The sequence below is a fragment of the Desmodus rotundus genome, chromosome 1 (genome assembly GCF_022682495.2).
Source record: "Desmodus rotundus isolate HL8 chromosome 1, HLdesRot8A.1, whole genome shotgun sequence".
Taxonomy (NCBI): Eukaryota; Metazoa; Chordata; class Mammalia; order Chiroptera; family Phyllostomidae; genus Desmodus; species Desmodus rotundus.
The window spans coordinates 147,809,911-147,870,858 of record NC_071387.1 but is presented as its reverse complement, the minus strand read 5'-3'; the positions used below and the strand labels follow the sequence as shown (position 1 = coordinate 147,870,858).

At 40.4% G+C, this 60,948-nt stretch overlaps 1 protein-coding gene across 6 annotated transcripts; it reads left to right on the top strand.

The window, feature by feature from the left end:
* Positions 1-4,069: 4,069 nt before the first annotated feature.
* On the top strand, positions 4,070-45,967 carry TRIM36 (tripartite motif containing 36). 6 transcript variants are annotated; one of them, XM_045197668.3, is made up of 11 exons: positions 4,084-4,400; positions 15,815-16,049; positions 24,267-24,287; positions 25,267-25,592; positions 27,621-27,767; positions 32,949-33,044; positions 35,740-35,993; positions 36,224-36,348; positions 41,385-41,675; positions 43,987-44,284; positions 45,075-45,967. In XM_045197668.3, the coding sequence occupies exons 1-11, from the start codon at positions 4,338-4,340 to the stop codon at positions 45,427-45,429; spliced, it is 2,211 nt and encodes a 736-aa protein (XP_045053603.1). In that variant the 5' UTR covers positions 4,084-4,337; the 3' UTR covers positions 45,430-45,967. The 6 variants fall into 6 exon arrangements, with proteins under 6 accessions (XP_024419099.1, XP_045053603.1, XP_045053602.1 ...); XM_045197667.3 differs by having other exon boundaries at positions 25,249-25,592; XM_053911563.1 differs by lacking the exon at positions 4,084-4,400 and adding an exon at positions 13,535-13,844 and having other exon boundaries at positions 25,249-25,592.
* The last annotated feature ends 14,981 nt before the right edge of the window (positions 45,968-60,948 follow it).

The following is a 60,948-nucleotide window of genomic DNA, read 5'->3' as shown; positions in this document are numbered from 1 at the left end:
CACATGCTTGTATATAATTTGGATTCTATATGGAGTCCAAAATATGGATATAGCATAAATTATTCAAGCATTTCTTTATTAGTGAAGATTAAACTACTTCCAGTTTTTTACCACTATAAACAATGTTGCAATTAACATATGTATATGTGTCTCTTTGAAGGATGCTTCTCTAAACAGATATGGAAAAGTGAAATTGCTGAGTCATTTAACATTTTAGTCACTGTTGCCAAATTGCCCTCCAAAATAGCTATATCGACAGTCAAAACCAAAAGTTCTTAAAGGTACACATTTCCTTACACTTTTAAAAAATTTGTACCATAAGATCTCGCTTATATGTAGACTCTAATGAACAAAATAAACTAACGAACAAAATAGAAACACAGGCATACGTACTCAGAACAGACTGACAGCTGTTGAAGAGGAGGGTGGGGACTGGACAAGGGAAGGTGGAGGGAGTAGTCAAAGGACACACATGCCTGACCCAAGGGCATGGAAACAGCGAGGGGGCTGCCTGGGTGGGGGGTGCTGGGCAGAGGTGGGCAGAGGGGGAAAACATGGGGACAACTGTAATAGCATAAACAATAAAATACAATTTAAAAATTTGTATTATAAATTTCTTTTTGTTGCTGATAATCTGATGAATGAATGATGGGGTCTCATTGTTTTCATTTCTGTTTCCCTTGTTACTCTTGTGGTTGTGCACCTTTTCGTGTTTATTGGTCATTTGTTTTCCCTCATTTACAAACATTTTGTTTATATACCTCACCCATTTTTCTGTTGGGTTTTTGTTTCTTTCTTATTGATTTACAGGAAGTTCTTTATGTATTCTTAAATGTACCCTAATCTGTTGTGTATGTTGCAAATGTTGTCTCCCCAATCTCATTTATTTTAACTTTGGTATCTTTCGATGTCAGAGGTTTTCTCATCAACATTTGATTGATCTGTGCTTTCACCCAGACTTGAAATGTCCTCTTTATTATTTAGTAAATCAGTATAAATCATATAGAATCTTATTACAAGTTTTTATCTAGATTTTCTACTGTTTTATTGGTCTATTTGTCTATTCTTATACTGATTTTTCTAATTATTTTGGCTTCATTTTTCTATTTGCTAGAACATTGTTCTTTTATAAATGGTCTTGGGCTTTCATGTGCATTTCTCTTTTGAATTAATTTTAGAATTAACTTGACAAGATCCCGTTAAATCCTGGAGAGTTTTATTGTGATTGTTTTGGATTTACAGATTAATTAAAAGATTAAAGAAAGTCATTGCTAACAGATTGTCTGACAAGATATACTAGAGGAAATCGTCAGCAGGAAAGGAAATAGCTATAGATAATAAAAGATGATGAGCACCATAAATGATAAGCTTGTGAGTAAATAAACAATGTATATATTCATCTCTTAATTTCTTTAAAAACATGCAATCTTTCGTTAGGTTCTGTAAAGCAATAATTATAACACTGTATCTTTCAGTTTATAACATACGTAGATGTAACATGCATGACAGTGGAGGGAGGAGAATTGGAACCACATTGCAAGGTGGTTATATTTTACCAGAATTGAGTCAGTATTAGTCTAAAGTAGTTTGTGAACAGTTAAGATTTATATTTTAGTACCTAGAGTAACTATTAAAAAAATATCAGTTTTGTCAGAAGTCAACAGTGAAGGAGGAACAGAAGAACAAAGACACAAGACACGGGAAAGCAGCTTTCCCTAACCGATTCATAGAACACACCACCCGACAGCAGAAGACATACTCCTTTTAAGCGCACAGGGAATGTTACTCCCAAATAGATGATGTTCTAAGCCAGGATCAGTAAATTACAGCCGAAGGGCCTGCCACCTAATTTTTTAAAAACACTTTTAACTATTTTTAAGTGTGCAATTCAGTGGCATTAATTACATAATGTTGTGCAAGCATTTTGTATGCCTAAACTTCATCCCCCCGGCATAAGGGCTGTACCCCCTAAACACTAATTCCCCATCCTCCATTCCCTCTAGCCCTTGAAATGTACTTTCTGTCCTTATGAGTTTACCTAGTCTAGATATTTCATATAAGTAAAGTCATACCATATTTGTGCTTTTGTATCTGGCTTATTTCACTTCACATAATGTTTTTAAGTTCCATCTTTACTGTAGCATGTATCAGGCATTCATTCCATTTTATAGCCTAAAATAGATACGTTTATAGATACCATTACGTTAAAAACCAGTCATTTTACAGAAGATAAAAATGAAACCTCGGAAATTGACTGGACCTTCACCAGGGGTAGCAAAAACTATCAATTTCCCACCCAGTATTTCTCTCCCTTTCCTTATTTCAAATCTTTGATTTTGTTTAGAATAGCAATCAATGTTTCCAGAGTAATCACTTCCTAGCCTTCCTAGCAGCTAGAGGTGGACATGTGACCCATTTCTCACAAGGGATCAAGGGGAGGTCATTGGATGGGGCTTGGGGAAAGTTTTGAGGGGAAACATTTGGCTGGTATGCCCCTTTTGCTCTACTTTCCACCTTCCTGCTTGTAAAGCAGACATAAGATTCCCTGTTCAGCTCTAACTCTGTGATTCTTATCATGTGCCAGAAGCCATTCTGGGCATGAAAAACTTTCACTTTTAGAGCAATCTCTCAAGTATTGCTAATCCATTCATGGCTATTGACCTTACCTGAATTCTACTATTTTTCCTTATGAAAGCAAAGACCATGCACAAGGTTCTACAGAACTTGGGAAGGACAAGCAGCTTCAATGCAAAACGCATTATGATTGTGTCTCTTCCTACTTATCCTCCACAGATGAACACCCAGCACATTAATTTTTGCTGCTTGCTCTAATAGACTGTAAGGACTGAGGTGGGAGGAAAGCAACGCATTAAGAGGAAGAGCAAAGTTCTGGTAGAAGAACAGTCAAGGTGAGATCATTGGACATTTAAGAAGAGATGTGCAGGAAATAAAATGATATGCTTTCAGACTTCTGGGCCAGACCAGAGAGGAGAAATTTTAAAATGACTAAAAGAAGAGGCCAACAAGAAAAACCAGTCTCATCAAGCCAGCAAACTCCTATGCTTCTGCGAATTAGGTCATTTCCACACTGCACCCTGCCACTGATGCTGAGCCCAGGACAATGCTGCCAACCTGCTGAAGGAAAGTGGTTCACTCTTCTAGTAAATCTTATATTTGTGTCTCATCTAATCATTGATGGCAGGGTTTTTTTTTTAGTAGAAAACCTCAAGTCCTTTTCTCTTTCCACCTTTTCAAGAAAGGTAAGACTGCCTAGAGCGGAGTAGTAGATTAGAACTGACTTTGTTCAGCCAAATTTTCTTTTCAGGAGAAGCAAAGATTGTCAGGTATGAATGAAGCAGGAAGACTGAGAGGCCATTTCAGCTGCAGCCTCCTAGGGGAGCTGCTATTTTAAAAAGAAGTGTAAAATGTGAGAAGCATGCATTGAATGTTTAACTCAATCCATGAAACGAGTGACTGGAAAGTGAGTTAGTCTTGAGGGTGAGGGAGAGTGTCCGGGAGACTTGCTGGCAGGAATGCTTTTTCATTTTTTTTAATTAGGGGCAGGTTGAGTATCAAGAGGATGGAGATACCATCGACCTTACACACTTAGAGTGTTTAAAATACAATCCTTGTGTTTGTTCTCATCTCAGAAGCGCTGGGCTAGGTCTTTGTTACCTATTGGATTTCAGGAAGGCTGACTTGAGATGCGGCGTTGCCATTTCCTGGGCCCTCACTTATTTTTTTTCTCTTTTTTCCGGCGCTGGCAGCCAGATCCTTTGTTGTGCCTCCTCTGCATTCATCCTCTCTGCCCTCGCACCTCCAGACAGTGTGATGGGGGCGTTTTCCTGGGCCTCCCACTGGGAGCTCCGGACGTCCACCTGCCCGGGCATCGGATAAAGCACCGCTTTAACCATCCAGTGGGTGCAGGGGCTGGGTCCGCTTTTGTGTTGATGTTTGTCTCGGCGGCGGTCGGACCGGGCGGGAGGCGCCGGCCGCGACCCCCGAGGAGGCGGGGCCTCGGCGCGGGCTCCGCCTGGTGAGGATTTCACGGCCGCCGCCGCCCTCGTTTGTTCCGTTACATCGCCCGCCCCGGACCGCTTCACCCAGACCCGAGCACGCTAGCAGGGGCTGCCCAGGAGCCCTCGATGGCCTTCCTCCCCACCAACCCCGCTTTTTACTTGTTTCCCTGCTTTCTCATTTTCCCTCGTTAACAGCATACTGGCGGGGCGCTTGGCAAAAGTCGGACTAAAAAGCAGAGAAAAAGAAAAAAAAAAAAACACCCAACCAAATTGGACGCACCTGCCTCGGTCCTCCAGAGTTTGTGAAGGGCCGTAACCATGTCTGAGTCGGGGGAGATAAGTGAATTTGGATACATCATGGAATTGCTAGCCCGAGGAAAGGTAAGTGCTGCGGCGCGCAGTGCGGCGGCCTGGGCCCCCACTTCGGGCACTACCTGGCCGGTAGCTGTGGGTGCCCCGCTCCATTTCATGGCAGGGGCTGGGATCCCGGGTCCGCGCTCTCAGCCCGGGCGTCCCAGCAGCTGCAGAATGCAAAGTAGCCGCCTTTTCTTTATTACGCGGCATCTCTGAAATGAGCCAACTGGAGCTTTCCGGCGCGTTTGGGGCCAGCTGGGCGACAGGAGAGGCTCGCGGGACCGCGAGGGGCGAGCGCTCAGCGTGCGCCCGCGGGGAGGAGGGCCGGGCCAGGGGACGCTCCTGGGAGCACCTAGGGCTGCCCGGGCGTGGTGACTTCGAGTGGTCACCTCGCCTGTCCAGACACCAAGCGCGGGGGGTGGGTCCCAGTAGCCGGTGACCAGGCAGGGAGGGCGGGATCTGCTTGAGTGTGAAGTCCTCTGGTGTGACTGGTAAACAGGGTAGAACCTTCGATCGCCCCGCCTAGGTGTATTCAGCCTTCCTTCTAAAGTCCTTAGCCTCTGCCTCAGGCAGCGAACCTTTCGAGCTGATTTCTTTTGGTGGGGAGGGGGGAAATGATAAAGAGCCGGATTTCAGCCCAGCACCTGTCCTGGAGCCCTTTCCAAATCCAGGCTGGCGCGGTTGGTGGCACCTCACGACCACGCCCTCGGCCCGGCCGGTTGGCGCCGCGCCTGGGCAGAAAGCCTTGCGGGAAGATTTGCCCCTGCTCAGCTTTCGAGAAACTGCAAAGAGAGGCGCCTAAATGATTTGCAGAAGGGAGGTGTCGGGAAAAGCAAAGGCCACCCGGTGCGCGGTCTGCCGGGATTCGCAAGCGTGGAGAAAGCGCGAAGTGGGGTCTGCCTTTGCCCTCTGCACCTGGAGTTTTGAGAAGAGGTGATGGCACAAGGAAAAAGGACTCCCTGCGCACGACCATCAGAATAGAGAAGGATGATTCTGCAGCCCTTGGGTGAGGACCTGAAACTTGAGTCTCATACCTCACTCACCCCAACTCCGTGGATACAAAGTCTGGAGTGGGCCAGACAGTCTTGCGGCAGGGGAGCCAGTTTAATGAACTTACAGGCTAAAGCGTCCTGGGCGAACCGTGCACCTCCCTGAACTCTCTCTCCTGTTCTGCAAACACGAAATCTATTCATCCGAAATAGAATACTTATTAACATTTTGAATGTGGGCCGTCCCTAGCAATGACAGCCCTGGACCTGAAGTACAAATGGAAGACCCTTGTTCCTTGTTCCACTTTTCTTCCTACCATGGGCTCCACCCTGCACCTCTAGGGGCCTCCCACTCATACTTGGAGACACCCTGGCCAGCACATCCAGGCCTTATCGCTACCAATTATCTCCCGTTGGCCGCCCCCAGGCCTAGGGTGCGTACCACAGCCTGCTCCACCCTCTGCAGGACCTACCCTGGCGAGAGAAGTCCAGAAGGAAGTGCAGGTTCTGAGTGAAGAAGCCCGCAGCCAGATGGCCAGGACCCGACCCTCAAACGCGCACAGCAGGACCCCGGTGCACAGGAGCTCTACAGGATGGGGGCTGGGAGAGGGGGGGCGGCGGGGGGAGGGGGGCAGAAGAAGAGGCCATTTGTTGATTATAAAGTAAATGGACCAGTCTCAATTGAGAGGTGAATTTAGTTAGGCCTGTGGTTCTCACACATTCTTCAAAGCAAGCCAGAATTGTATCAGTTGACTAATACTTTCCTTCAGTAGGCAAAGCTTTAAATTTTGAGAGAATAGTTCAGGGGTGGGATCCAGGGATCTACATGGTGACACCTCATGATTATAAATCACACAGGTAAATTTCACCTAATGGGGAAGGAAGTAGGTCAGAACCATTAGTGAACCCTTAACATTTCTTATGATAAAGTCAGGTAAACAAAAATAAGCCTCTCAGAATTAGGAATGTGTTTACCACAATATGCTCTATGGTCACTGTAATGAAAAAGCAAAAGCAAAATAACTTCTGGTTTCATCTACTGAATTCTCTGCCTCCTTCTCTATTTAGGCTTCAGCAAGGGGCCTGCAGCAAACACAGCATGCTCAGCTGACTTCCAAAGTTAGAGGGGCTGGGTGTCCCTGTGAAATCTCTGAGTTTGGGAAGCAGGCTGCTCTCATAATAAACTTGGGACAGTTCCTCCCTCTGACTTTTTTTCCCCCTTGGTGGTGGTGGTGGTGGTGGTGGTGGTGGTGGTGGTGGTGGTGGTGGTGGTGGTGGTGGTGGTGGTGGTGGTGGTGGTGGTGGTGGGTGTTTGTAACAGCCTTCTATTTTGACTCAAGCTTATTCCCTGCCCACTCTCCTCGCCGCCCCCAACCCCCAACTGCATTTAAAACCCTCAATTTGTGTGTGATTACACAGTGAACACCGAATCCTACCTCTTTGAGTATTAGCCATGGAATAGCAGAACTTTGAGATTTACTTGCTTTCTTTTCCTTTGAGGAGTTAGGTTCCACTTTGTAGTTCAGGTTTACAGTGCAACGAATAAGGTGAAACTGGTCTAATTACACCAAGTTGACTGAGTTAATGGAGAGCAGAGGCCAGCCGTCCTCCTGCCCCCTTTCCCTCCCCCCTTGTCTTCCAAGTTGAGACCAGTGGGTTGACCATCATGATAATTTTTTTCACTTTTTTCTGGTGGCTTTAAAATATTACAAAATTAATATGGGCTTGTTCAAAATATGCAGCCTTTCCAGAAAGTCTGACAGAGGACAAGGTCGAACTTCTCTCCCACCTCCAGTTCATTGCCTCCGCCCATGGCAGCAGTTTGCTGCGGTGTCTATTTTAAATTACATTAGCTTATTGTTTGGTCTTTGAATGTGGGAGGTGAGCCTTTCATCTTAGGGTAACCTAAAACCCACAGGAGAAACTGGATGGGCTTATTTTACTCTATTGTGATGATTACTTTAATATTTAAAGTACACAGTGATCTGTACCAGCGTGGTCTTTCTGCTCAGCAAACAACACACTCTAAGTACAGTTAAAACTTGCGATAGTTCTCAAGAGGTTTAAAAATCAATGTAAATGGAATTCCTTATATTTCACTATCAGAGAAATTTGTATTTCCGGAAGCTGTTTTTATGTTTCTGTTTTAACTTGACTCTTTGGCCTAAAAGAGCTTTCCAAATCTGTGGTTAACATCTATTGGTCTCTAGAATTGTTTGCTTTGCTAATTTTTTTTTTATCATGTTCATACACCTTTTTCCTTCACATCATTATACACTCTTCTGGAATCATATAATGAAGATTCAATGACAAAGAACATTGAAGAATTTAAATTTAGTGCAATTCTTTATAGAGTATTTAACATATTTATATTTATGTATAAATAGCCAGAAAGTACTTCTTATTTCTCATAGTTCGATAATTACCATTCAGATACTTTCAAAGAGTACAATAGTTTCAGCAAAATAAAACAGACTTAGGAATGTTACATTTAATTTTGATAGAGAAACAGGCAATGATTCCATTACTTGGTGAATTATTACATTTAACTTTAAACACCTTTTAGGCACAAAAAATTCAAGAACTTTTATAAATTCAAAATTTACTTTAAAAGAAGATACTTACACCCTGAAAGAATTAGGTTTGTAAGATCCTCAAATCTAGACTACTATAAATTCTTAAACATCTCCTGGGATCAAAAACAAAATACCACGAAATTATTTGTTTCAGAAAGTTCAATAGGTGGTTGCTCACACAACTGAAATCTAAACTGGGTGATAATACTAAGGTTGTGTTCATTGCAAAGTGTTCTCTAAAAAAAATATTTTATTTTTTTTTAAATAAAAAACAATTTTTATTCTTGAGATTGGGTAAGATGTGTGTGTTATGGGGGTATGGAACGTAAACAGAAGATTTTGACTGAAGCAATATCATTCAAAAATAGCTAGTTTCATAAAACATCGCTATAATATTCCTCTAATGTTTTTACTACATTGTTTAAAAGATAACTTGAAAATGAATCTCTTAAACTACTTTGTAAAAGAATGTTTAAATGAGCTTTTTCAATGAAATTATAGACTTCATGTTTTAGACTTCCCTGTGGGCAGGGCAGTGGGGGTGCCGCTGAGATCCACATTTGTGTCTGGCTCTTTGGGGTCTTATCTAATCGCGGACTGCTTCATCTGTGGGTGGAGGCGGGCAGGAGCTCTGGTTGTTACAAGTTCCCTCTGAAGGGAATTACACCTATTTCACAGGGTTATTGCAAGACTTAAGTGAATGTTTTATTCACTTAAGTTCCTGATACAGTTATTGACACATAGTAGGCCCTCAATAAGTAAAAGCTATTGCACATAGCTACCATGACAACAGGGTTGGGTCTTGAGACACCTTATTTCCAAACTGTGATCATTAGCAACTGGACGTAGAGCTGCCAGATAAAATACAGGGATTAGAGTTAAATTTGAATTTCAGATAAATAAAAAATAATTTCTTTAGTATAAGTTTGTCCCTTCAACATCTGGGACATACTTATATGACAAAAAATTTCATTGTGTATCTGAAAATGAAATTTAGCAGGATGTCTATCCTGTTTTTATTTGCTAACCCTAGCTACCCTAAGTGTAGGACTAGTAAGATAGGGTCAAAAGAGACTTGCTAACTACCTCCACTATTACCAGTGTTGTTTACCTCACGGTGGCCAGGAGACTCCTTTGCCCACCAGGCGATCGGTCGGTACACTCCACCACTAATGGGAAAATGTCGGCCAGAGCAGCAATGAGTGCCTCGTATCCAGTTTCAAATTACTGGTCTGGCGCTACCATTTAGCAGATAAATACCTACTAGATTTTCTCTTAAAACAAACCAGAGTTTCAATGGATGGGAAGATAAGGCTTACCAAATGTTAGACATTAGTGTACGAAATGAGAGTACGGAGTCGTGTTAAACTGAGTCGTAACACTCTTAAGTGCTAAAGGAGTTCAGAGTATGGAAAGCTAATCAATGAAAACTACACTAATGAGGAAGGAGGCTTTCTATCTGCAGCTTGAAAGATGAGTAGGATTTGGCTAGGCAATGGAAATCTGAACTTTCTGGCTCACCGGACTCCCTCCCCTGCGGTTGTTCCCATAGGAACACTTTATGATAGGTGAGCTTGGCCTGTCCGAGGCTTGGGTCAATAATTAATAAATGACATTTTTTGTCCCTTCACCTCTAATTCCTGATACCCAGCAAAGTAGCCAATGTCTGTGCCAATCACTGTGAAACCCAGTGATTTAATTCATTGCCATCTTCCTTATTTCCCCTAAGTCCAGAACTCTCTTAATTTTGTACCCAGGTGGTTCAATGACGATGGGTTCCCAACAGGGGGCAAAGTTTAGGTATATGTGGCCATATCACCTTGTTACTTCTTGTTCAGGACAGACTAACAGTATGTTAACAAACTCTGGCTGTTTGATTTCAGACAAAACCAATTAAGAGCCAGCGGTGCCTCACAGCACTTACTGAAATGTGCGCCATGGTCATTAGGACTTGACTCTGCCAGTAATTTAGTATCTTGCTCATATTAGGAGTCAGTATGGAAAGAGACCTGGTCAGCTGACTGCATAGGGTATAGCTTCAAGGGTAGCAGGTTTATATTTTAATGCCAGGTCAGGCACATTTATTGAGCTTCTGTTTTACCAAACTTGAATGGTGTGTGTGTGTGTGTGTGTGTGTGTGTGTGTGTGTGTGTGTGTGTGTGTTTGGGGAGTGGCAGTTCTTGGCAGGTGAAGTAGGAGAAAATTGGTGACATCCTTCCTTGACCTTTTGGACTTCATGAAGTACACAGATGGAAGACAGCTCAAGCCTCTGTGGCAGAAGAGCAATTAAGCTATGTCAGCAAGTGCCAGATATCACAATGTAGGCAAGGGTGCTAGAGGTTTGTAGACTTGGCAGGGGGTGTTAGGTGTGGAATAATAGGCTTCCTTGTGTTGAATTTTGACCCATATTTTAAAAGAAACTATTAGAAAAGGAGGTGCTAGTATACTCCAAACTAAAGAGGGGTAGGCACCAAGAGAGAGCATATGCAATGCAAATTAGAAGAAGGATAATTTTAAAAAATACAGATCTTTCACATTAGTCCCACTTAAAAGCCTTCAAAAGATTCTCAACATCTACGGAGAAGAAGCATGGTATTCCGGGCCCTCCATACTATAGTAGACCCATTTTGTGTTATTACAAGTCTACCTCTCTGTCCCCCACCCCTGCTAAACATTTAAATATGGTCACACACACATACAACCTCTCCCTATTATATTCCTGTACAAAGTTTCTTGTGGTCCAGGACCATAGATTTTCTGCCCCTGTGAACATATGGAAAGTCATCTGTACATACCTAATCGATAGGCTGTTATTGTAACCTCTAGACATGGGGAGAGGAGGCTCAAAGTAGGCAGGGGAATTAGCTGTGAGTTTGAGAAAGGACAGGATCCGAGGAGAAAGAGTATTTGAAGGCTAACCAGAGGTACAGGGGGAAGGAGAGAAAAGGATTTTTTAAAAAACCCCACATGATTTTAACTTGAGGAACTGGGAAGGATGTTGTATGGCAACTTGGCAACTTGAAGACTGGAATGTATGGATACTGGGAGAAATGGATGAGATGCCCCAAAGCATGGCAGCCAAGGGGGTTAGAAATGACTAGGGAAGTGGGAGAATGATGGTTTAGAATGGCGATTTTCATATTTGCTGCCTTGTTAACAATATCCCTCCTCACCCTTTTGCTTGTAAAAGTGTATGGATTAAATTACGCTAGAAAGTTTCTGGAAGTAAAGCATATTATACAGTGCAAACAATTCAATGCAGTGTGAGTGAAAAGTGTCTTCCACACTGGACTCCTTCCCCTCACTACTGAGCAATAACATTATTGTGTGTGTATGTGTGTGGGGGGGGTCTATTTCAGAATCTTATTTTTAGTCACTTATTTGCCTACATAAGCATATGCCTGTCTTATCATTTTGCAGTGGCAATATACAGCATTCATCTGGTTTTGTACTTTTTTAAATCACTGTAATTTTAGAAATCTTTTCTCATCACTACATTTTAACTGCTGCATAATATTCCATGGTATAGTGTACATTATGGGTGATAGAAATATATTTAGTGTTCATAAATAAGGTTCCAGTTAAGATCCTCGGACACATGTTTTTGTGCATCCATGCAAGTCTCTCAGTGGGGAAATTCTCAGTGGAATTGCTTAGGCAAGGTATAAGCATTTACAATTTTTGATAGGACTTGCAAACTTTCCCTTCAAATAAACCATACCAATCTACGTCGTCGCAAAAAAAGTTTGAAAGTACCTAGTTCCCCACATTCTTGCCAAGTGTATTAACATAACTTTTGAACTTTAAGGAGAATCAGGTGGAAAATGGTATCTCACTGAAGTTTGATGTGCATATGGAAGGGCTTTCAAATTTAGTTTCAGCCAAATATTGTACATACAGGTTTTATCTTTAGCTTGTGTTAATGAAGCCTTCTAATCTCCTTTACTCTGTTAGCTGCTAGTTCTGGACCACAGACAGCACTATTTAAGTGTGCTGATGTGAGATTACAGCTAGAGGGGAATTATTTGACCCAAAGACCAGTATGAAAAACAGAAACTGAGTAACTGAGTTATAGTGCTTTTTAATGTTTGAAGTTTTAAAAATCTGTGCAAGAACATGGCATAGTGCTTGTTACATGTAACTAAATTTTGCAGGCATGCATTGTTTTCCCCCTTTCCCTCCTGGTTAGGATGCTTCAGAACCTGTGGGAAGGAAGGAGCCTCAACTCCAGCATGTGGGGGCCACGCAACAAGTCTTAATGCAGATCAGAAAAGTCCAGTTATTGCTCGGCAGGGCGTTCAATCTCTCTGCACCTCATCTGCAAATTGAGGGTTTCCGTTAAAAATTCTATACTGCTACACCGTTATTTAATTGCCGGGCTGGAGAAGAGGCTACCATTGCTGACAGTGCTGTGGAAAGAAAACACTTTGCACAGCCAGAGACTTCTCCCAAATACGAAATAAAGTGGGAAGCATTCCAAAACCTAAAGGGGATGCGGCCGCGCTGCAGTTCTGCGGTCCCTTCACCTAGCTGTTTAGAGCACTTGTTTTCTCGGTCGTAAGCGTGCTCTAATAATACGGCTTCCAACAATCCCAGGGTAATTTTTTCCCCATCTGCCTTGCAAACAAGATAGAAGAAACGCGCTTGAGCTGTGGCAGGTGAATGTTACAATCCTACTCCCCGGGTCTGTCGAAGACGCGCCTCAACCCTCGGCCGGCGCGCACCACGTGGGTACAGGGGTGCCGGAGCCGCTCGGCACCCGCTGTCCCGATTTCCCCGCGCCCGCGGTCCGGGGTGCGGGAAACTGCAGAGCAGCTGCGGGGGCGGAGGCGGGGCACGGAACCGAGGCGGGGCGGGCGCTCCCTTGCTGCCATCTCTTGAATTCAATTGCTGTCCAGCGCCAGGGAAAGGGACCCCTGCTATGCGGTCTGCCCTGGTGCCACTTGGCAAGAACGTGCTGTGCGTGTGGAAAAGCAGAAGCAAAAAAGCAGCCTATGCGTGGTTGTTGACCAGTAAGGGAATGTTAAGTTCACCCTGTGAATCGGGCGGAAGGGGAGGAGGAGGAGAAGGGGGCGGGGAAAAGGACCCATTAGGGGAACCCCCGGCCCCAGCGGGGGGTGGGGTGGGTGAGGTCCAGTCCCGGTTGCCTCCCCCGCGCGGGGTTCTGCAGTGTTTGTGGGACAGCAAGGGTCTGCCCGCACCTCGCCGACCCGTCTAGAGTCGGGATATGTGACTTGTCTGTGATGCTTGGTACTGCGCTTTACCAAAGGCCAGGGAAAGCAAAATGAAGCAACGGGAGCTGCCGGGGCCAGAGGCCAGGGTTGCGCACCGCCTCCTGCCGCCCCTACGCTGCCCTCACTTTCGCCCCTCAGGGGCTTCCTCCCCGCACAGGGCGTGTCGGGCACAGGCCGCGGTTGGAGTGAGGGGCGGAGAGGGCCGGGCCCCACTACGCGCCACACCCCGGCCCAGCTGCTGGGTCGCTCAGGACCCCCCACCGCCTGGCGCCCCTCCTTTGTGCGGAGGGCGCGGTTGCCCGGGTGACGGCCCCGCCCCGCCGCCGCCCCGCCCCTCCGCGCCGCCCAAGCCCTGGTTGCCACTCCGCCGCCCGCCCAGCCGCAGTCCGCAGGAGCTGCCGCCGCAGCCGGCCGCTGGCTGAGTTTCCGGGGCCGTCGCAGGGGGCGAAGCTCCTCTCTGCGCTTGTGCTTTCATTCGCCCTGGCCTCTGGCCGCGTAGGTCCGCTGGCCTGTCCGGCTGATCAGCTCACCCTCCGGTTTCCGGCAGAGGCTCCACGGCTGCTGCAGGGACGCGCCCACCAGACCCTGCCCGGCTCTCGTCTGCAGTTTGGACCCTGCCGTTGATGACACCTGCAAGGAGGCTACATGGAGGGGGATGGTTCAGACTCGCTGGTGAGCGGGACAGAGAAGCGCCGCTCCACGCCTCGATGGCGGCGCGCCGGGGCGCCTAGGTCTCTCTTCCCTTAGCGCTCAGCTGGGAGGGAGCCACTCCTGCTGAGGAGCGGAGGCTGCCCTGTGGTGGCCTCGCTTCCTCTTCGCCCTTTCCTGTCCCGGGCGGGTTCTGCAACCTGGTGGCCCCCTTTTTACCCCTCGGAGGTTGGATTCCGTGTCAGCTGGGTCCGGAAGAGAGCACAGCTCGGGTGCGGTTGTCGCCCATCTGAGCACCTGGGGGAGTCCGGGCGGGGCTCTTTAATGGGGTTCAGGTTGTAGAATATTTCGCTTTAGTGAGCCTGATGCCCTTCCCGCGCGGGGCGCGTGTCTCGCCGCCCTTTGTCTGGGAGCCCGGTGGGGTCGCGCTCGAGTTCCGTTCAGAGCCCTGCAGGCTCGCTCTGGCGGCTGCTAGGGTGCGAGTGATTCTGCTTGAAGAGGGATAGTCAGTTCTTAAGAACTTGTTGGTTTTCTGTCGAACCTTACTATTTTGAAACAGCCTAATAGTGGACCACCACATCACATTTCTCTTAATCAGATTGTTTTCTCTCAATGAATGTAAAATGAACACCTAATTTATCTTTTGGGTAAAAATTATTTTATATCTATCATGCTTAAAAAGCTTGTGTATTGCTTCATGTACAAGAAAAATGGAAACTAATTTAGATCTTCCAGTGGGAGGTAAACCTGTCATAAAATGGGGTGTGAGAACCTATTTTGAACATTCAGGACAATATTTTCCTTTGAATTAAGTGTCAGTTTTCTTGTACAATGAGATAGCATGTAAATGGTCTGTATTATTTAATGTGAATTGTGAGGTGTGACTGTTTTCCAAATTTACTAAAATTGTGATGTGTTGTTGGCTTTTATTAAATATTTATTGAATGATGATGCAGCAAGAAACACTGCAAAGACCCACTGAGCCAGTTGGCTGTAGTGCTGTTGTCAGGGATTATTAAAGCGCTTTGTGTCACTTTAGGGGAAAGAGAAATAGGATAGTGTATGTTTTTATTTAATTAAAGTAAGTGACAATTCAATTTTAATATGCTGTGTATTTCCAGTAGTTGAAATAATTGTACAAGGTTATGAGTACTTTAAAGTTGAACTGTCACTAAAATTGCTGGGATTCATAGCCCTTGAAGATTGATACACATGGGGAAAAAAACGGCATGGGAAGACTGATAGGAGGTTATCAAACCTTTTTAGCTGTGATAAGAGTGTGTTTCTCATTGAAGGTAATGCAAGCTTGTAGTATCGAAAGCACTTATAATGGTCCCTTCTAATCCTCTACACTCTTTGAATATTTATAAAGTGCTATTAAGATAACTACTTTGATATTGCAGCAGGAGATCCTCAAGCATTTTACCTACATTACAGTTGCAGCATATGAAAAATGGTTACATCTAATTGGGAAATTGCTGATAATTCAGCTTGTCAATAGATTTCAAGTAGGGTTCCATGAACATACTGGCTAACCTAGTTTTGAGCAGCTCTTCTTATTTGCTACTCACAGCGTTAATGTGCTAAATAGGAAAACTGTCTTATTCTTAGTGCTATGTTCTTAATTTTTATTGAAGTAGTCTGCTTTTAGGAATTCCGTGAAGTCCTAAGTCAGTAAATTTGCGATGGTTTGAGTAACTTCATAATTGATGAACTATTATGGTCCCCTAATATTTTCTAACTTTTCACACACTTCAAATTTTACCATATCATGACACCCCAGTTCTAGGCTATTGGGTGCTGCGAGGGGGAGTGATGGTGTAGGATTTCATAGCCAAAAAGGAACTTCAGATTTCAAAAAAGAAATCTGTTTCTTAGTTCTTTTTGGAAAGGTAAACACATGTGCTTATTTCTACAAGAGGTCTAAGCATGTTAATATATTTACCCACTAAGAATCTCTGATTCTGATTTCTTTTTCTTTTTTTCCATTTAAGGTTACCATTAAGAATATCGAAAGAGAGCTCATTTGCCCAGCATGCAAGGAGCTGTTTACCCACCCATTGATTCTCCCTTGTCAACATAGTATCTGCCATAAGTGTGTGAAAGAACTCTTACTGACACTTGATGATTCATTCAATGACGTGGGATCAGACAACTCCAATCAGAGCAGTCCTCGACTTTGGCTCCACTCCCCTAGCCTGGATAAAGTCGACAGGATTAACAGACCAGGTATGTGGTAGAACATTGGGGTCAGGGAGCTTCACTGATAACTGTGGAAGGGAAATTCCTTTTATCATTTTCAGGGTTAATCTTTCCAGGTGAAGACATTAAAACTGTAGTTATACAGAGGCCCTTTTCCCTTTTAAAATGTCAAAGTGAACTCTTACTGACTTTTGGTATGCACTTAAAATTGGGTATCGAACACCAACTTTGTGTTAAACCCCTTATTAACTGTGTATTTTAGGGGAGGTGTTCTTGCCCTGTGATATCCTTTACATGAGGAATGAGTGATGGATTATTGAAGTACTTACTAGGGAAACATCTATATATGGTAATATGTGAATAAATATACCGAATAAGGGATGAGACTACATAGTGACTACACATAAGGATTTTTTTAGAGGAATTATTTGGTATCATTTTATTCTACCTGAGAATTTTATTTTCTTCAACCATTTTTAATCCGTTTTTTAAAAATAAGGATTTTGAACATCAGTTAAATAGTAGTGGAATTCCGTAGTCGTGACAGAAGTGGATCTAGGGAGCTGTATAGCACGCATACTGTACCTTTATTATATAGCCATTGTTTGAGTTGTTCCCGGTTGGGATAGTGTTACTTTTTCCTGGACATCCATAGTAGGATTAATACAGATCTAAATTAATTTGAAATCACTGGGAATAAGGCCCCTGAAAAATTGAGGAGTGAGTGAGGACCAAAATCAGCCATGAGGACCGAGGGGAGGCCTAGGTGGGCGGAGATGCCGCAGTGCCATATTAGGCACTGCTTGGGTGGCCGTCAGCGCCAGACCTCAGGGCCTCAGCTCTGTCCAGTTTGGGCTCTGAGGTCCTCAGTTTAATCCTTTCCTCCACTCTGTCCCTTTCATCCTCGTATAGTATAGGAGTAGCTTTTTAATCTTGTTAAAAAATAAACTTTTCTTATCAGAAAAGAATCTCTTCTTACACACACATTTTGGAGCATGTCACCTTTTTTGGTCCAAGTTGTGATATGGAATCTCCTTGGACGGTGTTTATGTCTTTGAGCTCCATCAGAGAGTGGATAAGAGTAGATTTGTTGTAAGACTAGTATTATGCTATTTTAAAAACATATGTTTTTCTTTAAATGGCAATAACTAATTACTTGGAAGATACTTTGCAGACAGAAAAATCACACGTATACGGTCATGGGCTGCCTAACGATGGGGGTACATTCTGAAATCCCTCATCAGGCAATTTGGTGGTTATGTGAACATCACAGAGTACACGTACACAAGCCTGTTGCACACCTGGGTTATATGGTAGAGCTCATTACTCCTAGGCTGCAGGCCTGGACAGCATGTTACTGTACAAAACAACACAAGATTAAATCAAGTACAAGAGATAATGTTGCAGTCAAGCGACATGGAAAACCCGAGGTGTATGCAGCTACTGCCAGTAAAACACGGCGTGCTGTTTTACAGAAGACTTTTTTTATAAGCAAAAAGACTATACTCTAAACCGACAGTAAAAAGTATAGTACAGTAAATACATAAACGAGTAGCATAGTTGTTTATATTATTATTATGTCCTGAACATAATTGCGTGTGCTGTACTTCTACATGACGGGCAGTGCAGTAGGTTTGGTTACACCAGCATCACCACAGACACGGAATGCATTGTGCCACGACGTTAGGGTGGCTATGACATCATGAGGCAGTAGATATTTATAATCCTGTGGGACCACTGTCGTATATGTGGTCTGTCCTTGACCGTAATGTCATTATGCAGCACGTGACTGTACAAAAACAAGAGCACTAGGTAACTTGTGGGAGTGCAGGGAGTATGAGGTGGGAGAGGGTTATGCTCATTATGAAGTCATCACTTTTGTTTCCCTCCCTGCCAGCAAACTGGCACATGGGGAAGAAACACAGTGACGGCTTGAAATCATCCCACCAGATAAAGCTTGATATTCTAGATCCTCATTGGCTAATTAGGGACCCCTGCCTGATTGACCAAGGAAAATTCACTTTTTGTATATTAATATTGAGCACAGACCATTGAAAGGAATTTTACTTGTGTACTAGTATTTCTAATTATAATTAGATTGAGCTCACATACGTATTTTACAAAATTTTGTATTTAAGGTAGGCTTCTAATCTTAAGATTTGTTTAGTTTTATATGTGATCAATATGAAGTAGGACTGCATTGTAGGTGAAATATAGTTAACTGCTTCTGTTTTCAGGACCTGACTGGCACAGTACCCAGTAGATGTTTAGTAAATATGTGATGAGCAGGTGTTAAATGACAAACCTCTGCTGCAGGGTTTGCTCAAAGCATGCCGCAACAGCTTACATTCAGTAATGATGGCGTTTTTGCCCAGAACAGGAGATCTAGTCCCCCGCACTTTATTCTGTCTAGATCAAAAGTAAAATTACTGAGATGTTCCTCCTCCTCCTTTAGGAAGAACTCCATTAGTTAGGTTATGCCCTGAGGGAGGAAGTCAGGAAACTTTACTGGGAAATAAGAATATTTAACTTGGAGAAGGGACCGTTCAGAATCGGATGGCTGTTTTGTGGAACAGAATGGTACACTAGGTATCTTCCCAGCAAAGGTTCCAGATCAATGGGTAGATGAAACAGGAAGGCAGATTACAGATTAACAGGAGAGGGAACAAACACCTAAGGCTGTCCAAGAATGAAATGGGCTGCCTAATTTTGTCAGATCACGGTCACTAGAAGTGTTTAAATTAGAGGTTAAATTTAGATGCCACAGGGGTGAAATAGGTACATTAATGACACAGGCCCCAGAAAAATAAATACAGGACTCTCTTTTATTTTGCTTCTTTGATATAGGCGTAGGAAAATAAATATTTAATTTTCTCATTAACTCAACTGCTGCAGAAAACCAGCAGCCCAAGCGTCAGCAGCCACCTGACTCTAGGCTGACCCTGTTTGAGATAGTAGGCGTGGTTTGGGATTGTGGAGACTAGACCATTCTCGTCTAGACCATGCCTTGTCTGAGGGGCAGTAGCCACTTGGCAGTAGTGAATGATCATGTGGGTTTGGGGGCCCTAGATTGTCAGATTTACTGTTTCCCCCCCCCCAAAAAAAACCTGATAGTGGTTTTGATGCAAAATCTGTTTTTTTTAATGTTGGTAGTCAATTCAAATTATTTAAAAACACCATACCAAGTCAGTATAGGGTCAGGGCAGCCGAACACATTTTGACTCTGACCCATCCAGCTTTTGGGCCATCAGTGTTTAGAGTCTTCATTTTAAACAAATGGATGGGTGACCATCTTTTGCAAATATCACAAAGGGCATTTCTGCCTTGGGGGCTGGGTCAGGCCAATTGATATGTCATCTTCCGTGTATTCTGCACCTCCAAGTGCTGTGCCTTTCTGAGTACGAGTTGCATTCATTCATTTGCCAGATATTTGTTACCTGTGAGTTATGAGACATGGCTAAGTGCTGAAAAGTATTGAAAAAGATAGGGATTCCATCCATCTTTCTTTTTAAAGAAGCATATAGCCTAATACAGTACATAGAGCTTCATAAGAGATGCAATAATTAGAACATAGTTCTTCATCAAGAACATATAAAGTACGCTAACAGATACAGATGGAGCATTCAGAAGGTGGGAAGCCTCCAAGTATAGTAATAAATCCTGGAGGTTTATAGCAAATGAATGCAAATTTTAGCATTTCCTATCTCACGATCACCAATTTTAAAATAGTAGAAGTCACTTCCTCCATTTATGGGGCATTTATCTGTAACTTTTCTTTGGATAGATTCAAACAAATTCACAGGTAAGTAATTTTCCCTTTTTATCTGGCAGGTTTTTTTTAAATTTAATTTTTCATCATTTAGACATGCTTGGGAAGGAAATCCGAGTCCCTGTTCTGAGTACTTGGAGTAGGAGTAATAGAATTCTAAACATTGGTTTTGCCAGTGGTAATTAAGGGGTTGAATTAGATCTGCACTGCCCAGCACAGTAGCCACTAGCCACGCATGGCTTTTTAGCACTGAAATGTGCTAGTCCGACTTGAGCTGTGCTGTAAGTGTAAAACACACGCTGGATTTTGAACACCTACAAATAAAAGAAGACTAAAATATTTCTTCAAAATTTTTATGTTTATCACATTTTGAAGTGATAGTATTTTGGATATTTGGGTTAAATAACATGTGTTATTAAAATTAATTTCAACAGTTTTAAAAAATTTGGCTACTGGGAAATTTAAAATGACATACCTGGCTTACACTTTTGAGTCACATATTCCTCTGTTATATAGTATTGCATAGGACATTTTACAGATTAAAAAGAAAGGTGCCTTGAAGGGATTTGTTATGATGTGTATAAAAGTAGCATATCAAATTACATAAAAATAAAAGAGCTATATTCCTGGACATTTTTGATCATATTTGTGCAAGCTTTTTATATTTAAAAGATATTTTGTATTTCCCCTATTTTGTATTTACTTTTGTCACAAAGATAGAGTTTTAGTAATGTTTATTTACATCAGTAAAAAATTAAAAGATGCTTGCTTTTACTTTGTATTTGCAGTGGTTACCAGGAATACGATGGTTTAAAAGTACAAATCTGTAAGATAAAGTGTAGATCTCTGAAGTGCTGCATGAACGATGATTAATTCTGAACTCAAAGATAGGTTTGATGGCTTCATAAATCCCACGTGTACCAGGAGAAACACATTTTCTTACTGTTAATTCAATAAGTGTGTTATGCGCAGGACACAGTTACTGCTTTATCTTTTGTTAACAAGTTGTGAATCTTCTCTTTGAAATTAAATTCTAAATCCAGCTTTCTATTCATTGTTCACAGCATCACAACGGAGATCTTTGGGGTGCAGAGGTAGAAAGCTTTATTGCTTGTGTGGCCACAGGCAGTACAGTGTTAGATTTGAATTAAATAACCTTGTGTAGATAAGGTTTTAAACATCAGTGGTCAAGTCTTCAAAATTTTGTGGAAAATGAACAAATTGGGCTGAAATGAATTAAAGGTCAACAGGACTAAATTTCCAAACAAGTTCTGATGTTTTTAAAAGGGAGCACTGATTATTAGTGCTTGCAATTTTGTCAGTATACATGACAAGATATTTTTAAAGAAAATAATGTACCTCTGTTATCTTTTAAAATAATGTTAATTTAAAAATCCTTTATATTTATGGAGTGGAACAAAGTTTATGTTAACACCCATAATGCTACCTTGGGGAGATTAAATAAGCCAACACTTGCTTCTGTGTTTAAAAATTTGCTTAAGGATGTTGAGAATTTTTGTAGTTAAAAACAGTCTTTGCTTGTTTTATGCATATAGTGTCTTTTCTTTTTAATGTTTTAAAGTATTTGAGTTGTAACATTGAGGTCATACCCATTTGTGGGTAAATAACAGACACTGCTTTTTAAGGCTTTCTGAAGTATTTGTTTCTATATAAAAGGTGGGTCAGTCTATCTTATTTTTTAAAAAAAAGGTTTTTTACTTACTCCAGTTGACCTTTAAAGTAAAATTGGTGTGTGTGTGTGTGTGTGTGTGTATGTGAAATGCTGGTGATACCTTATATTTTATTGGAGAAAATAAACATCTGAAATGTTGTCCCTTGTCTGTGTTCCTTATCTTCCTCTGCATGCCTCGATTTTAAAATCTTACAGTCACTACTAGAAGCCACAGGTAATCTTTTCTCTTACAGGCTTTAGTGCAGGGGTGTCAAACTCCTTTTCACTGGGGGCCACATCAGCCTCGAGGTTGCCTTCAAAGGGCTGAAATAATTTTAGGATTATATAAATGTACCTACTCCTTAACTGTTGAGTTGATATTACATTCTGCTTTAGTGAGTCTCTGAGAATTTTAAATATTGAAATATAGCAATTGGGAGGAAAGGAAGGAGCAATTTGCTTTTTAAAAGTTCATTGCTTATTACCTGTTTTTGATTAAGGTAGTAGTTGAGAAAAGGGTATTGCAAGCTGAAAATACTAATAATCCTCAATAATTAAATATAACTGGTAGGAATCAGATGGTCAGAGTGTGCAAAAGCAACACTAGGGTAGCGGTATAAATATCAACCCATTGCCGAACACCAGGAAACCCAACATGAATGTCTAGTATGTAGAGAGGTAGTCCGCTGACTGCCGTGCCAGGTGGTAACATCGGGGGGATGTTTCTAGCTAGGATGTGGGACACGAAGCAGCTAGCAGAGTTTCTGAACCTGTTATGTATTGACTCTCCTCGTTTTGAAATACTTTCTTTTCTCTTTCATATTTAAATGGTAATACATACGACTGAAAGCTGACTTTTGGGGGGATTTGCTATAAACCAATTTGAAGATATTTTGGAGTCTTCATTTTTAAATTGTATCAATTTATACTTGATTTAATTTGTTTTTGAACTAAAGTTATATGGGCAAAAGAATTGATTCTGCAAGATGACAGTATTCAAATCATTTGTGTATATTATTGACCCCACAAATGTAACTTGACTCAAAATTGCATTGCTTGGCCTACTTCACTTCCTTACCTTTTGAAGCCATTATTACTTTTCTTTTTCATATCGTGCTATTGAGCAGTAATAACAATGGAACTTTCTACAATCACGGAAATGTTTGACCCTGCACAGTACAGTGTGGTAGCCACTAGCTACATGTGGCTCCTGAGAATTTGAAACGTGGCTGGTACAACCAAGGAAGTTAATTTTTAATTTAATGTGAATTAAGTCCAATTCCAACGGCCATATTTGGCTAATGGTTACTAATTATATTGGACAGCACAGCTATAGAGAGTAAGAAGTTAATTCTATTACATTTTATTCTTAGCTCCACTCTTTGATTTTTCTTCATTAGACTTACTTCCCAGAACATCCTTGGATATGTCCTGTGTTCCTTGCTGCCCTGAACACATATTCTGTTGGTTGTTTTTATGAAAACAATGGTAGAAGTCAAAGATGACAGAAATAAAAATATATCAGTTCTTTAGCATTTGAAAAAAATCGAGAGCTTTTAAAATCTGTTTACAAAAATAGATAATATTAATTAGATAGTTCATTGGATTTAAGAAGTTTATTATGATGCTTTATGTTTTACTTTTTATTATAAATACAAGTTAAAAGAGGTTTATAGAAAAGGGATGAAAATTTTTTTTAAACTTCTGAACACGAAGGCCAAAGTTTGGACGTCACTAGGGTACACATTAAAGCATGATTTAATTTTATTTTACCCCATTACTCAATGGATCACAGCCTTCAATTCATGAAACCACTAATAACCCATTATTTTTAAAACATTGACTGTTGAGATTAGTTAACCATTTTAATTTCTGTCACCCAGCTCATGTGTGAAAGCATGCCATTAAACGTGAATTTCCCTTTGTTTAAACTTGACCACTGCACTGTATCACTTCCAGAAATGGCTTGTTTTTTCACTAAATGGAATTTTCATTGGCATGTGTTTTAAAAACAGCTTTGCTGCTTATTTCATTATATGCCTGCTATGTTGTGAAACATTTGGACTGTATTGCATGTTTTTAGAGTTAGTACAAGAATGTATTTTATGTAGGATTTTCAGATTTTTATGGGGCAGCTTTTTTGGTATGCTTTTTTCTGTGTGTTTAAAAATGTAAAGGTTAAAATATCTCTAATGGAATATTAAAAATATTCTGCATATTTGTTGTGTAACTAGCTTTCAGGGCCCCATGCCATCTAGCACGTTGTGAAGTCATCTTAAATGAGTAACATTGTGAGCTGATTGCCAAATTTTACCTGTACATATATCGTGCCAGGCATTTTTTAAGACAGTCTTTTCGGTGATAATGTTACTATGCCAAGATAACATTAATATAGCTGCTTAAAGACCTTTTGTAACTGTGGTATACTAAGTTTAACCATTCATTTTTGGTCTGCATACATGGCAGTATTAAAGAAGGCTGTAGTTTAAGAAGTTCGGGTTTATTTTTAGATAGTTCTTTTGTGGGTAACCAAGATTACGTACTCTGAGAATAGGTTTATAAATGAGAGGAGGGACTTGGTATGCACACACCTATGTTAAGTGGACCACCCCAATCCTTGTGAACCTGTGGGTCAGGATTGCCATGTTATGGGTTTTTTTGTAAAAATCAGGATGATACGGATAATAGTGTGATGTTTAAGGTCATTCATTGTATTGCGTATATACTATAAAATTATTTGTAATAGTTCTTGGGTAACTTTTGGCTTACTGAATGAAGTAACCTCAGTGATTCTTTTTTTCAGGTCATAAGAAGATACTAAATGGTTGGTCCCTCTTATAGTCAGTTGCTAGATTCTAGGTCTATGAATGAGCTTTTCACTCTTACTGATTGCGCTCAATTAGCAAATGATTTGGCCTGAATCATACTGAATTTTCCCAGATAACAATACTACAGGGGGAAACCCTCTTTGGCAGTGGTTCTTAACAATTCTGTGGTCACATATTCCTTTGAGAATCTGATAAAAGATATGTATTATTTAAACAGAAAATCTACATAGATATAAATATGCAAAATTTGCATATAATTTCTAATAGTTTGCAAAACTATTCGGATCTTTTGGAGCCTAATCATGGAGCCCCAGGTTAAGGACTCCTGCTTCTTTATGTATGAATCGTTTTTTAATCATACAGCCCACATTGTGTTCATTTGAATGGAAGTCAAATTCCTTTGGATATGATACATAAAAATAACTATAAATGTTAATTATATAATTTCGAAAGCTCCTGACCCTGTGTAGTATTGTGTTATACAAGGTCTGGCACAAATAACACCCCTTTTTATTACAAAATCGTAAGCATGTAAGTCTATAACATACCAATATCACACTCAAGCACACCGTGTGACATTTTAGGTGAAATTTTCAAATTAAAACTAAATTATTACATCCACATTATTACTCTACCAACCACACTCAAGTAGGTGTTACTTCTGCTGGACCCTGTATATTTTGTCCATATATATGTTTGAATTAAAATGGTTTTTATGTGAGATTTACTATAGAATATTTTTCTCTTTGGTCTTTATAACTGTTTGATAACTTGGGTCTGTCTTTTACTTACCAACAGAAAATATTTTCTAAAAAGCATTTCAAAATACAGACTGATTCAAAGGGAGTCACTTTGAGCATTATAGTTTTGGAATATATTTGTAGATATATACTGTTTCAAAACATCATTCTTTTTTTCTTCATTCTATTCATTTTCCTACTGATGGAACTAAACAAGGACTTACTAATTACACAGGCTGGAAGCGCAATTCATTGACCCCTAGGACAACTGTTTTTCCTTGCCCTGGCTGTGAGCATGATGTGGATCTTGGAGAACGAGGAATCAATGGTCTCTTTCGAAATTTTACTTTGGAAACTATTGTCGAGAAATACCGGCAGGCAGCCAGGGCAGCCACAGCCATTATGTGTGACCTTTGTAAACCACCACCTCAAGAATCCACAAAAAGTTGCATGGACTGTAGTGCAAGCTACTGCAATGAATGCTTCAAAATTTATCATCCTTGGGGTACTGTAAAAGCTCAGCATGAGTATGTGGGCCCGACCACTAATTTTAGACCCAAGGTAAGTGAAGTTTTATTGTTAGAATATTAAACTTAATATTGTAAAAGGAATTATTGCATTCCTTTCAGAATTTGACAGTAAGAAAAAGTAACTTAAAAAACCTGTACAAGAAATTAATGCCTCGTAGGTGGAGTTATTTGGTATGTTGCTAGACATCCCCATGGGTTAGAAGTACAAACAATACAACACAGCACGCGAATGTTCATAACGGTGACTCTGAGGAATGGAAGGGAGGTGCTCTCAGACATACTTCTTAAGATTAAAATGGTTAAAGTTGAAAAGCTTTTGTGTTTTAATATGATAAACCCATAATTGTCTAAAAGTTACCTAAAATTTTACTATGAATAAATGGGTGTAATTACAGCCTAATATTCTGAAGTTCGTGGCATACCGCCTAGTACCTGAAGTAGAGTTTGTATTCTTAAATATTCTGGGTAACGTCTGTAATAATGTTCAAAAGAACTTTATGTATTGTTAGCCCTGCTCTGTGACCGAGAGGCAGAATGATTTTCTGTATCTTCACTTACACTGCTTTCTGATTTCTGTAGATTCTCAATTGAAGTTCTTATTCTTTACAACTTAGTTACTGTGTATTAAAATCTGTTTATAGTGTTGAGCATAAAAACCTTTAATTTGTAATTGAAAAATGGAAAAAAATTCCCAATAGTCTTGAGATTATGACCTGATTATTTAGATCGATTAAATAGTGTAGTAAACTGGTAGGTCCATACAAACTTGTGCTTCTGTGTTTGAATGACCCTTTCAGACTGTATCCGTGTAGTCAGATTTATTAAGTAGTTTTCGATCCTCTGTTACGTTCCCTTGTCATTTTAAATGCTCAAGGTCATAGACTTCTAAAAATTTATGACTTTGACTTGGTGTTTACTGCTTTTTAAAATTAATAAATTGATTAATTGAATAAATTATACTAGGCTTGGGTTTTATGAGTTAAGAATTCATGAGATTTTACATAAAACTTTTGAGTATAAGTTGCAGTCTTATTCTTTCTGTTTACAAATAAAAGATTAATAAGAGCTAACTAAAGATATAAGAATAGGTTATATTAAGAAAAATCTTTTTTATCCTAAAGTTATGTTATTCAATATTGTAAAATTCTAAGAAGGTTATTCTATAGAATAGTTGCCTATAGCTTTGAGTTCTTATGATCATTCCTTGCAGAAAGCCAAACTTTATATTTTATTTTAAATGTAGTGACTTTGAGAATGTAGAAACTTGGACATGGTAAAAATTTGAAATCTTTTCCAGTTGTTTTTCTCCAGGATTGGCATATGGGTATTAGGACTTTCAAATTGGACTTTTTTTTTCTTTCTGAATTATCAGAGCAGCTATGGTTGCTTAAAATTTAAACTGATGGAATCATGGACACTTTTTTGATTTCATCAATGTGCTAGTCTAACGGAATCTCTCCTTCCAAATGAAAATAGTTATTTTATGTAAATCTTCAAATACCTCTGATGATAGTTTACTGAGTAAAAGATAAAAATTTAAGTAACAAAAACACAATTTTAGATTTGGTTGATATGTGTGCAGTTAATATGTAAAAACAAACTCACCCAGAAGCTTGTATCATAAAGCGTTCCAAGACTCTCCTAGTGGCAGATTTCTTGTGACGATAGTGAGGCCTGGGTGCCCACGAGGTTTGGCACCTTATAAAAGTACTGATTCTGATCATCGGCAGTTGCCTATTCAGTGCTGTCAGAGCCTTTCTAGCTCGGTTAAACACTCTCTCCTTAGGTCTGAAAAGAATTAAATTTTCACTGTCTTATCACCAAGTTTAGGGGAAGTAACATGTACATATTTAATTCACTATTTGAAATTGAACAGTAGTAATTCTAACAGAGAATTTTTGTATGATATACCAAATGTTTTTATTTCTTTTTACACTTTTATTCATTTAAATGTCTTGAGTTAGTGATTTTTCTAAAGCAGATCTTTTGTATTTTGGGGATTCCAGTAATCTGCAAGCTATGACAACCCTTCATCACACTTTTATTCTTCACTCAATAGATTTTAATGTGCCCGGAACATGAAACAGAGAGAATAAACATGTACTGTGAATTATGTAGGAGACCAGTTTGCCATCTATGTAAGCTGGGTGGTAATCACTCCAATCACCGTGTAACCACTATGAGCAACGCTTATAAAACCTTAAAGGTAGGACTTGTTTATTTTCGGAACTAAATTTTGATTCTTTAACTTGATTTTTCTTTATGCCTTTAACTTTTTCTTTATGAAATCAAGACTGTTGTGTGGTCTGTTTTACCAAAATGAGTTAACAATGTAAACTCTGAATTAATGGTCTACTGATACTAGGTTATAGGATTTCTGACCAGGCCGTTTTTTGTCACGCTGATGTGCTGGTTCTGAACTCTGAGGAAAGACACAGGGATGGAGGATACTTCATTAGAACCCCCAGTGGGCCCAGTGCCTGTGACATTGTGTGTGGGGGACTGTTGCACTTTGAAGGACGATAACTATTTTAAGACACTTGATTCTTGTTACTTGCCTATGGAATTTTGTTTATTCTGGTGGGACCCTCACTACCTACAACTGAGTAACTTCCTGTCTTTTAACCTTATGCACGGCCCTTTTAAAGCAGCGAAGTGGGCAGTGGTGTACTGCTATCTTTCTGTCTCATTCTTTATTATTTTAAACAATATTTTAAAAAGGTATTAAATAATGCATAAATCTACCACCCATTTTAATTTTTGTTTCCTTTTTATCCTTAATAATATGTATATGCATTTTTGACCCAAGTTTAATTTTTATTTATATATACAGTTGTATATTTTGCATTTTATATGTCTGTCATGCTCAGTCTTCTACATCGAGTTACGTGGATTACAAGTATAATTGTTTTATTGTTGTCATATATTACTTCTGTCATCTGTGTCATTACTAGGTCAGTTTTTTTTAAATCCTCACCTGAGGCTATGTTTATTGATTTGAAAAAGAGAGGCAGGGAGGGAGTGAAGGAGGAAGGGGGGAGAGAAGGGGCGGGAATAGAGAAACATCAATATCAGAGAGAAACATTAACCAGTTGCCTCCTGTGTGCACTCCTACCTGGATCGAATCCTCAACCTAGGTGTGTGCCCTGACCAGGGATTGAACCCACAACCTTTTTTGATGTATTCTCCAACCAACTGAGCCACCTGGCCAGGGTGTTACTAGGTCAGTTTTGACTGATACTTCTTCTCATTTTGATTTGTATTCTCCACTTCGCATGCTTGGCAGTTTTCGATTGGCTGCCAGGTACTGTACTTTTTACCTTTTTTGGGCACTGGAATATTTTTGTATCCTACAGATTCTTGAGTTTTCTTCTGGTATGTGTTTAAGTTACTTACTTGGAAACAGTTGTTCCTCTTGGGCCTTGCTTTTAAGCTTTGTTAGGCAGAACAGAGCAACACTTAGTTCTAGGGCTAATTTTAACCAAACTGCTGATGTAAAAAACCTTTACTCTTCCCAATGCCCAGTGAGTTTAGTCTGGCTGGTAGTAGACAGGCACTATTTCCAGTCTTGTGTGAACTCCTGGAATTGTTCCCTTTAATCCCTTTGGGTGATTCTTTCCCTGGCTTCTGGCAGTTTTCTCCGGCTATGATTGATCAGTACTCTCTGAGGAAGTAAGGGGAGCCCTTGTACATCTCTGAGTTCCTCCTGTAGCCCTCTGTTCTTAGGAGTCACCCTTCACAAACTCTGGCCTGCAGACTGCTTCATCTTTTCAGCTCATCGGAGGCTTGGCTCCATTTGAGTTTGTCTTTGTGCCCCGCGTTGGGAACCTTCTCCAGACAGTAAGCTGGGGGCAATCCTAGGCTTGTCTCGTTTACCATCTCTCAGAGTTCTTTGTTTGTTGATATCCAGTGTCTTCAGAGCGCTTGCATATTTTCTGATGGCTTTTTAAGATTTTCTCAAGTGGGAGAGAAAATCCAGTCATTGTTACTCCGTTATGCCCTCCAGTGGTAGTACGGTGTTTGCTAATTAAATTTAACTTTGGCACCTTTTTTGTTTGTTGCTTATTGGTTTGATTGTATATAAGTTGTCCAAAAACTTTTTTTACCTGGAGTGAAATCTTTGACAATAGTATACCCTTAAGTTACTCTTTACGTTCTGTTATTTCTCTCATTTATATTTAGACTTTTTAAAAAATAGACTCCATAATGGATTTTCCAACCTCCAAAAGTAGTAATAAGATTGCCTTAGATCTTCTTCCTTTTCACTTGGTTTCAGATTTTTAAGGTGGAAGCTGCATGCTACAGGTTATATTATGATGTTCATTTGTTGAAGCAGGGGCCAGGCTCCCTGTCTGTGTCTTTGTTTGACCTGGCTTCTTGTGAAGGTAAACTGTGTTAGAGTATGTGGCCTCTCAGAATTGTTACCAAGTTGTTTTGTGGATGGTGCCTTTTCAGTTCTGGAAAGTGCTATTACTTTTGGGTAAACTGGTAGTCTTCTGTTAGGTGACACCTGCATTTTCTTTTTTTCTTCCATATAGTCATCTCTCCTGTTAATCTCCAGATAGAGGGAAGTGTACACACATAAGCACTCAGAATGCAGTGGTTCCATCCTTTTTATAGCTTGCCTGTGTTTGCTGACTTGCTCTTCCAGAAGGGGAACTGGTACAGAGTTCTTCCCACCTCCCTGCATTGGGAGCCCAGTGTACTCTTCCCTCTGACCACCTTGCCCCGCTAAGGCTTTGGAATGCTGTTTTACCACGAGAAGGGGGCCACAGTAGAGTGTTCACTGTCTTTCCATCAGTCTGGCCACTCCTCAAGCCCATGCCTCTCCTACTTTGGGTGTCAGTGGAATTTCTAGGATATTTTTCAACTTCTCACACAACTGTGCAGTTTCTCATTAAGGAGAGTTGGTGGTTAGCACATCTTAACTGTCTACTCTATAGTTATATTTACAGTAGTTAGTTGACATTTTATGGAGGAATATTTCTTAAGGAATTTTTCCTAGTTTTATTTTCCTTCATTTCTATAAATTTCTAGAAGGGAGTTAAGAATCTTGTTCAGGTACTGTTATTTCATCTGGATTTATGATTTTAGACAAATGATTAGAAAGTAGGACCTAGCAAAGTAGAAAATGTAAACACCCCTATAAATAGTCCCCATTGAATGAGCAAGTAATACAGCTTCTGTACTTTAGGGTGTGTGAAATTTATCATGAGGAGTATTGCCATGTTTGCTGACATAATTCGATGCTTGACCAAAGCGTGTCATTATATAACTTTTCTTCCCAACACTTTATTCTGAACATTTCAGACATACAGCAAAGCTGGTATCACCTTTAAAATTACATAACTCACGAGCGCAAGGGACCACATGGGTTATATATTATTCTCCCAGCCTGCTCACATAGAAGGTATTCGGAGAAGTTATTGAATGAAATTCTTTTTCTTTCTTCCTTCTCCTTTGTTTTGTTGACACTAATGTTTTTTGGGTACCTTTGACCCAGGGCCTGATTAAAAGGGGGAGGCAGTGGTTCTCAAACTTCAGTGGGTATTAGAATTGCCTGGAGCACTTGGTAAAACTTTGGACATTAAGTCCTCTCCCACTTCAAAGAGCTTGGGACGCTGCACACTGTATCAGTTCTCAGAGACGGATGCACACCGCACTTGAGAACCACTGCTCCAGAGCAAAGCTTCTGAGCAGGTGTGGGGTCGTTGAGCAGTCAGCTTCTGATCAGTTCCGAGAGACCCGTGGCTCTGACATATCTAAAGGATCTGAAACTGCTTCTCCTACTAAATGAACTTCTTGAAGGTAGGAGCCATGGTTTTTTTGTTTTGTTTTGTTTTGCTTTTTACATTTACTTTATCCTCAGTTCCTGGTGCTTATACTTTTTGGAGACCTCTGAATAAGTGGACACTGCTTCTTGGTTAAAATAGATCTAATCTTAACACAGACTGCCTAGGTCTGAGGGGCCAGAGAAGACCGGAGCTGTCTCTGATATGGTTGTCACTGGCCAAAGGCTTTGTCCAAGCGTTACAGCTCACCCCAGTGCTCTTAGACCTTTGACCGTATTTCTGAATTCGGTCATCTCTTCTCTAGCCTACCTTGTATTTTTAATTTAAGCTGTTATAGAACCAAGACCTACTTCAATTTAAATGGCCAAATTCTTCTCCTTGCTACTGTAGCTAAAAAGAGTGCCACCACCTGCACCCGATACTCTGGGCCTACTAGCATGGGCTCCGCAGGGACACGTGGGAGGAACTGTGCAGTGAGGAGGTTCCAGGTCAGTTCTCATCCCTGTACCTGATGGTTCTTCCGCTGTCTGTCCAGTGGGCGATCCAGAAAACTCGCTGTGTCTGATTCCGGGCTGTTCCAAAGAAGTAAAGATGGATCCCGTCAGCGACTTGTCGCTTTGCTTTCTGTCTACGCTCTCTCACCCCGTTGCATGGTCTGAGTAAAAAAATAGGAAGATGAAATATGTAGGAGACTGACTTCTCAAATTCCTAAAAGTTGGGTTTCTGTCCCTCTTTTCTTACTCACTTATTCATGTCTTCAAGAATCAGTGATCAAGAAATGCTCAGATCCTAAAATGCTATAGCTTGGAAAGTGTTTTCTGAATGTTCTTATTCTTTCTTAGATTGAATACATTTGTCTGTTTTAACTTTGTACCATGGTGCTTCAGGATTTTTTGTTTTGTATTGTTTTTTAATATACCTTAGGCATATTACATATTATTTTTTTCTGAGATGGAGTGGGGATCTCACCAAAGCTTGTGATGTTATATCTATGAAACTATATTATAAACTATACTAATTTCAAAATGGCTACTTTATAAACAAGTTACTCAGTAAGCTCTGGAAGCATAGTGAGCTCTATTTTTTATAAATCTGTATTTGTATTGTTGTGTATTATATCATTATTTAATGAATACCCAGGCTGAGATGGGCTGTGCAGATTATTTTGGAAGGGCCTTTGTTGCCGTGTGTGGTGTGGGTGTGGGTGTGGTGGGGAGTGTGTAAGTGAATTGTAAAGACTGGCAATGGGCCACACTGTTTGAACCGCTGCTCTTCCCTTTACTTAGAATAGGAGCCTTCGGAGGAAGAGTTGTAGGAGTGGTAAGGGCTATCAAAAATGTACTATTTGTGTATTAGGAATTTTGACTAATCTGAACATTACTACATTGCTCTTTTTTCCAGCCTGCTTCTAATATCTTATATATACTTGGGTCTCTGTGCTGAAGCCCAGAAACTGTTTACCCTGCATTAATAACTATAATTGTCATAGTCTGTTCATCATAGGCTAAAGAAGTGCTGTGTAAAAAAAGAAGAATCTGCAAGGGCTGTGTTAAACTTCTATTCTGTTTATTTGTGTTACTAATATGTTCCAACAGGAAAAGCTTTCAAAGGATATTGATTACCTTATTGGCAAGGAGAGCCAGGTGAAGAGGCAAATTTCTGAACTAAACTTGTTAATGAAAGAAACAGAGGTAAATGAGAAACTAGTTTTCATTTTCATCTAGATAACTGTTTTTTAATTTATGAAATTTTGGGGGTAGTATATGAGCTGGGAATACATTTCTGCTCACTGGGAATTAGATTTCATTTCTGCTCACTGGTACTAGGAAAACAAATGTGAAATATAAGTTACAACGCTGTGTGATTAATGCTGTGGTCGAGGTTAAGTGCTTAAATGGTATTGGAGCACAGAGGAAAGAATGACGAACTCTTCATGTGGCAGTTAATGTCTCAAAAGTAGTAATATATGGGAAATGACAGCTTTTGTAATTACCTGCATTTTACAAAAATTAACAGGTCGCATTTGAAAAATGTATTACCTATGGATAGGACTAAATTTATTTAAAATTCCAGATATCCCTAGGTATATACCAGTAAAAGACACGTGTTAGAATGTTCATAGCTGCATTACTTGTGAGAGCCACGAAGGGGAAACCCCCCAAATGCTGATCAGTAGTGGAATGTAAGTCACAGTGAGTAACCTGTAGCTGTGGGCAGCAGTGCAGGTAAATACTACAGTAACATTGAAAGACGCCAGATAAAAGGAGTGTATACTATGTGATTCCATTTATGAAAAGTACCAAAAACGGTGTGTATTGTTAGAATTCAGTATAGCAGTTGTTGAAGCCTGTGAGGATTAGTGCCTCGGAGAGTTGTAAGGGTGGCATCTGGGATGCTGGCGATGGTTTTTTTATTTCATCTGGATGCTGGTTACATGGGTGTGTTTGCAAAGATTCATTAATCTCTACACTGACCTACATTTTCCTGTTTGTATATTTCAATAACAATAGAGAAAAATTGATAGCATTTAAAAAATATGGTACAGAGGACAGGATTGGGTTATTTAAAATTACAAATCACTGATTTAATGCCTGTTTCTTTTGTCTGTGTGAAATAAATTGAAGCACCATTAACTCCTGATCACTTTAGAAGTTATAATTCAATATAAAAATATCCTGACTGGTATGAGACTGTTACTTCTTGAAAATTTTGTCAAAGATGGGTTAAAATTATTGAGAGTGATTTGAATTAGCATTAAACTGCCAGTATTGCTTTTGTTTTTAATATTCTTTATATGATATTTGATAATTGCATTCACTGCCCTAAGTAAGTTGTTTCTCCATGTAATTTAAAAATGGAATTTTCTTCTTATATTTTTGTCTGATTGGCATAATCGCCCAGCACGCAGCAAGTTACCACCTGGGTCCTGGATTTAATAGTCTAGGTTGCTTCAGGGATTGTCTCGTTGGTCCTTTCAGGCTGGTCTTACTCTGTTGGTTCTCAGGCATGCTGCCCTTCAGAAATAGGGGAACCGGCACGTGTTTTGGAGTTTCTCATTCAGTAGGTTGAAAGCTGAGGAGCTCAGGCATCAAGTATTCATGTAGACACTGATGCCATGGGATCCTGGAGAAATCGTTTAGTTTCTCTTTGTACCTTTGACCTAAGCAGCATTTGTAGCTTTATCAGTAAGGATTTTCAACACTAGAGAATTTGTCTCTATTCTTGACTTTTACTTAGTGATGATTGTTGATACTGTCTTTTTTATCTATAATTATACTTGCCTGGAAAAATATCCTTTTTACCTGTATATAATGATATTTCTGGCTTAATGGCCTGACAGGTCAGTGAAATACTACCCAAATGTCACCACCCTCCCTCCATCTTCTCCCATCACACCCATTTAAAAATAATTTGGCTGTTGGTGTTAGGAAACAGAGAAGGGAATCCGGAAAAATTTTTCTCTCACTACAATAAATATTGGCCAGCAGTCATTGGCGAGTGCACAATGCACTTCTGTAATGTATTGTCAGCTTTTAAGGATATTCTTGGAGACTCTTTTCCTGTTGGCTGCTGCTGAGGGCCTGTTATCATGAGTGCTTGTGAGTGCTGTGATGGTCGTATTTCAAAATCAGGTTGATCTCTGATTTTATTGACATGAAAAATGTTTACTACATTTGTAGTGCTTACTCCAGATAGGATCTTCTTTTTGACAAAGTGGAGGAATACTTATGCTGTACGGTGAAAATAATGTTTATTGAGGGTATGTGACATTGTGGTGAGAATTTTATGTAAATAAATCTTTTTCTGTCTTCAAAAAATAAACCTATTTCCAGTTTTCAAAAGAGAAAAACTCAAGCATAAAGAATTTAAATAATTTGCATAAAGCCACATAGGATTTAATAACCATTAGCTTATATTAATTTGAAGAGTTATGTTTTTATATCTTAGTAAAGGGTATCATTTTACTGAGTTTCATGGTTGTGGTTTACTTTTTAAAAAAAATCAGAATAGGGTAGAAATGGTAAAAAAATTTTTCTTTGATTAGAAATGAATTATCTCAAGAATTGTGTTTTCCCATGTCTTTAGTTAAATCACTTAATTTATGCCTCAGTTTTCTTTGTATACAAATTGAAGGTTATTTTCTTGTTTTAAATACATTGTTTATTGCCAGACTTTGGAGATTAAAAGTTTCAGGAAGGTACAGTATTATAAAACTACAATGTATGTCTAAGTAAAGGTTACTGATCATTCCTGGCTGATCATTTTTTGATGCCAAATTTCAGAATCAGACACAATTTATTTTCTTTAAAATGCTTGAGTTTGTTTTATTGAATTTCAGTTTTTTTGTGAAAAGACATTGGTAATGCTTTGCTTGTTTTATAATAGTGTAATGGAGAGAGGGCTAAAGAAGAAGCAATTACACATTTTGAAAAGCTCTTTGAAATTCTAGAAGAGAGGAAATCATCTGTTTTGAAAGCAATCGATGCTTCAAAGAAACTCAGATTAGACAAATTTCAGACTCAAATGGAAGAATATCAGGGGCTTCTAGAGAACAATGGACTCGTGGGATATGCTCAAGAAGTGCTTAAGGAGACGGATCAGTCTTGCTTCGTACAGACAGCCAAACAACTCCACCTCAGGTATTTTCCTTTTCACCTCGAATCTCCTTAGCAGTGTCGTTAAATGCGGCTGGGAATTCCACAGTAGCACCACGGGGTTTGTTCACAATGGAGTTAGTTGTTCTGTGAAGCACCTCTTGCTTCACTCTTAATGTTGAGTGGTTTTCTTTTGTTAATCACATTAAGATACTTAGTCTAATTTTCCTTTTTACAAAATCATTGTTATGTAAAATATATTTGTTTGAATACAGAATCCAGAAAGCTACAGAATCTTTGAAAAGCTTTAGACCTGCGGCTCAGACTTCTTTTGAAGACTATGTTGTTGATACATCTAAACAAACAGAAGTTCTTGGAGAATTGTCCTTTTTCTCTAGTGGTGAGTTTTAATAACGGCAAAACCATACTCATTTAGTCTGAGTTTGCATCATGTAGAAAAAACATAAATTCTCTTCAATTGGACATTATGAAGCAGAATCTCAGTTGCCTAGAACCATCGTATCTTAAAAATCATATTGTATTTATGTTTTTAAAACTGATTTGTACACAAAACTTGGTCTGTCGGTTTGTATTTTTAAACATTATGTAAATGGCATCGAATTGTTTATTTCCTTTTTGTGAGTTGCTTTTTGAAAAAACGTAAATACATGATCATATACAAAGTTCTGTTTTATAGCTATATTTTGACTGTATCATTTCAGTATATAAATCATTTCTCTACTGAGAGACAGTTGTTTCTGTTTTGTCTCGTATTTTCAACAGTGCTGTACTGAACATCTCATACAGCAGTTGTGTGTGTATGTGAGTTTCTCTAGGGTAGAAACCTACCATATTTTTCGGACTATTAGGCACACTTTTTTCCCCCAAATTTGGGAGGAAAATGAGGGTGCGTCTTATAGTCCAAATGTAGCTTACCTGGCTCGCTCAGGGGGGCAGCAGTGGAGCGGGGTCACAGGAGGTAGGAGCAGGGTCTCCGCTGTAGGAAGCCAGCATCGGCAGGAGTGGGGAGATGCTGCGGGCCCTGGGCTGGGAGGAGGGGGTGTCCCTGTGGTGCCAAGCAAGGGAGGCAGGAGCAGAGTCCCTGCTGCAGCATACTGCAGTGCTAGGGAGGAGGGTACAGGCGGCGCAGGAACATTAGGACAAGAAAGCCTGCGGCGCCCATACATGCCTCCATCATATGGCTGGTGTGTCCCCCATTAACATTAACATAGGCAAATTCCACGGCAGGGTTGCCTGTTAATGTGGCCCTGCAGCCGTTAACAAAACTGCAACTCCCATCATGCTTGGACAGGTTGGGATGATGGGAGCTGTAATTTGGCTACAGCTGCAGAGCCACACAGGTTGTGCAAACCTGCTGTCCCCAGACGAGAGTGTTGCACAACCTGTGGTCCTCCAGCAGCAGATCTCCCCATAACAGTGTCAGCAGCAGATCCCCCCATAACAGCGTCAGCAGCAGATCCCCCCATAACAGCGTCTGCAGCAGATCCCCCATAACAGCGTCTGCAGCAGATCCCCCATAACAGCGTCTGCAGCAGATCCCCCATAACAGCGTCAGCAGCAGATCCCCCCATAACAGCGTCAGCAGCAGATCCCCCCATAGCAGCGTCAGCAGCAGATCCCCCCATAGCAGCGTCAGCAGCAGATCCCCCCATAGCAGCGTCAGCAGCAGATCCCCCCATAGCAGCGTCAGCAGCAGATCCCCCCATAGCAGCGTCAGCAGCAGATCCCCCCATAGCAGCGTCAGCAGCAGATCCCCCCATAGCAGCGTCAGCAGCAGATCCCCCCATAGCAGCGTCAGCAGCAGATCCCCCCATAGCAGCGTCAGCAGCAGATCCCCCCATAGCAGCGTCAGCAGCAGATCCCCCCATAGCAGCGTCAGCAGCAGATCCCCCCATAGCACTGTCAGCAGCAGATCCCCCCATAACAGTGCGTCATCCACTGACGTTCTCAGCTACGGTGTCCCCATAACTGTGGAGGACACAGTGCTGATAGTTCTGGCATTACTGTATTTTGTTGTAGAAAGATACGATAGTGTACTGTAGTCTCCCGCTGAATCTACCGTAGTTGTGGAAAGATGTCAAAGCAGAAAAGGATTTCTGCTTTAAAGGATGTTATTAAATAGTTTACCACATTTTTTGCTTCAAAATTTTTTTCCTGTTTTCCTCCTCTAAAACCTAGGTGCGTCTTATGGCCCGAAAAATATGGTAGCTATATCCAGGCTCAAAGTGTCTCTAAGATGATTAACTGTTTACCTTGTTATATGAGCTTGCTAGGGCTGCCAAAATCAATTATCTAGAATGGGTGCCTTAAACAACAGAAATTAATTTTCTTACAATTCTGGAGGCTAGAAACTGAGGTCAAGGTGTTGGCAGGGTTGGTTTCTTCTGAGGTCTCCTTGTTGGGCTTGCAGATAGTCGTTTTCCTGTGTCTTCATTTGGTCTTGTCTCTGTACATCTGTGTCCAAACTTTTTATTAGGACATCAGTCATATTAGTTACATTGGATTAAGACCTGCTCTGGTGACCTCATTTCAACTTAATTACCTTTTTAAAGACCCTCTCTCCAATAAAGTCACATTCTGAGGTGGTGGGGGTCAGAACTTCATATGAATTTTTTTTTGGGGGGGGGCACAGTTCAGCCCATAAGACTTGCTTGTATTTGTATTTTGCTGCTCCCCAGCAGGGAGTTCTTCCTTTCCTCTTTTTTCCTGACCTTTTCATCCCCTTTAGATTTCTCTTCTAGTGGTGGTGAATAATTTCAGTCCTTAGAAGGGTGTACTTTTAGTCTAATTATTATACAGGTATACACGTATGGTTTTGTGAGGGGTGTTCCTCCCGCAGGGGCACCCTCCCGCCCCCTTGGCCACCACGGATGAGAATAAGTCTACCAGGACATGCTCTGCTTGGGGTGGGAAGGTGGCCGATCTCTCAAAGGAGAAGGGCCAGGAGCCTGTTCCTCAGTGGGCGTTTATTGGGTTCAATTTGCACAGGCATATACGTAAAGCTCAATCATTGTCAGGCAGTAATGATCAGACAGTAGATAACATTCAAAGAAGTCTGAGGGCTTATTCTGAGTCAGGGTCAGTTAGCTAATGGGCCATAAAACTTTGGGGAACAAACTCATTTCATGCATGGACCCTTATCATTTAAATTGAGGGTATTAGCAAAGCAGATTTCACAGGATTTTATGCATTCTTTCTTAGGCCTGATCGCCCCAGGGAACCACCCTTTCCTGCCCCGGGCTTCACTGCCCTCCAGCATTGTTCCACCCTTGAGTCAGGTGGGGGAAGTAAGGCAGCCAAGAGATTAGGAGACTTTTCACAGACAGAATGAGGACTCAGGCTTTGTCAAAGCCAAGAGGTGAGGGTCCATCACCTCCTTTTTCTATAGCCCGAGTCCTTCCCTGAGGGCCCCTTCATACCATGCCTGTCTTAGGTCATCCCTCCTTTGAGGAATCTTACCTGTCATTGGCTAACCAGTCATCCGCCCGGAGCCAAGCAGGGTGAGGTGAAAGGGGGCAGAGATGGGGCTCCTACAAGGAAGATAAGTTTTGGTCCCAAGGTCTTTTTACTTAGCCTTAGCCATGAGGAGTTACAGTTTCTGAAACCAGGCAGGGCGGTTCCCAACAGATTTGTGTATTCAATCAAAGAAAATTTGTCTTTTTAAAAGTTAAAAATGCTGAAGGATTATTACCGTGCCCACCTTTCTTTTCCAATCTATACCTGAATCTCCTTTCAGATATATACTCATTTTGTTTATTATGACTGTCTTGCTTTTCCAGATAGATATTTGTTACTCTCTCAAAAGCTGATTCTACTTCATATCCTATACTCCCTCTTTTCCCAAAGGGTATTGGTTTTCATATACGCTAGTTTACTTTGTAGTACAAGGAAGGTCCTTCCTCCCCGGGGGTCCCAAAACAGTCTTTGGAAAGATGAGGTGGAAGCTCAGTAATCTTGGATTACCCAGCGTGTAGCAGTGGGAAGTCAGCACCCACCTTCTGACTGATGGATGTCTCCTCATTTTTTCTGTATGCATATTTTTTTAGTAAGCTTTGTTTCAGAAAAAGGAAGGGATGTCTGGTGGGTCATGCTAGTCATGTTATTTTGTAACTAGTGTTTTCTTTCTTTTCACTTTAAGATATATTTTGGATGACTTTTAGATCTGAATATTGTTGCATAAGTGCACCATACCCAGACATGCTTATACATTGCTGCATAGAGCTGGGGGGTAAGGAGAAGATGGGGACTCCTACTTTTCCATTTCATATACTTCTCTGTGATTTGATAAAAATGTGTGCTTGTGTGTGTGTGTGTGTGTAACTTTTATAGCATATTCTGACCATATGGCCCAAATAGTTAAACTTACTGGAGTTTATTTTGTGGAAAGGATTATGGGTATGCACAATGATTTAGCTGTAATGTATTTTAACCATTTAACAGGAGCATGTTTCTGAAGATAGTTAGTGCCGATACATCCATTCAGTGGAATGCCACTGCGAGAAAAATTTTGGCAGGATCTACACAAAGTCATTGTAGTGATTATCGTTGAGTCACTTAAATTTTTTACATGTTTTATGTACTCTTTAATTTTCTTATAAAAACCATGTTTCTACCAAGAAAAATTTATTTAAATTGCTTTGCAACTCTAGGAAGAAAATATGAAAGAAAATTGTGTAATGTTTCATTTAAGTTTTTTGCTGTATTCACCAAACTTGGATTTTAAAATATTTATTAAAGTAATTGTTTATAGGAGAACATAAATTAATAATTTAAAGTTGAGGGTTGTTAATCAATAGGTGGAAATCGATGGCATACAATTAAATTTTTACTTATTGTGTTGCAGAATTTGAGTCTTTCAAGTTTTGTTTTATTTTTCATGCTTTTTCTCTTTTCAGTTGTAAACATGAACATGCCTTTTTAAATCTCTTTTATTTTTTTTTTTAATTTTGTGGTAAGAACACTTACCGTGAGAATCTATCCTTTCAGCAGATTTTAAGTGTGCAGTACAGAGGTTGACGAGGCCCGGTGTTGTACCACAGATCTTCAGAGCTTACTCATCTTGCTTAACTGGAACCTCATGCCTGTTGATTAAAAACTGCCCATTTATCCCTTTCCCCAGCCCCCAGCGTTCTAGCCTTTGATTTTATGAATTTGACTATTTTAGATACCTCAATCATGCAATCAGTATTCGTCTTTCTCTGTCTGGCTTATTTCACTTGGCCTGTCTGCAGCGTCCATCCCTGTTGTCGCAGACGAGGGAATCATTCTTTTTCTCACACACAGAATTATAAATTTAGAAAATTGGGCAGTTACAGAAATGATTTAAGTATTGTCAGTACATCATTTTCATTAAGGAAAAACGTAGGGTCTTTAATGATATTTTAACATTGTTTTCTATTTTATAATTGTTTTCAGGCATAGATGTGCCAGAGATCAATGAGGAACAGAGCAGAGTTTATAACAATGCTTTGATAAGTTGGCACCATCCAGAAAAGGACAGAGCTGATAGCTACGTCCTCGAGTATCGGAAGATTAATAGAGATGAAGAAATGTTGTCTTGGAATGAGATAGAAGTTTGTGGCACAAGTAAAGTTATTTCAGAACTTGAGAGCAACTGTAAATATGCTTTCAGAGTAAGAGCCTACAAGGGTTCAGTGTGCAGCCCTTGCAGCAGAGAACTGATTCTTCATACTCCTCCAGCTCCAGGTACTGTGACCATTGGGAATAACAACAGCATGGAGTTGGGACACCTTGTCAGTGTCCGTGTCGACCAGCAGTGATTTAGAGAGAGACTCATTACATGAATTTCACCATGTAGGCTGAGAGGAGTGTTAGATTTTTGACTGATATCAAATAAAGAAAAACATGAAAGGAAGACATTTGAGGGAGCGGGGCTATTAATTTGGGATTAAAATAGCATAAATGCTACCTTACAAGTTTTAAATAGTATAATTCTATGTTTTTTATTAGTTTATAGAAATCTCTGGAGCATGGTTTCTAGATAGATATTTAAAAATTTGTTGGTATAATATGAAACACAATTTTGATTACACTGATTTAGACTTGTCTGAATTTTCTAATGCAGTGATTCCCAGCACATGAGGATATATCAGAAGCAGAGGTATAGCTTTCTTTCCATGTTAAAACTCCCCCTGCCCAGCTACCTCCCCTCCCCCTTCAAGTTAAAACCCACTGATACTACTGTAGAGTGTCTTTGGATTGTTACGGAAGGGGAGTGATTTACCATGCAGCTGACGTTCACTACAGCATCTGCAGGGCCAGGAGACACTCAGGCCAGGTCGTGCTCCTTGTGGTTCGCAGGAGAACGCTTTTCTTCGTTGCTCATTGCTTAGAGTTTCTGTCAGCTGATCTTCAGACTGCATTGCCCCTGCCCATTTTTAGTGGCTTGTGTGTCCATGTTTTGTGCAGTCTGTCCTTCTCTTTTTATTCAGAGTGTACATATCCACTATTTGTTTTTCATACACATTGTGGTGAATTAAAAAAAATTAGGATGCAGATAAATAGGGTTGGTTAAAACTAGTTTTCTTGAACCTTAATAAAATCCAGTAGAGAGTTTTAGGGTGGATTTGCAGGAACTAAATAAGTATTTTATAGTGTATGCAGTTTCAGCTGTCTTTTCCAGTCTCTGACTGAAAGTAGAAGAAAAAAGAAACCTGAAAAAGCTGCTGTTTCAGTAACATAGTGGAGTGGGAAGGCGGGAAGGAAGTGTTAAAAGTTGTCTTCCTTTCCTCTGAGACAAGCCATTGTGAATAGGGTGCCCATTTAAATTTATTTTGCAAGCTGGAGACTTTGGAGATCAAAAGGAAGCATGATTTACCCTGTTGGGACAATAGGCATTACCAGGAAGAGTGGTCAGCTACATACGGGGAATGGTTTTAGCTAGAAGACAGTTTCAAATAATGTGGTATAATCAAGTTAAAATCGACCATTTTAACAGTTTTTAAAATGGTTTAAAATTTTTTTCAATTACAGCCGACATCATCATTATATTAGTTTTGCGTGCACACCCCAGTGGCGTACAGTCCGTAGCAGCCTCAGCTACACTAACAGTGTTGTGCAGCCACCACCCCTGACATCTCCGGAATTTTTCATTTTTTCCAGGCTGAAACTCTGTGGCCATTAAACAGTCACTCCCTGTTCTCCCTCCCCGCGGAGCCTGGTCACCTCTCTTCTCCTTTCTGCCTCTATGAACTTGCCTATTCTAGGTATCTCACATAAGTAGATTCATATAATTCTTTCGTGACTGGCTGATTGCAGGGTTCATCCATGTTGTAGCATGTGTCAGAATTTTCTTCTTTTTTAGGCTCAGTAATATTCCCCTGTATATGTATACACCACGTTTTCTTTATCCATCATCTGTTGATGGACATTTGGATCGTCCCCAGGTTTTGGGCTGGCAGCCAGTGCTACACTTAATGGGTTTAAGTTGATAGAGACTTATGAAAAGTGGTGTTACCTCCATTCTCTAGTTGAGGAAATTAAAGTTTGGGTTAAACTAATGAAATGCTTGAGGGGAGATTCAAACCCATGTCTGTCTGAACAGAAAGCCTGTGCTTTCTTTTTCACACTGTACACTGCCATGTCTGCTATATTGAGGAATAAGGAAAGGATGTTATTAAAATTGCTGTTAGTTTTCAAATTTATAAAATTTGGAGTAAATATTTAAGAAAATTGAAAATATATACCCCTTTGTTTTAGGGGTAAAAGACAGATACAGTAGTATGAAATAGGATAGATTTGCTGTATCTATTCCAAGGAACCACATTCATACATTTTCTCATATTTAAAATATTTTCTTATGCCTTTGAGGTTTCTTAAGGTTTTCAGGTATAGAGAATTTGCTGGAAGTTATTTCTAAGTTGGGGTTTTGGTTTGTCATAGTTTGGTCTAGGGTAGTATGATACATCTTGTCTCTTTTCAGTAATTTCTGTTGGAAAAACCATAAATTACAAAACTAATAAATATTTCTCAGACTAATTTTAAGCTTTATTTATAGTTTTCAGTTTCCTCTTTGATGAAAAATGTGGCTATAATAATGAACACCTCTCGTTGAACTTGAAGAGAGACCGTGTAGAGAGTAGAGCTGGATTTAATCTTCTGCTTGCTGCGGAGCGAATCCAAGTGGGTTGTTACACAAGTTTAGACTACATCATTGGAGATGTTGGAATTACAAAAGGGAAGCACTTTTGGGCCTTTCGTGTGGAACCGTATTCATACCTGGTAAAAGCGGGAGTTGCTTCCAGTGATAAACTACAAGAATGGCTCCGTTCTCCCCGGGATGCAGTTAGTCCAAGGTACATTTTTTAAATTTATCTAGAACTTTATAATTCTTTTAAAAGTAAACGTGCTTACCTAGCAAGGTAAGGTTGAAAACAGATCTGGATTTATTTATTACATTTTCAGTGCATTTCTTAGATTGAGGCGTTTGGGCTGTGTTTATGCAGTTGGCTAAGAAAATGAGTCAGGTTTCTATGTTCACACAGGGAAATAATGAGATTTAGCAGTTAATTTATGATGCCATGAGTAAGTAAGTCTGTTTTGGATACCTCTTGATTATTCTATAGCTTTGCAGTTTTAAATTTTGGAAGTCTTAATCACTTACCTTAATTATGTGATAAAAATTACCCACAGAATTTGGTGTAGGGGACAGTGCTTCAACCAACGGAGCCACCTGGCCGGGCTCTCTATTTACTTTGTAATTCCTCGGACCAGGGCACACGTCTTGGTTTTGTATTTCCTTACATATGATTATGCGCTAAATATTTAATCTTCAACAGGTCCTTCAGTCCTTGTCCTCCTGCTTTATTTTTGATAGGCCAGTTATTTTTTTAGGGTCTCATCTGTGTATTTATGTAGGTAAAAGTGGGAGATGTTTTAAGACAGAATTTGGGACAAGTGTTTGGTATAATTCTGAATGACAATGTATAATCCTTATGGTTTTATTTTAATAGAAAGTTTTTGCTGTATAATTTATTTTAATTTTAAATCAGTGTATATTGTCTTGTAAAATGTTTCAAAGATCCTTGAAGGCCTGTGGATAATGAATGCTACAGATAAGACTCTACTTTGTGTGTTGTGTTTTAGATATGAGCAAGACAGTGGGCATGACAGTGGAAGTGAAGATGCTTCTTTCGATTCTTCACAGCCCTTTACATTAGTTACCATAGGCATGAAGAAATTTTTTATACCCAAGTCACCTACTTCTTCTAATGAACCTGAAAATAGAGTTCTTCCCATGCCAACAAGTATAGGGATTTTCCTTGACTGCGATAAAGGCAAAGTGAGTTTCTATGACATGGACCACATGAAATGCCTTTATGAGCGCCAGGTGGACTGTTCGCACACGATGTATCCAGCATTTGCGTTAATGGGCAGTGGAGGAATTCAACTTGAAGAACTCATCACAGCAAAATACCTAGAATACCAAGAGGACGTGTAGGTTAAGCATCTGATGTGACTTAGAATGAAAAATGTAAGCAAAATAATGCCTTGGTGTTAACCTTCGTAACTAATTACATATCATCTAAATATTCTGTCGCCACACTTGTCTTGTGTGTGTTTCTTCTTCAAACACAGAAAACCTAAACAGCCTTACCTCTTCCATGTCATTTTCTTTCTGCCTTTCACAAATAGCACGGCCGTGTCTTTCTTTTTTATGAACAGGGAATCTAATTTATTTATATTAGCTGGTGTTGCTGATGCTTACATTCCTTTTGGGCGGGATGCGTACAAATGTATTTATTAAGCTTTTGTGTTTGGTTTTTCATTTTTTTATCATGTTTATGTCCTAAGATGTTTTATAAATGCCTTATGGATAGAAATTAGTACTAAGCATTGTGTCTTGCATTTGTTTTTAAAAGGAAGACAAAGGTATAGATAAGCAAAAAAGTCCATAAAAATGGTAATATATTTAAATGGAAAATTATGTATTTTGAGATGTGTAACAAATATTAAGAATATATTGCCTGGAAAATGAATACTGCTGTTCTTTTTTTTTTATTAAGACAAACTATTCTTGAAGACATTTAAAAGCATTTTCTTAGCTGTGATGTTCCTTCTTGCAGGAAGCACAAAGTTGGTGGTTAACACATTAAGCTCTTCATTTTATATAATTTTCTTTCAGAAAAACTTGTCTTTAGTTTTTATTAGTTGCTTTATGAAAATATTTGCACTTAATTATTTTTCATAAATATTAGTGAAGATACATTGATATTTGTCATTTGTTTTTTTTATCCCCTCTTAAGATTTTCTCTCTTTTTTTGCACAAATATTACATATCTGATTTTCCTGGTTGATGTTTACATTTTTAAAAAGTTCATCATCTGTTTTTAGTGTAATTAAATATAAGATGTGGAATAACTAACTGGTCAGCTGTGTGGCATTTTCTGTGGCTCATTGATTGGTAATGAGCATTGGAAATAATCAAGTAAAAATCCAAATTTAATTGTTTAGGAGTAATAACTAAAATCATAATGACTGCATATCTTAATTTGGAGAATTACTTTATCTAAATTTTATGTTCATTTTGAGACATGTTTTTTCTTAGGTTGTTTTTAGACTGGTTGGTTCTTTGAAGTTAAAGTGTTAGAAACTAGACTTACGCTTGTTAGCCCTCATCATTTTGAAGTGCTTTTGACATGTTGATAGACTAACAAACACTCTTAGGCCTTTTTTTTTTTTTACTATACATTTTTTAATAGAAATCTTTTATTCAGGTTGGTAGCACAAAATTAGTCCTGTGCCCCGCACCACACGCACACAACCAAAATAGAAAACATCATGGAGAGTTTCAGTGTTGAGGAGGCTTGGTTACTTCCCTGCCAGTGAACAGCGCTTTACGACATAGGCTAAACTAAGCACATATGCAGTGTTATGTGGATCATCGTGCAATAAAACGATCCTGCTGAAGTCACATGTGAAGTAAAGTTTGATAGTCTCAAGCCTGGGGAAGCACACGCTATGTAGACATTTTAAATATAAGGCTTTAGTAGAAATAGGAAAGCTGTTTAAAACATTGTATAAATCGTTCTTGATGTCTTTTCATTTTTAATAAAAGTTAGAATTAAGTGTAATCATTGAAATTGTTATTCTAGGAATTCTTAGTATGTTTATATGGAAAATGGAAGCAAATTATTTATGAAAAGATGTTTAGCTGAATATATTAACTTAGAGCTATTTTTTATATAAAGTTATTTTGGACATTTAAGTATTAGCTTTAATTCTGTGGAAGTGATCATTAGGAAAGCTTAGCATGAAACTAATTTACTTCAATTAATTCATCAGTTTGTCTAATTTTTCTGATTCATAGTAGATCAGATTTTGATCAGATGAGTGGCGCTTCAGTTCACATTTACAACCGTGGGTTATGGGGCTCTCCGGTAGTTGTGGTTCGTGGTGGATCACAGTGAAGTGCTGTTAATGCTTGACGGGTCTTAATTTAAAAAGGTAAGTAAAAGGAGATTCAGGGCTATCCCTAGGATACTGTATAACAACTTCTCACACTTATGTCGCTGTTCTTGAAAGTAGTAAGAGCCAGAGCTGACTCTTGGGGACTGAACACAATCTGGTGTGTTAAATCTTTTGCTTCAGCCCATCATCTGATTAGGCTTGGAGAGTGTGTGCCATGTGGAAATACAATCAGTTGTTGTATAGCTACAGGAAACAATTGAGAACTAGTGTTTGAGGCAAGAATACTCTTAAGAAGTTATGTTCTACCACATAAATTTGCATTCATTTTAAAGGTGTTTATGGGAATAACATCCTGAGACTTGAAGTTTTTCTTGGGACTCTTTTGCTTTAATAAGTAAACCTGAAGGAATTTAAGTTTTTAAAGTTTGATTTGGAACTACTTCATTTCACAAAAAGTTTTTAACTCTTGCTATTTATGAGTCACTGAGCTGTGAATTGAGTATAAAGTGAACAAATCAGTCTAGCTAGGTTCCAGTTTTTTAGGAGGTTAATTCTATGGAGAGATGATAAAAATGGAAGGGACCAACGAGCATTTGAGGTGGGAGCTAACATTAGATTCGGTGATCAGGGAAGCCCCTCTGAGGAGATGGTACAATTTTGACACCTGATTGCAGTAGGTTGAACATAAAATGCACAAAGGCTTTGAGATAGTAAATTGGTGAGAGTTCTGGCAGGACAGAGAGTTCCCCATGGATTGGTCAGCTAAAAAGAGGTTAATGAATGGATTTCTTAGAGATAAGGGCAGCCTTGGAAGAAGAAACCAGCAGTGGTGAGCTGTGCAAAGACTAACCACAGCCTGAAGCTATTACTGCCATTAGGGCACTGAGGGTCTCAGGGAGAGTGAGAACTGGGTTGCTTGGTGATGAACTCCTTTAGCTTTACCTCGTCTGGGAAGCACTTTATCTGCCCTTCCATTCTAAATGATAGCTTTGCTGGATAGAGTAATCTTGGTTGTAAGTCCTTGCTTTTCATCATTTTGAATACTTCTTGCCAGGCCCTTCTTGCCTGCAAGGTTTCTTTTGAGACATCAGCTGATAGTCTTATGGGAACTCCTTTGTAGGTAACTTTCTGCTTTTCTCATGCTGCTTCTAAGATTCTCTCTTTATCTTTAACCTTGGGCATTTTAATTATGATGTGTCTTGGTGTCTTCCTCTTTGGGTCCAACTTGTTTGGGACTGTCTGTGCTTCCTGGACTTGTCTGTCTATTTCCTTCACCAAATTAGGGAAATTTTCTTTTATTATTTTTTCAAATAAGTTTTCAATTTCTTGGTTTTTCTCTCTCCTCCTGGCACCCCTATGATTCAGATGTTGGTATGTTTGAAGTTGTCCCAGAGGCTCCTTACCCTGTCCTCGTTTTTGTTTTATTTTTTTAATTCTTTTTTCTTCATATGAAATGTTAAAGGGACTTATTTAAGAAAAAGAAAATCAAAACTATGAACATTAAGATGACAATAAATTCACAACTATCAACAATTGAATCTAAAAAACAAACTGAGCTAACAACAGGAACAGAATCGCAGGTATGGAGATCATTTTGAGAGTTATCAGTTGGGAGAGGGAAGGGGGAGAATGGAGGGAAAGGTGCAGGGATTAAGAAGAACAAATTGGCAGATACAGAATAGACAGGAGGGAGGTAAAGAACAGTATAGGAAATGGAGAAATCAAAGAACATACATGAATGACCCATGGATGTGAACTAAGGGGGGTATTGCTGGAGGGATTGGGTGGTACCCTTTGAGGGGGGCAAAGGGGGAGAAATTAGGACAACTGTAATAGCATAATCAATAAAGTATTTGTTTTTAAAAGAACAAAAACAAATTTGCTTGGTGGGAGCTGGTGTTGTCATGGGAGGCAGCTTTTCCCAGAGATGTGGTGCCAAGACAGAGGGAGTCAGAAAGAAATGTCCACCTGATCTGATCTGCCAGGGCAGCCTGTTGACCACACCCTTGCGGGAAGCAAGGGAAACCAGCCAGCAAGGGCTTCTAGACATGCAGACACCAGGGGCCACCCTCCCGGGGCAGAGACAGGGAAAGCAGGGACCTAGCAGTGGTTGTGGGGTGGCATAAATGGAGAATAACTGGCCCAAGTGGGAAGGGGTTTGGTGTATCTAAGGGGGAAGGGAGGCTATTGACCATTTTGGGGGCTGCTTAAATAAGGGTATTTATACTGTTCTGAAATGTTAAAACACATTCAGAAAGAAGGCTTAGAAAGCTGTGCACCTTTACCCTTTTACTTTTGGTATTCTTCCTCTCCCTGGTTAGCCATTCTGCTCTGAAAATCTGAGCCTAATGGAGTTGCTTCTGTTCTGTTTGTCATCTCTTGTTTGAAATCTTCCTTTGGAATAGAGTAGAATAATTAAGTCTGTGGTTAAGAAAAAGTATCCTTAAAGTTCTGACTAGACTGGTAACTGCGTGTAAAGTAAGATTGTAGAATACTGTTAAAATGAAAATAAATTGAAATGTGCTGTGCATGAATTAGACACTAGTCTGAATGCCTGCGGGTAGTTAAAAAATACTTTTAAATAAAATACTTTTATTTTTCCCCTAGATTCCTTTGTTTAACCATATGAACTCAATGCCTTATTTTATTATATATATTTTTAGATTTTATTTATTTTTAGAGAGGGGGGAAGGGAAGGAGAAAGAGAGGGACAGAAACATCAATGTGTGGTTACCTCTCACACACCCCCTACTGGGGACCTGGAGAGCAACCCAGGCGTGTGCCTTGACTGGGAATTGAACCAGCGACCCTTTGGCCTATAGGCCCGCACTCAGGCCACTGAGCCACACCAGCCAGGGCTCAATGCTTTATTTATTAAATATTACCACTGCTTGCTTTTAGAAGACCTTTTAAAAAAGTCCCTTGGTGTTTATGTTGGCATGTGATTCAAATGCAGCTCGAGTCTGTGCTGACTAGCCAGATTATATGACTGCCTCTAAAAATCTTTCCTTTCTTGTAAGTCTTGATCTCCAAAGACAAGAGTATTCTTAGAGCTGGTACCTGGTGGAATAGTATGCCTGTCGTGTAATCTTAAGACTATTGGAACAACCTGATTTTCTAACTTTCTTTCCTAGGATGAGTGGTAAGGACTGTTAGCTTTTGTAAAAGTATTTTATATCTTTTCAAAATAATATCTATATATAATATCTGTATATTTTCAAAATACCTGTATAACACCTTAATTTGTTTTCCTCATTTGGATTCTTTGTACCCTAGAAGATCTCTGCATTTTTTTAAGCAAAGTATCTCTGACAATATGGAAATAATCCCTTGGGTTACCAGTTCTGCTTATAACCTTGGCACGCAAGCATTTGAATCCCTTCGTGAGTGCCTTAAACTCTTTGAGTGATAGGGGATTCCCAAAACATTTTCAAAATGTAAAGGTTGGTACATCGTCGTACGTGTCAAAAGGGTGACCTAACAGTTGTTTAAAGGTTTGGGGGGAAGGCGAGAGCTTCATGAGTAAATAAGTCTGGGTGATATCTGTTAAGCAAAGTCAGATATTCTATTTTGCAGGAATTCTGTCAGCATTTAGCGCCCATTTGACTCGGAATCTTACAGCGAGAGCATTCTAAGGAACGCATGGGCATAATAGTTACGGTTATGTGGATTTTTGGTTTGGAGTTACATCTGAGGTTTGTCTTGATTTAACAGATAATGTGATCTTAGACGAGTTGTTAAGCCGTGAGCCTCCCTTACCTGTACAGTAGCTCTAGCGGCATGCGCTTGAGGTGAATTGGGGAGTGTGTGCCAGGGACTCAGCACAATGCCTGGTGCGTGAAACCAGCACATGGTGGCTTCACGTGCACGTCACTAGCATTTCTGAAAAAAGTATTTAATCTCCTAAGCGATCTTTCAGAAGTGATGAGAATATATTTGAATACAGAATTGTACTAAAGGAATCGTAAGTCGTATATTCATCTGCTATTTTTTGCTTATGATGCCCAAAACCAAACTGGAGAGAGATATGAATAATTAGTTGGAGGTATAATTCAGCCAGTCAGATAAAAATTAAATCCAGTTTTCTGCGAAATCAAGATAATACACTTCAGGTTTATTTATTTCTTATTATGTAACAATGAGCAAGAGCTCATAAACTGCACGAAAAGGACTTAGGTGGCCCATGTCAAGTGTCAGGCTCAGGTTAACTTGGTCCATGATCGATTTCCCCTTGGCTCCTGAAACCTGCTGATGGTCCGGGTGGAGCAGTGCTTCTGAAGTGTAACGTGCGTATGAGTCACCTGGGCATCTTATTAAAATGCAGGATGTAACAGTAGGGCTGAGGTGGGGCTTCAGAGCCTGCATTTCTCACCAGCTCCAGGTGAAGCCAGTGCTGTTGAGCCCAGATCACAGAGGGAGGAGCTGGGCTTCAGACAACCGAAGTGTTCCTCGGGAGGAACACTGGAGAGGAGGTATCAGAGCATACATCATCTTTTAGTGAAAGTTTCGCAGGCTCAACTGGAGTGGAACTGTCATCTGAAGTAGGCCTCATGATGTTTACAGGTAAGGCCAAAATGATCACTTAAAGAAGCTTTGAATCATTTTCAGTGCTGGGGCAGACATTTAATTGAAACTCCCCTAAGTGCTGCGTCACTCAGAGATGTGGGTTCGGTTCCAGACCACTGCAGTAAAGCCAGTCATAATCTTTGCCTGGTGGAGGAGTCTTGTCTTCAATTTGTAAATACACATCTGTGAAGCACAATAAAGCAGAGCGCAATGGAAAGAGGGCTGCCTGCGTTAGAGAGCAGGTTTCCCAGATTCCGTGCAGGGGTTGTAGGGCACTGCCACCATTCACAAAAAGCCACCATGGTTTGTTTTACATTTCAGCATGTATCTTCCAGACTGTGTTTTGAGCAGAATTTGCTTGATCCTCCTGACCTTTAGTCCCTGATAAACTGAGTTAATTGTAAAATATATCCACAATTAGCTAAAAGGTTTGTTAGGATTTATCGTTTCAAAAGTTTACCATTTGTTGATTGCTGTATTCCAGGAACTATGGTAACTGCTTTATGCCGACCTTATTTTAATTCTCATGAAAGCATCCCAAAGAGGAGTTTACCCATGCAGGTGAGGAAGCTGAGCATCGAAGAGATTACATAACCTGTGTGGATCTCAAGCTTATTAGTGGCCAGGCTGGGATTTGAACTCAAAATCTCAATGTTGAACTATTAACCAACCTTCCTATGAAACTCACTTAAATATTGAGGAATGTCTGCCACATAAAATACTGTTTCTGTCATTCTTAAAAAACGAGTTTTTAATGACTGCATAGAATTGCATTGCTGGATAGTTAAGATTTCCTAGTCTTTGCTCTTACAAATAATGCTTCAAAGAATGTCCTTGGTAAGGGGTTTTAAAGTGGCCACTCCAGGAGAAATGCCTGTATATGTTTTGTTTCCTCATCTGTAAATGCAAAAATACCTATCTTGTAAAAAACAAAAACCTCGAACGCCTTTCTGTCTTTGGGCAGGGCACACCGCCGTTTCAGGGTGTCTTCACGTCCTTGTTCCTTGCTCTGCCTATAAAGCCTTTGAGTTTTTCAAGGTCCGCATAGAGTTTTGAAGATACATGTAGGGAATTGGGAAGATGAGAAATTCTCATTTTTAAAAAATAACTTTACTAGACTCTGCTTTTAAATGGTTTCAAAGACAAGTATAAGATAACTCTGAAGCTGGTAATACAAGTGGTTTGACAAGGATTCTGGTGGTAAGGGCCCATTCATAGGCAGTTTGCAGATTTGGATCTATTCTAAAATGAAGAGAGTTGTTATATTTCAATTGGGGCAATCCCATTGTGTACGAAGTGTAGGATTGTTCTAGGTAGCACCTTGTCTAGTTAGTAGCAGAGACGTGTGGACTTTGGTGATAGTGCCCCATATCTGACCTTATTCATAGTCTGTAGTACTCTTCATCCTCTTCCTCTACGCTAAAATGTAAGTTGTCTCAGAAACCAACTTATATTTTAATGTGTGAATTGTCTCATTTTAGTTCTATTTGAGGTAGTTTCCCTAACTCCTCCAAAGATCTTTTGCTTCCATAGTTTTAATTCAACCAGGAGCTACAGTAACCCCTTGTTTTTCAACCTGTCTACAGTTCATTTGTACATAGTTTGAGAATTAAAATTACTTTGTACTTTAAAAGGCTATTTATGGAACTGAAAAGGTTTTCAGTGCTATTACCTTCTCTCCATATGTCAGCATTTCACTTATGTATAGTTTGATTTAGGGGCAATAGAAATGAAAGGAGCACTGATTTAAAAGAAATTACATTGTACTTGGTACAAAATATTTTGATGGTGCAGGTAAATGATTTGAATTCAATTATTTGAATCAATTATTTAAGTAATCAAAAATTCAAATAATTGATTCAAATAATTGCTCCTAATTAATGTAGGAATATAATTGACTGACCTAGACTTAATTTATGTACTTTTATATTCTTAGATTATGGTGACCCATGAGTTGGACCATTTTTTTCCCCAATTGGCCATTTTTGTAAGGCTCTTTCCAAGTTTTTCCAATCGAGATACCCTGTGAATAAGGACATGAGACAACCTTTTGCATTTAGATGCCTGTCAGTTTGGATCTAGACATTTGAGGAACCCACACTTCCACTAGTAGAAGAGATGAGTGCAGTATGACAAAACAAAAACAAAAACCCCACTCAGACTAAAGGATTAAATTCTTACGTGCATTGAAATATTAACTGAATTTAGGCTGGCCGTCCCCATCAGCCTAATAGATTGGATTGAAAACGTGAGGGAGTTATAGTTGGATCTCTTAAAACAAGTGTTAAGTCTTTAGAGGGAGATTAGAGAATGTAGATGGTTGCATTTTTCTCATACCGGAATTCGGGGAGAGGATGTTGACTAACTTTATCATCCATATTTGCTTTTGGGGTTTCAGGATTTGTCGTTTCAGTTCGTTACCTAACACGACCAACCAAGCGGAGCCCTAACTCCAGCATCCTGATCCTTTAGGCACTTTCATCTTTGCTCGTGACTTCAGTCACCACCTATTTGCCAGTGGCCCTGTAGTTTATTTTCTCCAGCCTAGACCTCTTCTCTGAGTCCCAAACCCACTTACATATAATTGCCGCTTGGCATGGTGTGATACTATGATTTATAATAAACATATGTTTAGTCTTGGTCTGTATTTCTGATGCAGAGCTCCTAAGATTCTACCAATTTCCTAGATGCAATAAAGATGTCCTTTGTTGTGTTAATGAGGTTACTTTTGGAAAACCCCTAGGTCACCTAAGAGTAGGTGCTAGTTGCTAATGGAGCAGCCAGGTCATTTGAGGATGGGAACTTTGAATCCTAAGCCCAGCCTCTGGGGAGGAGAGGGGCTGGAATCAATCTCCAATAGCCAGTGATTTAATCAGCCATGTCCTGTGTAATGCAGCCTCCATAAAAACTTCTTTAGGAGAGTTTTTGCATTGGTGAACATGAGATTAGGGGAGAGTGGCATATTCAAAGAGCTTGAAAACTCCACACCCTTATCCCATACCTTGCCCTATGCATCTCTTCCATCTCGCTGTTCATGTTATATCCTTTAGTAAACTGGTGATCTGGTAAGTAAACTATTTCTCCCGAGTTCTGTGAGCCACCCTAGCAAATCAGTCCTACCCAAGGACGGTTGCGGAAATTTCTGGTTTATAGCCAGGTGGTCAGAAAGAAGCACAGGTGACAGCCTGGACTTCTGATCAGCCTCTGAAATGGGGGGTGGGTTGGGGTCCAGGTAGACAGCATCAGTATTGAGTTCAGTTGTAGGACGCCCAGCTGGTATGTAGAGATGTGCTGGAATACATGCAGCCCGCACATGTGTTGAAATTGGGAGTAGAAGAACCCTTATATGGACACATGGTGTCTCAATGGTACCTTAAAATTAAACTGCAATTTCTCAGAGCTCTGACCTTTGCGAACTAGGCAATTCATATTAAAAGAACAGCTATTAAAAATCTAAAAGAATGGTGGGTCAGAGAGAATTTAGAGGATCCTTTTGGTGTGCTCAGTCACTCATCAGAGTGCACTGGAAAATCATCAGCAACTCCCCGTAGGACTTCTGAGAGCCTGACGAGTCATCAATAGGGAATAATGGCTTCTATGGTAAGTCGTCCCTCCTCCCTGCCTCCTCTCAGTGTCACTTAGATTCTGGCCGAGTTGCTCTGGGGTTTTGCCAATGAAGTTCTCATTTGGCAGGCTCTTTGAATCCACTGCCTAAGGATTGTGCTGCAATGTGAAGAATGCTGGAGAGGGTAGACTTGAATTCAAGTTGCAGGTCTGCTCCTTGTTAGGGAGTAGCCTCTGCAAAGTTAATTCCCTCCCACCTTCACTAACTGGGAACAGACCTCAGGTTCCTGTTTCTCTGGAAGCCCTGAGGTTTCTTTATAATTCTCTCACCCTGTGGAATTTACTCGTTGGTTCCTCTCCATTACACAAGTGTCTCTCTTGATCTTGTTAGATTGAGGAAATGAGATTTTTCTTCTTTTTTTCCCTGGTGATTTAACAATTTTATTTTTTGAGCTAGACCAACCAATATCTTGGATTAGACGTAACAAGATGCCCTTAGCTTGTTGTATTGCTTCCATTAACAGTTACCTTAGGAATTACCTTTGGAGGTGAGTTCACTCTGTAGCTTGCTTGGCATAAAGTGTCTGGCTTATGGTAGGTGCTCAGCAAATTCTGACCCAATCCGCCTGTGGTACAACTGTCGTAATGTCAACATTAACAACTAAATTATAATGACTCTTAGCCTGTACACCGGGAGTCCTTAGAAGTATCAGATATATGTTCAGGATTAGCTTTGCTCACGTACTTCTACACTTACCCCCCAACCCTCTGCTGTCAGGGAGCAAAAACCTTGACACCGGCACATCACAAAAGAGGAAATCCAAAAGACCAATACATGGTTGGAGCTAAGCAAAAGAAACATCGAGATACTGCTAACATATCACATTGGCAAATATTTTTAAAGGCTAACAAATACCAAGTATTTGCAAGCAACAATAGGAACTCATATGTAGCTGGCGGGAGGGTAGATTGTTACAACTACCTAAGAAAATAGTTTATTATGAAGCAAACTTGAAGACTTGCATACTCAGTGACCTAGCAATTCTACTCACAGAAGTATGGTTTAAGGACTTCGTGGTCATGTCCAACTGGATCATGTACAGGGAAGTTCATAGTTCCAACCTGGAAACAACGCAGATGATCATCAATAATAGAATGAAGAAACAAATGATGAAGCATTTACATAATGGGCTACTAAAGAGGGCAAGGAAAATCACAACTATGTAGAATAAAATGAATTAATCTTACAACGTGCAGAGTAAATGCCATGCTAAATGTGTGATAGTTACAAGTTCAAAAACAAATTTACTAGAACATAAGCCCTATGAGGGGAAGGATCTTTAGTGTTTCAAGTGTCTAGAACAGCCTGGTACATATCAGATGATTAATGAGTAGTTCCTGAGTGGCCTTAACCATATTGTTTAAGGATGTATATGTGGGTATCAAAATATAGAGACAAACCATTATCATAAAAGGAGGGAAGAAGTTGTAACTGGGAAGGAGTTAATGAAACAGTGTCTTCTGAAGTGTTGGTAACTTCTTGACCTGGGTGGTGACCGCAGGAGCCAGAACCACCGTAATTTATTCCTTACCTACACAGTTTTATATGCCTCTATATAATAGTCCACAATGAGGTAGCTAATGCAATGGTCTTCTAGTTTGTTTGGTTTTATTTTAGGTTCTTATGTTTGGAACGTACCTGGAGAGGAAGGTGCATTTGAGGACTGGAAAGGTGGCATCGCAGTTTTCTCTGGGACTGCATGTGAATGTGGGATCAGACTGACTTTGGTGGCTGTAGTGCTTTCCTTTGTTTGCACCTGGATATCTTGGTAGTAGCAGCTTAGGCACTAGAGACCTGGGTGGGGTTCTGCTTTGCCACTTACTGGCTGTGTGACATGGGAAAGCTAGAAGAAGGCAGTTCCCTCAGCTGTGAAATGGGCATGATAGGAGCCACCTCCTAGGGTCCTAGTGATTAAGTGGAGATTAAACAAGAGAAACTGTTTTAACCACCAAGGCCTGAGCTAGCCCATATGGTGCTTCTGTGTGAATTAGGAAATGCATCCTACTCCTCACAGACACTGGCTCGGTGGGAGGTACACAGCTTGGTGAGCAGATGACGCCATTGTGTGAATTGGACAAAGGCACCCCTTCTGGGCAGAGGCAGTGGCTGAGCTCTAGGCCTCGCTTCCCCCCCTCCCCCGAGCTGAGTGCTCTGGCTGTTGAGTAAATACACTGCAGAGCTCTGCGCAGCAGCCTTGGTGCTTGGCATATAGTTAATGTTTAATGTAGCTGCCATGATATAGATGCAAATTGCTATCCAATCAAAAGAGGAGATGCGCCTTAGACGTCAGCTGCGCTTTCATGGAAATAGAGCCTCGATTCTTCCGGGAGTTTTTTAATGCCACCTGGAGGAAACATTTGCTGCCCATTCTGTTGTGCTTTGAAATACAACTTCACTGGGAAGGGGTCCGTGTTTTGGGAATCTTTAGAGCCCTATCTCTGGTGTCAGGGCTGGATATGGAAGATCTGAATAGTAACTAAGTTCCTGTTTCCTCATCTTCAGCACCGGAGTTGCACTGAAATGAAGTGTGGATCCTGGACCTTGCGGGTGGGAAACGGCGCTTCAGGGTTGGCAGAATGAGAGGGGATGAGGGCGGGCCGTGCTGAATGGGTTAGGCGGAAGTCCCCTCACTCACCCCCCCTAACTGAAGCCATCCCTTTGTAATATGTTTTTAAAATTTGAAACTCTGCCTAAGAGTTCATTTAAAGACGTGGTTTCACCGAATTGGATGATCCTCTAAAGCTCTTCTTACTCGAACATTCTCAGACCCTTAAGACTCGGGGATGGCAGCATGATAAAGTGATTCATGCGAGTTTTGGTGTGAGACTGCTCCTCTCCTCTCAAATTGAAGAACTTTGAGCAAATTATTACCTCCTGGAATTTAGCGTTACTGTGAAGGTAAGATGAGTAATGTGTCTAGCAGAAAAATAAATGCTTAAAAAATGTGAACAATTTCAACTGAGAATTAAATAGATCCTTGTGTCATAAATTTTGACTTTTCCACAAATTCATGATCACTCTCTCAGGGCAGAGCCCTCCTCAACAGCCATCTGTCCTTGTTCAGTGGTGTGCTGGGTGACCCGTATTTATGCAATTTTAGACATGGAGGAGGGCCTGCTGCCCTGGAAAAATGAGAGCGTGTTCCCCAAGCTTTGGGGAAATAGGAAGACACTTCACTCCAACCAGGAGACACAGTAATTCGAAGAGGAAAATTAAGCATAAATAATGAGTATGATCAGAGATTGTAGTAATTAGGAATAGGCTGGTGAGGAGTAAAAAGAACTTTAAAGAAATCACGAAAAGCAGCTGTAGGGAACGGGTGGGTACTGGCGCTGGGGCTGAGGGCGCTCACGGAGGGAGCAAACTGAAAGCCCCACCCCCACACACCATGGGGCTGGGATCCAGGTCTCATTGCAAAGTGTGGTGGAGAAATCACTGAGGTGTCACGCGGTGGAACTTACTAGAAATAGGTCTTCTGGGGTGCTAAGGGGAGCTGTTGGCGGGAGGTACCATGCTTTGGGGCCAAAGGGGGTGTCAGCAGAAGCAGGCAGAGCTGCTGGCTGGCTGGCAGTTGTCTACCACCGCAGGCTGCAAGAGCCAAGAGTCACGAGGCTGTGGGTATGTTGCATCCCGTACGCGAGCAGAAAATCAAATGGAGACGTGTGGAGTGCACTTAGATGGTACTTTATTTTTACCTGCGCAGGGGCGAACTCCCAGGGTGCCCGTTAAGGCTGCAAAGGGGAGTCGCGCCAAACGCTCACAGGCTAGCTCTTTTATACGGTGAGAAGCAAGCAAGCAAGTTACAAAAGTGGGAGTTGCGATTATCTCTGCATAGCTCTGGGGTCAGGAGGAACTATCTGTCTGTCTCCTGTTGATAAGAACCATCTGTCTGTCCCACTTAATTTGTACCCTCAGTTTAAAGATAAGGGTCCAGACCCGAGATGAGTCTGGCACCCAAAGTTTTATGGCCCTCTAATTGGCTGTAACTCAGAATAAGCCCTCTGCAAATCACGTATTGTTTACCTTTACCCTTACTTTTACCTTTACCCTTACTTTGGCCAACAATGTTGTTTCTCTCCCCTATCTATTCTGGTGACCTTCAAGAGGTTTTCTGCTTAGCAATGCTTAAAATTGGCTAGCCCTCTTTCCTAGCTCTCAACATTCCCCCATTTCCTTGTTGGCACTTATGAGTCAAATCCTTGAATCATACTAATGATGGGGCCACAGGTTAAACAGAGGAGTATAATTAATAAAGGCCCACTAATAGAGGAAATCAGGGTAGTCAACTATGGGGACATCTTAATAGATTCCTGCGTTGGTTCTTCTAGATTTTCTTATTCTTTTAGTCTCTGGGTTAAGACCTTGATACTATCTCTAATTATCCCTGAATGATTAGCATAAAAGCAACAAGTTTCTCCTAATGCTGCACATAATCCTTCTTTCCTTAAGAACAATACATCTAATCCTCTCCGATTTTGGACAGCTACCTCTGCTAAGGAGTCTACCAGTCTTTCTAAATCAGCTACCTGATCTTGCAGCAGAGATATGTCCTTAGAGAAAGTCTGCGAAAGCTGCCTTAACTCTAAATCTCCCGAATGAGGGCTGCGGCACTGAGTGCGGGGGACCCTAAGATCCTAACAGTGGCTACTATGGGTATAAGAAGGGGAGTTTTTTTTTTTTTTCCTAGTCCTAGAGGGGAGAACAAAATCTGGGTTTCCTGCATAGAGATACACTTGGGGAATTATGTACCCAGTTACACGAAATTCTTGATAAGAAATTGGTGGCAAACAAAGATATATTCCTTGGAGGCATATAAACCAAATGCCCTCAGGGGCTTTCAGTAATCCTGGATTCTTTTCGGAGGAGTGGGTCATGTTCCTTGTTGTTAAACAACGATTTCTATAATCGGCTTACCTAAAATGGTGGTGTACCTACATGGCTTAGTATCCAATTCCTAATATTCATGCAGGCTCAGCTTATAGAGCCTAGGGGTTCACTTCCTCCCCAAACCTGAGCACAGGTTCCCTTAGTGCCACCTGGGCTCACTGAACCTGTAAGTAAGCAGCCAGGGGCAACCTGGAAGCAGCATAGTAACTGGGAGCAGCATACTAACTAAACCATTATCTACTATATTCCCCCCTTTTGATGCAAAAAGTTGTTCTCGGCTCCTTTAGCATCACTATAGAGCTGGCCATAGTTCTGGGTATCAGTAAACTGCCTTAGTTTCTGGTACTGATGCTGATAATTCTGAAGGGCCAGCACCTTAGCTACTGCAGTACGAGTGACTGTGGCTTCTAGATTCTGAACTAGGGTCTGTAGGATGCAAGGCCCTAGGCTTAATCCCTAGAAGAATTATGA

What these genes read in the sequence shown, in the direction of transcription:
- TRIM36 (XM_045197667.3), top strand. Translation starts at nt 4,338, where the DNA reads ATGTCTGAGTCGGGGGAGATAAGTGAATTTGGATACATCATGGAATTG. An exon ending in ACGCTTATAAAACCTTAAAG is followed by an intron (nt 27,768 to 32,948) that starts GTAGGACTTGTT and finishes ATGTTCCAACAG; the next exon opens with GAAAAGCTTTCAAAGGATAT. An exon ending in CGGGATGCAGTTAGTCCAAG is followed by an intron (nt 44,285 to 45,074) that starts GTACATTTTTTA and finishes GTTGTGTTTTAG; the next exon opens with ATATGAGCAAGACAGTGGGC.